General features: G+C 35.9%; 6 protein-coding genes and 1 long non-coding RNA gene across 11 annotated transcripts; 5 read left to right on the top strand and 2 right to left on the bottom strand.

Annotated features, from left to right (window-relative positions):
* Positions 1-8,187: 8,187 nt before the first annotated feature.
* LOC140012641 (uncharacterized mitochondrial protein AtMg00860-like) lies at positions 8,188-8,820 on the top strand. Its single transcript, XM_072060917.1, has 2 exons — positions 8,188-8,355; positions 8,572-8,820. The coding sequence occupies exons 1-2, from the start codon at positions 8,188-8,190 to the stop codon at positions 8,818-8,820; spliced, it is 417 nt and encodes a 138-aa protein (XP_071917018.1).
* Positions 8,821-26,238: 17,418 nt separating this feature from the next.
* LOC113702781 (B3 domain-containing protein Os04g0386900-like) lies at positions 26,239-28,658 on the bottom strand. The gene is made up of 5 exons (XM_027223921.2): positions 28,534-28,658; positions 28,118-28,166; positions 27,972-28,023; positions 26,950-27,162; positions 26,239-26,681 (listed from the first exon to the last, which is right to left on the bottom strand). The coding sequence occupies exons 3-5, from the start codon at positions 28,017-28,019 to the stop codon at positions 26,385-26,387; spliced, it is 558 nt and encodes a 185-aa protein (XP_027079722.1). The 5' UTR covers positions 28,020-28,023; positions 28,118-28,166; positions 28,534-28,658; the 3' UTR covers positions 26,239-26,384.
* Positions 28,659-43,367: 14,709 nt separating this feature from the next.
* LOC113704476 (uncharacterized) lies at positions 43,368-45,544 on the top strand. The gene is made up of 4 exons (XM_027226379.2): positions 43,368-43,899; positions 44,154-44,826; positions 44,935-45,127; positions 45,227-45,544. The coding sequence occupies exons 1-4, from the start codon at positions 43,368-43,370 to the stop codon at positions 45,542-45,544; spliced, it is 1,716 nt and encodes a 571-aa protein (XP_027082180.2).
* Positions 45,545-45,631: 87 nt separating this feature from the next.
* Positions 45,632-46,530, top strand: LOC113704475 (uncharacterized). The gene is made up of 2 exons (XM_027226378.2): positions 45,632-45,774; positions 45,876-46,530. The coding sequence occupies exons 1-2, from the start codon at positions 45,632-45,634 to the stop codon at positions 46,528-46,530; spliced, it is 798 nt and encodes a 265-aa protein (XP_027082179.1).
* A 185-nt stretch (positions 46,531-46,715) lies between these two features.
* Positions 46,716-49,140, top strand: LOC140012640 (replication protein A 70 kDa DNA-binding subunit B-like). The gene is made up of 11 exons (XM_072060916.1): positions 46,716-46,859; positions 46,961-47,231; positions 47,289-47,412; positions 47,514-47,638; positions 47,740-47,818; positions 47,886-47,933; positions 47,995-48,124; positions 48,206-48,357; positions 48,468-48,588; positions 48,669-48,861; positions 49,016-49,140. The coding sequence occupies exons 1-11, from the start codon at positions 46,716-46,718 to the stop codon at positions 49,138-49,140; spliced, it is 1,512 nt and encodes a 503-aa protein (XP_071917017.1).
* A 3,462-nt stretch (positions 49,141-52,602) lies between these two features.
* On the top strand, positions 52,603-53,767 carry LOC140012618 (uncharacterized). The gene is made up of 2 exons (XR_011819801.1): positions 52,603-52,658; positions 53,521-53,767. It is a non-coding gene; the product is annotated as an uncharacterized lncRNA (long non-coding RNA).
* Positions 53,768-56,316: 2,549 nt separating this feature from the next.
* LOC113703189 (pentatricopeptide repeat-containing protein At1g31790-like) lies at positions 56,317-60,681 on the bottom strand. 5 transcript variants are annotated; one of them, XM_072062115.1, is made up of 3 exons: positions 58,795-60,681; positions 58,657-58,709; positions 56,317-57,356 (listed from the first exon to the last, which is right to left on the bottom strand). In XM_072062115.1, exon 1 carries the CDS (start codon positions 60,407-60,409, stop codon positions 59,120-59,122), a length of 1,290 nt encoding a protein of 429 aa, XP_071918216.1. In that variant the 5' UTR covers positions 60,410-60,681; the 3' UTR covers positions 56,317-57,356; positions 58,657-58,709; positions 58,795-59,119. The 5 variants fall into 5 exon arrangements, with proteins under 5 accessions (XP_071918216.1, XP_071918217.1, XP_071918213.1 ...); XM_072062116.1 differs by having other exon boundaries at positions 56,317-57,344; XM_072062112.1 differs by having other exon boundaries at positions 58,657-60,681.
* Positions 60,682-71,521: the final 10,840 nt, after the last annotated feature.

The raw sequence follows: 71,521 nt of genomic DNA, 5'->3' as shown, positions 1-71,521 counted from the left end.
ACTTGATTTATTTGATCTGTTAGAGTGTCTTGGAATCTCACTGGGCTGTGTAGCTCATCCCACGTTGTGATTTTCTTTTACAGGGTTCGAGACCAAGGGTGCTCGTGAGTAGTACTAGATTTTTTTTTTTTAAGACTTTAAGTTATATTATAACGGATGGCTATTGTACCCTTTTCTGTTGGATTGTATTTAAGCTTGAAAGCTACATAATTGTAAGTGTGAGATATTTTGAAATACTTTAGTTATGTATTGAAGTTATTTGAAGTATTCCTAGTCTTAAATTGTGGATTGTACCGAGTCCTGGCGAGAGTTGGGTAGGCGTCTCGCGGATACCCTTTGGTTCGCCTTAGGGAGAAGTGGGGGCGTCACAGAAATGGGTTAACATGAAATCAATTCTTGCAACATGAAATGGGTTAATTAGATATTAGAGAAAGAGGAAACCACGGCAAGTGTAGGCAAGGCAGTTCACCTGCTCCTAATTTTCCTCCTTTGAAGTACAAACACCATGTGAGTGAGCAACAATTTCTGCAACATGAAATCAAGTGTCTGGAGTGGCAGTTGACCTACTAGCTTCAACGGCAATTTTTGAAAGAAGGAACTCATAATACCCATCTCCCAAATCATGTAAAAATCCCAACGTTTTCGATTGGGTTTGGTAGGATAGCCATTTGGAATTGGATTTGCTTAGAATAGGTGTGCCGGAATTTTGGTCAGAATAGCCGTCTGGTCAAAATAGCCGTCTGGTAGAGAGAAAGGAAGAAAAGGCTTCACCGGCAATTTGAGAAAGAAAGAGTTCAATGCCAAAAGAAAGAACAGGTTTCATACAATTTGGAAGGAATATTTGACTTTTCCACATGGCTAAAGAAAAGGAAAGCACTAATGACAAAAGAAAGAGAAGGCTTCGGTCAATTTGAAAGAAATATTAAGAGAAGGCTTCAACAATTTGCACGAAATATTTGGCCTTGCCACTTGTCAAATAATTGAGAAGCCACTTGGCAAAAGTAAAGGAAAGCACTAAACCTTCTTCCTTTCTTATATACAAGGTAGATATAGCCAGATTTGCTTTGTAATAGGACAAGAGGAATATTTTATAACCAATAGATTTGGGAGAATCATTCTCATGTCTAATTTCCCTTTTTCCAAGTTTTTCCTTCTTTCTTTTTCACCTTCTTCCTATCTCCATCCCTGTCTAAATCTATATTATTACTTATTTCAATATAAATCAATATTAAGCTTTGTCTTAATTTGAAGAATTTGAAGGCATATTACTGTTTTATTCATTTTTGCTGTTTTGATTCATCATTCCCTTAGCTTGGCTCGATACCATCACAGCTATGTTTTCAAACTTGGACCGGGAGTCGACTCACCCGAGGTCAGAGGTTAAGGGTCAATGGATTCGACCGGGGTCGATAAGAAGTCGAACCGAATGATGTCATAAATACGTCATATATAAATATATATATATTTCCCTACAAATCAAGTTTACAAAATATAACCAAAGAATCTAATCATCCAAATTTATATCCAATTCACCAAACAATTCATTAAATTCATCCAAACTCACAAAATTTACAAAGTAGAAATCCAATACATGTTTAATCCTTAACAAATAGCAATTCACATAAGACAACAAGTTTATGTTCAATCCTTGATAAATATCAATTCAAATAAATCAACATGTTTAATTTCTAAAGTAAAGAATTATCTAAGCCATTCTTCATTTTCATCTTCATCTTCATCATCCTTATCTCTAATTTCATAACTTTTCAAGTTGATATCATCAAGATCATCCTCATCATCAAGTTGCACAATATTTGTGTCTTTCTTACTTAAAAATAATTTAAATACTCATAAATAAAAATATTAAAAAATAGAAAAGAACTAAAAAGAAACTTAGATAAAATTGGCAAATATAATCTTACTTGATTGAGAGGGTCCATCTTCACCAATTTTGGGAAATTCTTCTTCAATCATTTCTTCTAACTCATCATAATCAAGCTCTCCTTCTTGTTCCTCATCAACTATCCAAAATTCAACTTTATCAATAATTTCATATTCCACCGAATCATAAGACCTCTTTTTATATGAAAGCTTACAATGAAAAAAGATGAAAAATTAGAAGTAAGAAATTTTTAATAATTAATAAATTTACAAAAGAAAGTAAGAATGTGTAATAGGAATTTCATACCTATGCTTCAAATGTAAATTATAATGAACGTAAACAAGATCATTCAACCTTTGATACTCAAGTCTATTCCTCTTTTTGATATGGATGCGTTCAAATACACTCCAATCACGTTCACATTTTGAGGAAAAAGAAGTTTGACTCAAGAGTTTAATTGCCAACTTTTGTAAATGTGGAGTATCATTACCAAACAATCTCCACCACTCATCTATATTAGTAAAACACAATTAATACTCTTTTTTAAAGAAAAACAACAAAAGTAATTCTTATCAATTAATGTAATAAATGTAAAATTAAAAGTAGGCATACCTGGACGGGCAGTCTTGTAAGTATGTTGGGCAAATTGAAATCCAAAACTTTGGTCCTTTGACATAAACATTGATATTTCATCCATCATGTATTGAAGTCCATTCATTTTCAAATTTTGCAGGACTTCTAAAACACTTTTCATGATCTTAGGCATATCTTGCTTCAAGAGTCACTGTGTATGTTTATAATCGAAAGTGGATTCTTAGTTGGTTAAGAAAAAGGCCTGGTTGGAGAGAGATTCTTCATCCTTCTGAAACTCGATTTGGTACTAATTTATTGCTTTGAAAAATCTTCCTGATTTGAAACAGCATTTCGAGGCTTTAGTGACTTCTAGTGCATACAAGAGAGAGTTGAAAAATGAAAAAGGTAAAGAAGTCAAACAAATTGTTCTTGATGGCAAGTTTTGGAATAATTCTTTGATTACTGTGACAATTATGGGTCCAATTATGCGCTTGTTGCGTATTTGTGATTCTGATGAAAAACCTTCATTGGGTTATGTATATGAAGGCATGTGGAGAGTTGTTAGTGGCATTAAACAGCTGTTTAAAAACAAAAAAAAAAAATTTACGGCCCATACATTGATATAATAGATAGGAGATGGGATAATATGTTGAAAAAAGATCTTCATGCGGTTGCATTTTGGTTGAATCCGGCCTTCCAATATGATATCTTTCACATGAGTCATTTTTCCAATATCTTTCGTAATTAAATTCAAACAATGTGCTGCACAAGGAGACCAACTAATTGTCAGATATTTTTCAAAAAGTAACCGGCCAGCAGCTTTATAATTACTTGCATTGTCTGTGACCATATGAACAACATTACTAGGTCCAACAATCTCAATAATTTCAGAAAACGGATTGCACAAATATTCAGCATTAGACTCAAAATCTGAAGTATCAACAGATTTGATAAATGAAATCCCACTAGGACAATAGACCAGAAAATTGATCAAACTTCTTTGTCTATTATCCTTCCAACCGTCACCCATAATTGTGCAACCAAATTCAGCCCATTTACTACGCAAATTCTCAACAATTAATGCAACTTGTTTCTTTGCATCTTTCAACAAATTTACTCTTAAAGCATGATAACTAGGTCCTTGATAATCATGACCCATACTTGCTATTTTTTCAATTGCTTGTTGATAATAAGGAGAATTAAAAGCATTCATTGCAATACATGCATCATAAAACCACAAAGCTATAGCCATGTCTGTATCATGCCATCTCTCTTTACTTTGCATACAAGACTTGATGCTCGGTTGAGAATGATCAAGAGATTTACCTGTCATATAAGATTCAATACCATGTTGTGCCTTTCTTTTTCCCTTATTCTCACCCGCATTAGTTTGAGTTGCCTTTTTTTTTGGATGAGGAATTTCTTGAACATCATCACCTTCAAATCCTGCTACACTTCAGCCAAATGGATTCCCAATTTCAAATATCCCTTTTTTCTCTTTTGCTTTTTGAACATTTTCGTTCAATGAAGCTTCCATCAACAAACGAACATCATCGGGCACATTTTTGCATGGACCAACATTACCCTTGACTTTTGCTAAATGATGTTTCATTCGATTAATACCTCCCCCTCTAAAAGTATTATTGCACTATTGGCATATTAAAATTTTTCTGCCTTCTAAATCTTGTCCTTCTGTAGCATGTCTCCAAGCTATATCAGTTTTTTGCCTATAATTTTCGGAACTTGACTTTGATGCTGATTCATTTGTTGGTGTGGATTGTGAATCACTACCTTCCATTATCCTGTATTAGAATGAATTGGAGAAAATATTAAGTAAATTTAAAAAAACTCAATCCAAAGCCATTGGGTTGCCTTTTTTTTCTTTCTCTTATTATGCCTTCACATTTAGGAGTAGATATAATGCAAGAAATTATCAACCAATTTTCATGCACGCCAATTATAAATATAAGGCAAACTATAATTAATCACAGTGCACTTTTAAATCAAGCAGGAATAACATACTTTTAAATCACAATGCTATTTAAGATATAAAAGGTTATGTAACCTACACTTTTCTTTCTTTAAGAAAAAATATAACCAAAATGTAGACTAGCTATAGCTCAAAATGTAGTTGTTCATGCAAGGTAGGCTCCTGAAGATAATAAATCTTGAATCTCACAATTTTTTTTTTCATAAGGATCAATTCTTCCAGTCATATAGTAAAATAGCCATTCCCAATATTATACATATATAAAGGTCCTTCAATAGAAGAACATCTATCTAGTTAAAATCATAATGCTATCTAGACTTGTGTACTTAATTTGGATCGTGATAAACCTAGAGGCTAACTTATTTGGATTTCTTTTTTCTTGTAAAAAACTTCTCAAGCTCGTACACTTTCTTTCCTTTTTTTTTGTTGGGTTTCTTGCTAAATTGTGGGCAGCGGAGGTGTTAGACAATGAAACAAAGACAGTTTCATTAACTTAATTAGATATGATTAATTGGCCTGACCTATATCAAATTATCAATAGAAAGCCCGTGTGATTACTATGACCAATTGGCCTGACCTATTAGTAGAAAGCCCGTGTGATTACTATAGGCACATTGTAGTGGTAGTAAGAGCTCCTTCCAACTTTAATTAAGCATAACGCTTTCTCTAGCTGCCACCACTATACCTGTTTTACCTTTTCTTTGGTCTTGACAGAAACATCAGTGTTCAATTTATTAATGATTCTTTAGTTTCAGGCCACTCCTAGTTTCTGAATACCAACAATCCTTTAAAAATTTTCTGCAATTTTAGTCCAAACCACGCTTATCTAATATATATGGAAGTGGCCTACCTTGTCAGATCAGAAAGTACAGCATATGCCTCACCAATTATTTTGAATAACCTGTCAGCATCTTCATGAACCTTTTCAACTATGTCCTTCAATGATCCTGCCCCATCATCCCCGCCGTCACTCCTTACCAAGTACTGGCCAGCATATATTAGCACAAAAAGTTAGCAAATGAATGAAAATACTAATCCTCCAACCAATATGCAGCCAAAGAAAAAACAGAATGACTTGAAGACCTTGTCTGGATGATGCTTAAGAGCAGCCTTTCGATATGCCTTCTTGATGTCAGATTCTGAATCAGATGCTTTAATTCCCCTGTGAGTGAAGAACTTTAACCAGTTGGTAGCGGCGCTGTAGCGGCTGCGGACTTGTACAGGAGTTAGGGTTACACAAGAGAAAAGGGAAGACGGAAGAGTGAAGATGGGAAGAGAATTAGAGAAATTAGAAAGAGATCGTTTGGTAACTTTGTTGATTTTGCTATTTTTCCAGATTTTTTTTACCTCTATTTTCGTTATTTAGTCAATCAATGTGTCAAAGTCAAGACTTAAAAAAAAATTAGGCAAAAAATTGAAAAATCGGGTTTAATACATTGTACCGGTTCACCGGTCAGACCCGATTTTTTACCGGGTTTTACCAGTTTATTAATCACTGAGTTTTTATTCAGGATCGGACCGGCTACTTGGCTGGTTCCCGGTTTGACCGGTTCAACCGGCCAGTCCGGTGCGAGCTTGAAAACACAACATCACACTAGTATCAGAGCACAGTTATGAGCCATTGGGATGACTGAATCACACGATGAAATGCTAAGAATGGATCTGGCAAACTTGGGTAGTGCAGTGAGAACTTTTTCCAATAGGAATGAGGGCCTGGAATAGGTTGTGAGAATAATGGAACATAGGCAGGAGATTACCGAGAAAGCTATTAAAAACTTGGATCAGAAATATGAAAGCATGATGGGTATGATGGCACAGATAATTGCCAAACTGAGTGATAAAGGTAAAGAGGTGGAAGGTAGTAGTTCTAGGAGTGATCAAAAGATGGATTTGGTAAAGGGGAAGCCTGCAAAAATAGAAAAAAAAAGGAGGATCTAAGCTGCCTAAGATGGACTTTCCTATATTCAATGGAGATAACCCCAAGGAATGGGTTAGGAGAGCAAACAAATGCTTTCAGATCCATGGAGTGGAGGAAGAGTTGAAATCAAATATTGGTCAACCTCATTTCAGAGACAAGCTAGACATCTAATTCCATGGGATGTATCATGAGAAGGGGTAGTTTCTTAGGATGAACTATCAATGGCTATATGTGAGAGATTTGGAGGAGGATCACCACAAGAGACCATAGAAGAATTCAACAAACTAGTACAAAATAGGAGTGTAGCTAAGTACTTAGAGAACTTCAAACTGCTGAAATCACTGGTAATGCCTTCCTTCCCTGTGCAAATTGACTCATATTATAAATCATGTTTCTTAAGTGGATTGAAAAGTGAAATTGTGAACATGGTAAAATGGCCAAACCACTCATTCTAGCAGCTGACACTAAAGAGGTTGCTAAATTACAAGAGATGAATTTGGAAGCTATCAAAAAAACATAGACTTGTAACTCAGAAATATCCTACAACTTCACGCTACTGAATACTAGATAGAACTCTACCTCACAAACGAAATATAGGTAGCCTAATAACCACATTAAGAAACTAGCAAATTCTAACAGCAAGAGTAACAAGGCAGGAGAACCCTCACTAGATCAATTTAAGAAAATCACCTCCTTAGAGTTTAATTATAGGAGAGAAAAGGGGTTGTGCTACAAGTGTACAGAACGTTATATTTTGGGGCATGTTTGCAAGCAGTCTCATATGCATTTCATTTTGATAAATGACCATGAGGGTACTAATGAAGGCCAGGGAGAGGATAATGAGGAGTTCTATGATTATCCTGAGAGAGAGTTAAGTAATGAGAATATAGAGGTATCCATTCATGCTCTAACAAGGGGAAGTGAGCACCAAAACCATTAGGATGAAAGGAAGTATAGGAGGAAAAGGGGTTCTAATACTAGCAGACAGGGGAGTACACACTGCTTTGTTGATGAAAGGCTAGCTACAACCCTTCAGTTATAGGTATCTGGGGCTCCCTTAGTGGTTAATGTAGCTAATGGGGAGAAGTTAGAATCTAGACAACTCAACAAGCCTTTAGGGTGGAAAGTGCTAGGCTGTGAGTTCCAGCATCAGTTCAATACTTTAAAACTAAGAAGCTATGATCTAGTGCTGGAGGTGGATTGGTTGGCCAAATATAGCTCTATTGAATTTGACTTCAAGAGGTTAACCATGAGGTTTCACAAAGGAAGGAGTTAGTAGAATTGAAGGGAGAGATTGGGGGCTTGAAGTTGATTGCCATCAATGGGAACAGGTTGGTTAAATGGAAGAGAAGACAAGCATATGGGATCACTGTCCAACTGTGTAGTATAGAGGAGGATCAAAGAGCACAGGAGAAAATTCCAGAAGAAATGAAGAGGGTATTGGATCAATTCAGTGAAGTATTTGCTGAGCCACAGCGGTTACCTCCTAACAGGAGTCATGATCATGGGATTCCACTGAAAGGAGCATAACCTTTCCAAATTAAACCCTACAGATGTCCCTATGTACAAAAATCTGAAATAGAAAATTTGTTTAGGGAAATGCTATAGACAGGGATTATTCAATCTAGTAATAGTTTATTTGCATCACCTGTACTGTTAGTAAAGAAGAAGAATGGTAGTTGGAGGTTCTGTGTAGACTACAGGCAACTTGTTGAGCTTATAGGGAAAGACAAGTTTCCTATGCCCCTGATTGATGAACTACAAGGGGCCAAGTATTTTACCAAAATTGATTTGAGAGCAGGTTACCGCCAAATAAGAGTCAAAATGGAGGACAGACACAAAACTACATTCAGGACTCACCAGGGGCTATATGAATTCAAGGTCATGCCATTTGGTTTGACTAATGCCCCAACCACTTTTCAAAATTTGATGAACCAGGTTTTCAGAGAGCAATTGAGAAAGTATGTAATTGTGTTTTTCGATGACATTTTGGTATACAGTTCTTCACTAGAAAGTCACTTAAAATATATTGCAGAAGTAACAAGTATTTTAAAATAGAATCAATTATATGTAAAGAGGTGTAAGTGCTCATTTGTACAACCACGGATAAAATATTTAGGTCAAATAATCACTGTAGAATGGGAAATGGCAAATCCAAAAAAGGTGGAAAGCATGAGAAACTAGCCCAAGCTTGTGAATGTGAAGCAGTTAAAGGGATTCTTAGGGTTGACTAGATATTATAGAAAGTTTGTGAAGGGATATGAATTCATTGCAAAACCCCTCACTGTATTGTTGAAGAAGGGAGGATTCCACTGGAATGAAGAGGCTGAGAAAGCATTTCAGAAACTGAAGATGTCCATGTACAATACTCCTGTACTAGCCCTTCCAGATTTTAACAAACCATTTATAATAGAGATTGATGCTTGCTATGAGGGAGTGGGAGCTGTTCTTATGTAGGATAAATGGCCAATGGCCTACTTGAATCAGAGCCTAGGACTTAAGAATATGGGATTGTCTATATATGAGAAAGAGTTGCTTGCACCAGTGCCTGCAGTATCCAAATGGAGGTGTTACTTAGAGGGGCACTATTTTATCATCAAAACATATCACTAGAGCTTACAAAACTTGTTGGAGCAAAGGATTACTACTCCACTTCTACAAAAATGGCCCACCAAGCTATTGGGATTGAGTTATGAGATTCAATACAAAAAAGTGAAGGAGAATTTAGTTGCAGATACACTATCTAGGAAAGCCAGCAAAAGAGGAAGAAAATTATACAAATTGGTTTGTGTTATTCTTGAGTGAATGAAAGAAGTGATTGAGAGCTATAAAGAGGATAAAGAAGTTCAAAACCTCACTAGACAACTATTGCTCACTCTTGGAAATCTACCAGACTACTCTTATTAGGATGGGGTAGTGAGGTACAAAGGAAGATTAGTGATTGGGACAAGAGGAAGAATAAGAGGGAGAATCATTACTGCATCACATGAGTCACAGTTAGGAGGACACTCTAGAGTGCAAGCCAACTATCTCAAGGCCAAACAATTATTTCATTGGTTGGGGATGTACAATGATATTAAGACTACTGTGTTGCGATGTGACACCTGCAGAAAATGCAAGGATGAACGTACAGCATACCCTAAACTCCTTCAACTTCTTTCCACCCCTCAGTGCTCATGGAGTCATGAAACTATGGATTTTGTTGAGGGATTACCAATTTCAAGAAAGAAAGACATCATTATGGTAGTGGTGGACATGTTTACCAAGTCAGCACACTTTGTTAGCTTGTCTTATTCATTAGATGCTCATTCAGTGGCCAAAATCTTCTTGGATCAAGCCTGCAAACTACATGGTATTCCCTTCGCATGCTTTTTAACAAGGATAATGTCTTCACTAACCAGTTTTGGACTGAACTGTTTTCCTTATTGGGGTCTGAACTGAGTGTGAGTACTACATACCATGCACCCTCAAATAGATGGCTAATTTGAGAGAGTAAACTAGGTGTTAGAGATGTATTTGAGGTGCATGACTCACCTAGAACCTAAGAGGTGGAATGCCTAGCTCTCACTTGCTGAATAATGGCATAATACTACCTATCATACAACCATACACATGAGCCCCTTTGAAGCTTTATATCGGATGCCACCCCATCAATTGGCTCTTTGACATTATGCTCACTCCAAGATAGCTTCAGTAGAAGATCATTTGAAAGATAGTCGGAGACTGGATAAACTACTCATCAGAAACTTACATGAAGCTCAAGATAGGATGAAATGTATGCTGATCAGAGAAGGAGTGAGAGGAAATTTAGTATGGGAGATTGGATTTACTTAAGATTATAGCTATACAGACAGACTTCAGTAAAATTGAGGGACAACACCAAGTTGTCTGCTAAGTATTTTGGTCCATACCAAGTAATATAGAAGATAGGAAATGTGGCATATAGGCTCAAATTGCTAAAAGGGACCAAGATGCATTTTGTGTTCCATGTATCTTTGCTGAAGAGGAAAGTAGGACAGAAGGTAGCTCCAATGCTTCAACTGCCTAACACAGATGAGAAAGAACATCTGAGGGTGGAACCATTAGCTGTATTGGATCAAAAATTGTAAAAAAGAAGAATGTTGCAGCTATCCAATGGCTCATTCGATGATGGGAAACCTCTACTGCTGAAGCTACATAGGAGGATGTAGAAGCTATTGAAAGAGAGTCCCTTGGATTTCAATCTTGAGGTCAAGATTGATTGAAAGGGGAGCAATTGTCATCGAGTAGAAATTGAAACAGGAAGAAATAAGTTGAAAGGGTGGTTCCAACAAGGAAGGCGTGAAATGAATTGGAAGAAGTCAAAGGTGTGAGAGCAAAAACATGCCTGTACTAGAAACAACGTGAATGGAGTAGCTATTGTTATTTTTCAGGAAGAATGCCATGTGTCCTCGTGTCATTGATACTTTTGATTGTTAGTTAGTTAGCAATAGCAATTATATAGTCTGATTTGCTTTGTTAGGACAAGAGAAATATTTTTTAACAAGTAGATTTGGGAGAATCATTCCCATCTCTGATTTCCTCTTCTCCAAGTTTTTCCTTCTTTCTTTTTCACCTTCTTCCTATCTCCATCCCTCTTTGAATCTGTATTGTTACTTATTTCAATATAAAGCAATATTGAGCTTTGTCTTAATTTGAAGGCACATTACTGTTTCATTCATTTTTACTGTTTTGATTCATCATTCCTTTAGTTTGGCTCGATACCATCACAAATGGTTGGTGGGAGAAGAAGTTTCGGGATTATTTGAAGCATAATATTACGCTAGAAAAGAGTTTGATAATGAAATGGGTAGGTACAGGTGGGTCTATGAAGATGTTGACTCTGAAGATCTTGAATGGAATGAGTTGGAAGAAGTGCTTCGTCCCTTGGATATCATGGTGCCCTTGAAATCTACAAGATGGGAATAAGAGATTGGATTTTGACCAATTTGCAATTTGGGCAGTGGTGGGTGGCGGGTGGCAGGGGAGGAAAATTGAGGAAGAGAGATGTCACGCTCCTAACCCGCACGTGCCAGTCACATGATATCCAACGTATCCTCAAGTTCCGCTCAAAAATACAAGACAACATTAAACTAGACTAAAATTTAAAAAGTACTAAATAGCATAACTAAATATAGTGTGGTACAAATTTCAAATGGAAGATAGTCTACAAGTATCCAACAAGCTCGTACAATTATTTTCTAGATGAGACAACGAAAAAGAAATTAAATAAAACTAACAGCCAAAAGTAGCTAGACTGCTAATTTTTGTCCACTTAAAACTAATAAAAATCATTCTCAGGGTTTTCAATATAAACCAATTCACACTCTTCAGGATCTGCAAAAGTGATAAAAATTGGGTTAAGCGATAAATCGCTCAATAAGTAGCATCTACCCCGCTGTTGAATCATGCAACCATAGATTTACATATACATACATACATATATATATATATATATATATATATCAAATTGTTTGCATACTACTCACATGCATAATTATTGAAAATAACATTATTCGTTAAATAGTAAGTAATAATGGGTGACATAGCAATTTGTAAATATCTCATTCATAACCGTACATGAATGTCATAGAGTCATAAATCATTTCATATCAGCCCATAACAAGTACATGCAATAATCGACTTCTGAATACTCAGTTTAGAGATTAAATCTCTTCTAGGTGGGCGACCAATAGGTTTCATGACTAGCGATTGGTCTCATTACATACATAGGTCAATCAGTCGACCTCTATACCGAACTACCATAATCGTCAATCGGTCGTATTCTATACCGAATTACCATGAGTTTGTCAATCGGCCGAATTCTATACCAGGCTACCATAATCATTGGATAGGACTATAGCCCTTACTGTTTATTCTATGACTGTTTTGAGATTTACTCGACATAAATTTATTTCACACGTCACTTGCATAGTTCTTTGATTTCACAAAAGATACCACTTATTTTGTATATAATAACATATCAAAATGTTTCAAATAATTCACATGGTCCATCTTTATATGGCAAAAATTAAACTTACATAAATATTCAAGCAAATTATTTAATCAAGTAAATTTCAAATTGACACATCAAAATAGGATTAGCAATAAAAATTTCACGTTGAACTTTTAAAATTCAGAAGGGTAAGTACTACCCACCTTTGTCTGACTGTTCGAGTAACACTACCTTAAATCTTTTAAACTTGCGTCGGATAGGTCTAGATATTTAGTTGTCTGCTTGTTCGACGGCGACATCTTCTTTTTCTTCTCTATTTCTAGATGGTTCTTGTTCTAAGAGAAGGCAGATAATGAGAATTAGGAACGACGTCATTACTTTTAATTATTTTGATAAGTGTTTTAAACCCTAATAACCACCCACTATATATTGGTTACGTGGGATTAGAATTTTAGTTTATCATATCTTATCTCCTCGTTAACCCCCAATTACCCTTTAACATTCTCTACGAATCTTTTTACTTTTTACCCGTAGAAAATTACCACTTAATTAATGAGCAAAAATAAAAAAAAAAGTGAATATAACAAAAAAAAGCGTGGGTTTTACAAGAGAGGTGGTAGCGGAGGGAGAAGAAGAAAAGAAAAAAAGAACAAGAAAAAGAAAGGAAAATGAAAAAAAGGAAAAAGATAAGAAAGAGGGACGGTATTTGGGAGGAAATAAAGCAATAAATTTTCTGAATAAAAAAAGAAAAAACAAAGATATGATGATAAGAGGTCAGATTTTACCTTTCAATTTTAGTTAAAATATAAGGTGCTTATGTGGGGATTTTTAAAGAATAAGCGAATTTTGTGTCTTTCAATATACAACAAGGGAATTTTGTGTATTTTATACTTCTTTTTTTTCTGCAGGAACTTAAGTCAAAGATATAAGAATTAACTAAGAGTATAAGGTAGAGCTAACCATTTCCAAAACTTATCACATGTTTAATACATGTCTTCCAGCCTATCCTCCTCTTCAAAATACAACTGGTAACCAACCATGCAACTGAGGCGCGTTAACGTGTGTATGTTAAATCACATGGAGTCAAATTGTTGATGTGACAATTGGGATTTTGGGGTAGGGACAATCGACAAAGCCCGTAAATCAATGAATGAAAGAAAAGGTTAATTTCTTAGAATATAGGTAAAAAAGGACGCGTCTAGAATGCAGAAATAATTCTGATGTCTGTTGTGGTAGAAATTTAATCTGAACCATAAAGTGAACATGTGTGTGATTTGGCCGTTGGATCGTACTTACAAGAAGTGGACGATTTAAGATGTAGTTATTGGATACCAGTTATAGAAGTAAAAGCCTTCATTTGACCAACCATGCGAAAAAGATAAATTGTTTGAAGGGTAAAAAATGAATCTAATATATAAGGACATATAGGGTTGCTGACACCAAGTCTTATTAGTCTTATGAAGAGTCTTACACTTGCCGACATACAAGTCTTGTGATAATGGTGCGATGGGTGAGGCAATCCAACACCATCTACATGAGTTCATCCAGCGAAAGAGGTTGTGGAGAAAACTATCCATCAGGCAAGCGTAAGGGCGGCGACAACAGTAGTAGTGGAGAGATACAAATCCAAGAGGGAGCTGAAAATTATGAGGAGATGGAGGATCGACTCAATTATTTTGAAAGATGCACATTTGAGATAAAGGAAAGTCAGAAATAACTTATGGACATTGTGGTGGGTTTATCCAAGTCCCTGAATCATCTAGAGTCTGGGATAATGAAGGAGCTGCGAAGAATTAGTGCGGGCTGCTGTGATGGTTGTCATATGAAGCCGATTCGCTGTAAAGCAGAGGATGCTGAGCGGAAAGTGAGCAGGAAATCAAAAATGGGATATGATTTCACTATGTTGAAAACAATAATCACATTCCTAGCACACCAGTACAATCGATGAAGCAAATGATGGTTAAGAATAGGGGAAGAAGAGAGAGTCATATGGTTATCGACATTGAAAAAGGTAACAACTTTGGTGACCTTATGGCCTCCTCAACTAAAGAGTACAACTCTCGAAAGACAAAGTGGGGGCTGTTGTGTCCAAGAGAATGAACCCAGAAGAAAGATCTCAAAAAAATCACCTGAAATTGGTGAGCTAGATTCGGAGATGTCATCAAACTCGACAAATGAATACACGGTCAAGAAACAAACACCAAGCAGGGAACATGAAAGAAAACCGAAAGGACTAGCAGGAAGGGTATCAGTATTTATCCAAAGAAGGAATGAAGCACGGAAAAGAGCAGAAGGAGCTTTAGAGGTAAGAAACTTGATATTGAATAATGTGAGCTCATCCATAATAGTAAAACGAGGCACTAATATGCAAACTTTAACCTCTGTTTTGAGCTTTCTAGACAATAAGGGGAGAGAGAGTTGATAATTGCAAAACTGCTAGTGCTGTGGTTCATGATTTTCTCATGAATATGACATTGCCGCTGGAGTAAGTGAAAGTTGCCTAAAATTATATTTAGAAATACATTGCCCTTATGGTGTTGATATGCATACATAGATATCTGACTAAAAAAACACATGCAGGCAGGTCGTCGTTACAATTAGAGGCCAAATAGCTAACCGAGAGCATATCCTTTGTCTGTTGCCTTATATGTGTGTCGAAACTAAGGTAAATCTCACATAATTAAGTATTTTTATCTCAAAACATTAATTGTGAAAAATTAGTATACTGACAATGTGTTCCTCTAGATTGTTAATTGTTACTCTACTTTGCCCACGACACGTGCAAGGAGAAATTCTGGGAATGTATCATATCGCGTGTGGTACATACCGAGTTGGTCAGCGGTAAGTCTCTTGAGAACATAAATTGAACTCAACGATCATTTCTATAGGGTTCATTGCTTGGTAGAAGGAGTCAGCACCTCATGTAATTTTGGATTTGGGCTGATATTTGCAATTGTTTGTTGAAGAAAATGGTGACAAAAAATGAGATGACACTGGATAAGCTGTATATCTATTACCTAACTGAGGACAAATTTGGTGGCTTGATTATAGAGTGTGAGAAGGTAACAAGTCTCATTAGTTATTAATGAATGGGATGTATTAAAAAATATGGGATTAGTGATTTCATTCATTGTTGATATCTGCAAATTTGTATACCATTGAATTGGGATGGAAAACACTGGCATTTGGCAGTCATTTACTTGAAGGAGAATAAGGTTATGATATTCGACCCATACCCTGATGAAGATTTCAATGAATTGCGGTTGATGAATGCAAAGGTGGTGATAAGAAATGAAAAATCTTACATGACATATTTCATCAATGTATGATATTTGATGTGCGTAAAATAAAGAGTTTGAATTTATTCAAAGCTACTGGTATTGTCATCTTTTGTAGTGTTCAAAAATTAGTGGTGCACTATATGCGGGATATGGGGAAAATTCAAATATGACTTTAATGACTTTAATGACTTTGAGTACTCAAGTCCTAGCTGGTGCCCAAGGCAAATCAACAAGTAATTTGTTTATGTTTATGTTTGGTTGAATAGTTTAAGACCTGGTTTTTCAATCTGTGAATTGTTATATAACCTTTTTTGGCTGCACACGAACATTGGTAGGTGGGACTCTGCTATGTTCATGATGAAATACATGGAAGTATGCGATGAAATGAAGGAGGGGATCAAGATTGAGGTAGGTAGTTCACTCATTCATTAACTATGTCGAATTTTCATGTGTGTGCATTTGATTTTTTGTTTAAATGAGATTTTTGTCTTTGCCTTGACTCAGATAATATCCAATCAAGCTAGGAGAAGCCGAGCAATTGAACTATTTGTGGATGCATCCAATGAAGCTAGACAAACTTGCATTGATGAATTTGAAGGCCTTCAAGAGATATTCCGGCCATAGTGCATCAAAACTGGCTTCCTTCTAATAGTTTTCTTTTTGGTGATGTAATTGAAAGTCAAGAGCTTTGATGGGCATGAATATGTGGTAACTTTAGTGGAAGTAGGAATTCAATTGGTTGAGAGTCATCTCCTACTTTTGTCAAGTTGAATTAGTTAGGAGTTATCATTAGAAACAATGATGTGATTTTCTAGTATGGGTTTATCATGTGTTTTCCTTTTGAACCCCAAAACATTGTAAGCAGGTTAATGATAGGGGTTATTTGCAATGTAGTAAGTCTAGTGATGTTTTTGAAACCCAAAATGAAATTTGATATTATGTTTTCTGACAACATTAATGTCTATATAACTGGTCATGGCAAAAAAAATGGAAAATAATTGTGACAACATTCAAATTAATCACAGTACAAGTTAGACAAAATGGAAGAATAAATGACTACAAATAATGTGTTTTTATGTGAAAACAATTGTGAAAAGATTCAAATTAATCCCAGTATAGGTTAGACGAAATGGAAGACTATGACTACAAGTACTACGTGTTTATGTGATTGGTTATCATAATTTGTTTATTTTCATATTCCACATGGACTGCAACTACCATCTATTAAGTCTGACATACTCTAGTGACTTCGATAAGACTGAATTGGATGAAGCGTTGGCTGCCCACAATGGCATAAATGCAAGTGCACCTGCAATCCTTATGATGAATTAAAACAAATTACTGGACACCATTAATGCCTATATATAGTGTTGTTGCGCCTAACTCTCTCACACCATTCCAACTTGCATAGTGTAGCTTGAAAAAAATAATGGCCAATAGGTCTTCAAATTCAGCATCATCATTTGCAAAATATCCAGACCGCTTATGCGAGTGCAAGATTGGCTTCTGCCGAATTATGGTGGTGGGAAAGTCAAATTGAGGGAGACACTGCTATGTATGCTCGGGTGAAATGGTAAGGTCAATCTATTAAGAAAAAGAGTTTATAGAAAATTAATGTTAAAAGACTATCCACCTTTTTGATCATACTGACTAAGTTTAACTATCTAGCGTTGCCGACCATGGATAGGATAGTGTGATAAATATGCAAATGCCCTGGACACAGTGAAATCCGGCGGTCACCTTACTGCACCGACGATTGACGAATTGCAAGGCCAAATTCGGGATGAGGTCATGCGAACAAGAGTTGAAATCATGAAGATTAGGGCAATGATGAAGGAAGTAGTTGCTGCACAAGCTATGGTGAAATATTCTGTATGTTTTGTTATGTGTCTATGCCTTATTTTGTTAGCTAAGGTCTAGGATTTGGAGTTCGATCATGTGTAAGACCAGTTTTTGGGTATTTTTTTGGTAGAGAAGCATAATTTAGCTATTATCGATGTTTCTGGTTCTTTGTTTACGCTTTGTGTTGTTGATCTGCTATAAGACCATCTTTTATCAGCTTTTCCTGTAATGCTTAGAAAGTATGGGATGCTTTGCCTTGATTTTAATAGTTTATCTTGGGTTTGTTGTACTGCTTAAAAGGTTTGAAGTTGATTTACAAAAGAATTACCGACCATTAGTAGACATATGAATAACATTCATAGCTGGCAATAATTAGTTCTGTTCCATTGTATCATTAATTGCTCAACTGCTGACTGTTAGAAAATAATGTTGGCTATGTATAGACCCCCATTAGTCTTCATCGAAGGGAAAAAATAACAGCAATTGAATTGGAAATTGAGACTTGCATATATTTGTTGAATTGCAAGCATTTTCTCTGAACTTCCAAGATATATTCTCCAGTTAAATGTTTCACCACTGCCATTGCTCTTAACTAGCTTCTGCATATAAGAATAAGCTTGTAGACAAATACACGAAACAAAGTTATTTGCTAGCGGACATGGTTCATGAATTCTGGAATTTATACACATCTCCTACAAATTAGAATCATCAGAATGTCAGGAAAAAAGACTTACGTTTGAGGCTGAGCTGATATTCCTGCTTTATTTTTCTTCTTCTTCATTTTGTAAGCAACTTATAAGCCAAAACACTTGGAAAAGTATCATCTGCAACTAAGGAGTTTAATCACCCACAGCCCGTCCATAGCTACAATGAGAATAAACAGAAATACATTCAAGAGATATAAGACCCACTCATGGGCAGGACTTATATAATGCATGGAAGTAATCTTGAAATATATTCTAGATATGGGTGGGAGATGAAATAATAGCCAGTGTTCTTGAATTGTAGTCTAATTTCATTACCTAATATTGGGAGGGAATTTTGAATTTATATACAAATCCTACAAATTGGAATCATCAGAATGAAAATATAGGCTGGAGATTTATATTTTGTCCACGAATTCGAAATAGAAGCCAAAAGTAGGAGCGGGTAGAATGATTTCTAAATGAATTGCGTGCCAATGTTTAGATGGGAGGTTTGATATTGGAATTTAGGCTTTATTTGACAGTTAATGGATGTCTTAAGGCGTGCTCTACCACTTAGAGCAATGGTGTCTTTTTACTTTTGTCATAATTACATGTTTTTAAGTAATTACTATTGATTGAAGCATATGAGATCACATTAGTAGTTTTAATCAAATATGTCTAACTTAATCTTATAAATAGCCTTAATTAGTTATAATCGTCAAAATTGATTATCCGATTAATTGTTATAATTAGAGCTATTATTATCATATCTTACAACGCGTTGAGAAATTCGTAACGAGATGATACATATCTATCACCGTCTACTGATTAGCTAGCACCAAAGAGTCGTCTATCAGATTAGATACTTAATTAGTTATAATCATAGGAGCCGATTATCTGATTATTTGCTAATAGAACTTAATTAGTTATTACCATAACTAATAGAACTTAATTAGTTATAATCATAATTTGTTTTATTAAACCAGGGTTGGACCAATCCGACTAATTGAATCTCGATTAGAACACTTCACCGATTCAATCAACAGTCCGAGTTTCAAAACATTGAGTAAAAGTAGCAACTTGTATCTCTGACGAACTCATTAAACACGAACTACATTGCCTACATTTCAACTGACACAATCTTAAATTATGCAATGAGGTAGTTGGCAACCAAATCAAATCAAATAAAACCTCGGACGTGGGACAAAAAATCAGAGTTGAATGCCAAACCAGATATATGGTTAGAGATTTGGTGTGAAAACTAAATAGGGATGGTTATTACTGCCAACAACCAATGCAAATGAAATTAAATAAAAAATTGAACAAAAAAAATTACAAAGGCCCTTAAATAACGTCAAATAGCACATGGAAAAGTTGGCCTCAGATATATTCACAAAGGGGAATTTGAACAAGAACAAGCCAAGAATAGGAGAACAAGGTTTCTACTGTAACAGGTAATTATCTTATCCTATCTAAAATAAATATATATTTTAGATCTATAAATGGCCGATAAATTTTTTATTGAGATTTATATGTGTCATATAATGAAGACAACGAATAAATAAATTGGGTTTTGTCTTTAAATTTATCTTTTGAAATGGTAGATGTTTTTAGTGGTCCAGAAATGGACAGATAATGAAAAGCCTATTGTATGAAAGAAAACAATGAATTATTATTTGAATAGAAATCCCTTGAGAAATTATTCATACAAAATATTATTATATTGGCTTAAAAAATGTAATGGCCACTTTTTGAAAATTAATTTATGAAGTAAGATGCAAAATAGAAGTAGATCAAGTATAGTAAAACATTCAGGAATAAAATATTCATACGCAACAGATTGTCTAGTGTTCAAAAGGCGAGGAGTAGAAACCAGTCAAGGAGGCAAAATGAGTAGGCATGAACCATCTTGGATGGAGTATGAAAATGAAGAATTAGAAGGAGAACGGATGACAAGCTCCAAAAAGGGAACTGGAGAATGAAGAGGAATGCTAGAAGAAGCTGGAGAAGGAGGAATGCAAGAAATTGTGATGTCCAATAATGTTCAAACTCGTTGCGTAGATGACCTGAAATATGATCAAGTCATGAACATGACATTTGACTCAGTAGAAGATGCAGAACTATTTTATTTCGTGTATGCTAGAGCAATGGGTTTTGGCATAAGAAGAAGTGATCGGAAATATTACAATGATGGAAAAACACGTTATAGAAAATGGCTATGCTGTAGGGAGGGTGAACGTGAGGAAAGGTGAAAAACGATGGAAAATCGAGTGAGAGAACCAAAAGTTGTGACCAGGGTGAAATGCAAAGGTTGCTTTCGAATCAAGTATGACATTCCCAGCGAAAAATTTGTAGTCACTGAATTTTTAAGGGAGCACAATTATCTATTAGCAACGCCCTTAACTGTCATTTTTCTGAGAGCATATTGAAATGTTTCTGATGCAGACTATGCTTATGCATATGCATTACGAAGGCTCGGGACAAGAACAAGTCGGATTATGAAACTCTTTGCACTGGAGGCAGGCGGCTATGACAAAGTTAATTTTCAGAATAAAGATCTGTATAATAAAATAGAAAGGGAGCGTTAGAATGAGATTATACATGGTGATGCTGAGGGTGCAATTGCATACCTACAAGGGAAAAAGGACTTGGATAATGATTTGTATTACAAGTATCATACAAATTCAGAAAATAGACTAATGCGGCTCTTCTGGGCAGATTCACAGTCCTTATACGATTACAATTGCTTTGGTGATGTCGTAGTCTTTGACTCTACATACAAAACAAATGACTTCAACCAACCCTTGGTGGTGTTATGTGGAGCAAACAATCATTTCTTAATATGTATATTTGCATGTTGTTTAGTATCCAATGAAGATGAGAGTGCATTTGACTGGGTCCTTCAAACATTAGTTGATGCAAATAGTGGAAAAAGCCAATTTGTGTTGTAATAGACGGAGACCCAGCTATGAAAAAAGCCATAAAAAATATAATACCTGAAGCTAGACATAGGCTTTCTTGCTGGCATCTTCAGTAAAATGCAAAGTACAATGCAAATAAAGCTTTCATGAAGCGTTTCTCCTTATGCATGCATAATAATTGGTTCCCCCCAGAGATTTGAGCGAGAATGGGAAAAAGCCGTTATTGACTGCGACATGAAAGATAGTGATTGGGTGAAATCAATTTACAAAAAACGTGATAAATGGGTTGTGTCATATCTCCGAGATTATTTCTTTGCAAAGATGAAAAGTACCCAAAGATGTGAGAAGATGAATGACGTTCTAAAGATTCATTTAACAACGGAGCTGGAATTATTTGAGTTCATGCGGGTATTCGATTTGGGGGTTGTCGCTATACGACACGAGAAAAATAGGCTAATTGCCGAGACTGAACAAACAAGCCTCCTTTCGACCATTGATATGCCTTGGATAGAAGAGCATGCAGCAAAAATATACACTAGAAATATATTTTTGATGATCCAGAATACTATTAAAGGTCAAGGCATGTATAATAGATTTGACTTCATTGATGATCGGTACACAAAAATACATTTTGTTGAACACTCACGGGAGACTGGCAGGCAGGTTCAGGGTCCAGTAAACCATCCTAAATGGGATGCTTGTATGCTCCTGTATGATGTTTGAAACTTCCATGCACACATATGTTTAGAATTATGCTACTTGAACGGATAGAAAGAATCCCAGATTGCCTCATAATGAAGAGGTGGACACGAAAGGCAAGAGAAAAATTTCAGCGAGGGGCTATAGTAGTGCAAAATATAGTAAATAATGTGACTGAGCTTGCTAGGTATGGGAGATTGATGGCTGGTTGCAAGCTAATGTGTTTCTATGCCTCCAAGATGTATGTTGGATACGAGCGCATATTGAGCTTTATTGAAAGGGAAATACCTGAAGTGAGTCAATTGAGCGAAAATAGAAGGCTTGCCGAACCTACATCAGGTCAACCCCAACATAACTATGGAGTTAAAGACCCAGAACGAGCAAGATCAAAAGGCAGCCGAAGACGAGAACCTAGGAGAAGGTCAATTGCTATTCGTGTGGAAAATGTGGGTGAGTGAACTACAATGGACATCAGTCATGAAATATTATTTTTTACTCCTACCAAATTCTTGTATAAACTCTTATTTTTGGTACGAAACGTGATGGCCATAACAAAAGGAAGTGCCCTTTGAACACCAACAATTTAGATGATAACTGCTCTTATGAGGAAGCAGATGAACCTGGTAGTAATGAAGAATTTGATGAAGTGCACTACCACCAATCAACATTTGGAGGAAGCAACACCAGTAGGCAGACAAGTTTAAATGATGTATCTAGACTGCAAGCTTGTGATGGAATCATACACACAAGTGATTATAATCAATCATCAATGCGTGGATGGTCTATGCAGCTATCCACTCATCTGTCTACTTCTACAGATGGTGGCAGGATGAATGTGGAAATGCAGGTAGAATCAATCCTTATTTAACTTCAATTTCTGATGCGTTGTTGCCTACTGCTGTAAGTTAATATATAATACACGTGTAATGATATACTAGTTTGTAACAATGCTAAATCTAGTACATGGTACACGTGTAATGAAAACTAGTACTAGTACTAGTGCTAATTCACATTCAATGAAATGAATACTGGTACTAATGTACATGTAAAGAAAATAAGGTAATAAAGATTAAAACTCCTAAGATGAAAGAAAATAAAGTAATAAAAATTAAACCTCCTAAGATGATAATCCATCTCCTTATGAATTCCCCAATTCATCATTGCACTAAGATCTTAACAAGTCATTATTGTACTTAATTGGATAGTCGATTCTGACAATTATAATTAATTATGCGTTTCATTCGATAGTCGATTCTTTGGTGCTAGCTCATAAGTAAACAGTAGTAGATATGGATCATTTCATTATGAATTTCCCAATGTGTTGTAAGACTATGACAATAATAGCTAATTATAGCGATTAATCAGATAGTCGATTCCAATGATTATAACTAATTAAGTGTCTAATTTGATTGTACATTCCTTGGTGCTAACTCATAAGTAGACGGTTGTAGATATGGATCATCTTGTTATGAATTTCCCAATTCGTTGTTGAACTAAGATGATAACAACTCATTATAACAATTATATTGGATAGTCAATTCCGACTATTATAACTAATTAAGGGTTTAATCTAATTGTCGATTCCTTGGTGCTAGCTCATAAGATGGTGGTAGATATGGATCATCTCATTATGAATTCTCTCAATTTGTTGTTGGATTAAGATGATAATAACTCATAATAGCGATTAATCGGATAGTGGATTCCAACGATTATAACTACTCAAGCCTATTTATACAACTGTTAATTAGGACTATTTATATGATTGTTCATGGTCAACTAAGTTGAACATGGTTGATTAAAGTTACTAATATGATCTCATATACATCAATTAATCGTAATAACTTAAAAGCGTGTAGTTATGACAAAAGTTAAAGCACGCCATCTGTCAAAATGGCAGAGCACGCCTTTTAGGCATCCAAAAGCTATCAAATAACGCCCAAGTTTTGATAACAAATCTCCCTCCTAACCATTGGCATGCGGGAAATTTGGAAAGATCTTAATTGTCAGATGGTCTTACTTTTCACGCCATTGAATTTCTTTGGCGCCAACAGAAGGTCTTACTGAAAATATTATTAATTCCGAGAGGTCCCACAACGAATTATTTTGCCGGTAACATACCCCTGTCTCAACCGGTTAAAAAGGTTGCTTGGTTGGCTCATCTGGCCCACCACTATCTATTTGTCACCTTTACGTTGGTTTTCAACATTAGTAGAATACATTTGTTTCTTCGTTTAAGAAGAAACCGGTTAAAAAAAATGGTGCAAATACGGGTCTAATTGGGGCTTTTCTATGTCTATGCTTGTCGTACTGACTGTGCACGTCAGGTCAAAAGCAATTTTTTTTAAAAAAAACAAAGTTTAGAGAAACTCTTACATATACTACTGATTTGATGAAATAGTGATTTATTTTGATATACTATATAATAATATGGCACACTCTGAACATCTAATATTTTTTTCGGATAAGACTTGGGAATCTAGATTTTGATGCTCTTCTAATTAATGTGAAAGAGAGTTTGGAGCTTGAAAGGTATGAAATGCCATATTATGCGAGATTGGGTGTGTGGCCACACAAAATTATTTAAGTCAATTTGTTAAATTCACATGCACACCTACGTATAAATAAATAAACGTACATCGAGGGGAGGGATAGACTGGATGGTTCGGGAGGAAAGTGTATAAATGAGAGATCCCAAGTTTGAGTCATTGCATTTATACTAAAAAAATATTAAAAAATTAAAAAAATAAGTATACATCAATAACAAAGATGTTTATACGCATTCATTTGGATGTGCACAAAGTTTCAAATAAGAAAAGGTTAAACATTTTTTTTTTATTTCTCTACGTGCACATGCAATTATTCTGATATTATAAAATTGCAAACTTTTGTTGCATCAATGTAGTTAGATTACTCTGCCGCCACCTCGGAAGTTGAAAGTGGTTAAAATTTTGTCTTGAAATGTTCAGGAAATACTAACTCAAACATTAAAAAGCTTTCATATGGCCAACTCTACCCTTACTCCAAAGCACAAAACGAAGTCCACATTTTGCATGCAAGAAAAAAAAAAGAAAAAAGCAATGCTTCCTGAGAAAGATAAAAATTTTAATATGCAGATAAATAACTTTTTTTTTCACCTTCTTATCCCTCTCCATACTCTTCCCATCTTGAATTATCAAGCATAAGATTCGAATCCTAAATCTAATAATAGGAAAGACTCTTAGAGCCCTTGTCTGGCCATAGATAAATAAACCCACTTTGTCAGCGTTTCTAAGTTTCAATGAGAGTAGTATCAAAATCTTGCAATTGAAAAGCCGCAGCCCCCACAGAAATTAATCTAGGTGCCTTTAATTTTCACTGTCCCAAATGAAATTTTAGATGATTGCCAACAACAGGGTATATTTTCTTCAAATTTAGGGATGAGGTAACAAATAGTATTAGATCAACCAAGTAATTCTGTTAAATAAAAATAGAGTAAAGTATTGGACATAGAATTCATTAAGTTCAAAGTATTTGAAAGGTGATCGCAATTTGTACCTGAGTTATATTATATGACATTCTTACTTGCATATAAATTATTGAAGCTGCAACACTGATGGTATCATTGCTAACTCGAAGGATCCTTTTCAATTTTCAGGAGCAATTTGATGCAATAATCGTGAGCAATTAATGGTGGTGTTTCCAGGATTTCAAAAATCATATGGCTTGCATCCAAACGTCACATAAGCATCTATCCATTGCAGGAATGATGAAAATATTCAGAATGATGAAGATTTTAATCATACATAACAACCAAAAAGTCGAAGAATTGAGTAGTAAATAAGTATTTGAAGGGGAAGAAGAGAGGAACCTATCTGCAAAAATGTTTCCCAATTAGTGTAGATAAACTAAATTGAGGCCTCTCCCGTTCCTCCAGTTCTGTCCAGTTATCAAATCCATGTAACATTTGGAGTAAATCGGTACAATTTTGGTATATATGTGAATTTTTTCACTCGTACAACTTAACTAGTGCAAACCTCATGATTACACTAAAATTATTCAAATTTGCACCAAAAGTTGCAAAAATTACATCATTCCCATCCAACACAATAAAATTCAACTTGAGAGGTCCCCAATCCGTAGATAAGTAGAAAACCTCCATTTTCCTGAAAATTGCATACTTGATAGATTCAGAACAACTTCTTCACACATGTATTTCCGAAGGCAACATTCAAGGCACATTCGTAGTCTATTTCAGAAAACATGCCAATGTAGAATAGCAGTCATCATCTTGTTAGCACAATTGCCTGTGCCCTTTCGTTTCCCCTGTTATGAAGCTCCAAGAAGCTAAAACAAAGTCATCAGACATAGAGCCCTTTAAATCATGAGTTGGGAATTCTTTTGCTGAATAATTAGCAACCTAAGGCACTTGCAATATAAGAAGTTAGAACCACTGATTTAGCAAACCATCATATCATGACTTAGCAAGTGTTAAACTGTTCTCAGATGATTTAGTATAAACAGACAACAAAAACAAGTAAATTCATCAAGTCCTTCTACAAAGTTATGCCTGAAATGTTTGGCATCAAGATAGGATGCTAATCAGTAAATAGAAACTCCAAGTATAATCCAATGAATTGATCTATTCAATAAAGATTGCTGTCTCTGGAGTGTCACCATCTTCAGGTCCTCCACCAAAAGGCAGGGAACCTCTAAGGATAATAACCTTAAATACGATGTTCGTTTTGCTGCACTCCATGAGCTCAAAGAAACAGCAGTCTCCTTTTTTCAGATCATTATCCATTACAAATCTTTTCCAGCCAAATCTTTTTGCTGAGCCGTCTCCATGGTAAAACGTCTCCCATCTCTTGCCACAAGAAATGAGAACCATAGGGACCAATTCAAAAGGAAGCTCAGGCACCATCCTGCCTGGGAGGTTCTGAAAGCAAGAAATTACAAATTCTTGATCAGTCTTCTTTACAATTACTGGATACGCTTTTGATGAAAAACTATCTTACTTTTGCGTTGCCTGATTGACTATTTACAAGATGTCAACTATCATTCAGCCACTAACACCACAGGAAACTGAGAAATCATCAAAACTTCATCTAATCATCTAGTCATCTCCCCATGGATGAATAGATAGTTTGCTAACCAATTTCTGTAATCATCTAACTAAAAGCAACATAAACTAAGAAAGCCATTACCACTCGAAATGGATGATTGACATGTGTCTTTGCTAGAATCAGATCAAAATACGGCTTCATCCCAGAGATTGTGTAATATTCAATATCATCCACTTCAGCTGTTCCATTGCTGGATCCAGGTTGAAACTTTGATCTTTGTCTATTGGAAACAAAGTTTGTGTTCATCGCGTCCAAACATGGCTTCTCATCAATATACGGAAGTATGCTAAAGGGCTGATAGAAATAAGACCATTTTTAAATTAGTTACAGAAATCAATTCAGTAGAGAAGATAGATTGAGTATATATGACAAGATTGCTAGTGGGATAATTGATCTATATTACATTTCTGATGACACAGTGTTCTACTATGTTTTGAGTCCATCAAACAATGTTTTCTTTTACTCTCAATTCCTTTGGCCTCCTTTCACTGTTCAACTTGACCTCACCTGTTTTCTTTGCACCTAATAACAAGAGCTATATTTTCTTTTTCCCTGACCTTGAAGCATCCAACAACAAATAACTATATGGTTATCATTCTTACATCAAATGATTTGAGATATCTAGTAGTATAATTTATTAACAAATTTTGTTCCTTAATATAGTTATTTGGCCCCATAAATTCTCCTTTCCGTATTCAATTTTGCTTAACCATTGTTTTTGGAAACCAACATGAAATATAAATATTAATGACCATATATTTGCTGTATGTACTTTAAGTCATCCACATCTTTAATAAGGATCCATCTAACGGATATCCATTAAGTATTTGTTAAAATGTACCTTAGATTTTTTTTTGGAAGGTAAAGTTAATTTGATAAAGTATATGAATGCAATCGAAGTTATTAATTATTCGTGTGAAATTTAAGTGTGTTAATGAATGCACATTAAACGCCCATTAAAAAAACCCTTTAATAAATACCCAATACCCCGCAAAAAGAGAGAGAGAGAGAGAGACAAAAGAAATCCAATGTCTTTTTTTTTTTTCTTCATTTAAAGTTAACAAAAGTGCATAACAAATCAAGGATGGAAAAGTCTAGAGTACCTCTTCCTTGACAATGCCATGAAGTGGTTGAACCGAAGTGCCAGGCATTTGCCTAAAAAAACTTTTGTAGTAAAAGACAGAGAAGAAAAAAAATGCTATAATAGCAAAAAGATATTGAGGGGGCAAAAAATACACTGAAATATTACCTCTTTGCTCCTGAAACTGGTTGTAGAATGAGCCCAGAAAGATCAATTCCTAAATCCAAAAGTTAAAAAAAAAAAGGTTAAGAACTGATCTTCCATCCAATAATATCCAAACCCCACCCAAAAAAAAAAAAAAAACCATTGAGTCAAAATGCAAAATTACTGGGTCATAGTATGACACAATTTTCCATAAATTTGCCCTATGGATTATTTCATTCCAAAAAAATGGATCACAAATTTATAGTACTGTGTGGTAAAATGTGTCTATGCTTGACCCTACCACTAAGGGGGTTTATTGGGTTAAAAAGGGTAAATTTAAACAGTAAACATGTAGCTTTGAGAGAGAGAGAGAGAGACAGGGAGCAAAAATTCGAAAAATTCTAGCTTTAGAAGATGGAGAAAAAGAAAGAGGATCTTACCTTTATACTCGAGGCTTTAAAAAGACGATGAGTGTGTGTAGTGTGTGTTTTGGTGTAGAAGAAAACTGCGAAATGAAAGAAAATTTACAAAACCAAGGTATTACAGAATCACATGACGGACTGATCATTCGAGTTCTGCATTAAATTCTTTTGTGTAACTAATGGCAATGAGTGTGTTTGGCTGGTAGATTACCTGGAATAATTTTTTTTAAAAAAATTTTATAATGCTTTTTTAATATAATATATATAAAATAAAAAAATAATTAAAAAATATGTTGATAATATAAATAAATAAATTTGTGCAAATAATATATTATCATTTCCAAATCAACTTTTCGGTTGAAATGACAAAAGTACTTTTGAGTCCAATTGCATTTGGACTTGGGAAGGGTGATATGCAGTTTTACGTGCCATTGCTTCACATTTGTGTTAAAGTGGTTCTTAATATTTTCGACTTTCGACCAAAACAAATGTAATGTCTAAAATTTAGGTGTTTGATAAGACAATTGGATTATATTGACGTAAGTTGAGGACACTTGACAAGAATCCTATAATGCCTAATAAACCAAACTAATATTAATGGTTGGTAGTCTATAATTTTGACTTCACATTTTTGGTTCCCAATGTTCGGAGCTTGTGCCGTCATAATCCTTTTTAGTTTCAAATAGTGCTATTGAAGGTTTTAAAATGAAATGAGTTGCGAAATAAATCGAAATTGCGTTAGATGTAATACTAAGAATCATAACAATAAAAATATAGAAACAAGTAAAATGTTAGTGTCAAATTTTGTAAATAAATTCCAATACCCCTCCCCAGAAAAAGAAAACCCAAAAAAAGAATTTTGAGAAATACACATGTGTGTGTGTGTTTGTGTGAAAGTATTTGATTCAACTACTCATTTTTGCTTTTTTAGGTAGCATATCTAATTAAAAGAATTAGTAGGTTATTTGGATATTTGGGTTTTGCTCATTTTGTATTCAACTGTTCTTTAATCAATTTTAAATGGTTTCTCTCTCTTTTGAAAAATTTTATCTTTTTTTTAATAATTATGAAATTTTCAAATGAAGTAATTTTACTTAGTGAATTTTAATTGTCACATCATAAATTCATTATCGTTGCCTGAAATTGAATATTGGTTCATGATAAAATGCATTCTTGATTGAACATAAATATATAATTCTAGTTTTATAATCATTGTAAAAATTTAATAATTATCTTTAAAAATTCCATTAATCTTTTGTTGTACCTTGGAGTATTTATTGAATTTTATTTCATTATAATAAATGTATTTGTAGAAGTTTCTAAAGATTGCTATGATAAGTTAACACCTAGAATGCATATTAATTTTCTAAAATATATGTTAATTAAAAAGTAGGAATACCTTTTTTTAATATATATTTAATGAATTATTCATGTTCGTCCAAGGGTCCATTTGATAACATAACAAAGTGCTGAAACTGAATTTTTTCAGACATTCAGATGTTTTGAATGTTTGATAAATGAAAATTCATCTGCTGAAGTTGTTAAGTAGTGCTGAACTTGTGTGCATTTTTTTCAGTTTAAGAATCCCAACCAAATACTTAATTCTGATAAGAATCAATAGAATTACTTCAACAACCTTATCTTATCTACCAAATCTACCATTGTTTGTTAATTATGTTCAAAATTCTTATCTAACCAAGCAATCTGATATTTTCTATCTAACGGTTTTCTATTACTCTTTTCTTCCTTTTTAATGGCTTTCACATTTTCTCCATACTTCTCATATAATATATTGGGAAAATGATCGGTTTCATCCTTCACATTTCACAAAAATATTCTTTTCGTCCCTCACTTTTAAAATAAAGCAATTTCGTCCTTGACATTTAAAAACTAAAATTATTACATCCCTGAACCTAAATTTCAATCTGAATCAAACCACCAATCAACCTGATTACAAATTTTGGGGGTGTAATTGGTAGATCACTTGATTAACTCAACTTGATATTCATGTAAAATTTAATGAACCTAAAAAGAAAAAAGAAAAAATTATAATATAAAAAAGAAAAATTAATCTTTTCTACATTATCATTGTATATACTGACGGTTTTATGTACCGCCATATCATTTTAATTTAAATTTAAACACCAAATTTTATATTTATGATACACATCTAGATTCGCAAGCGGATATACTAACGGTGCATGAAAAGATTTATATAAAAAAAAAACTCTACTATTCCAAGACAAAGAATGACCTTTTATGTTATAATTTTTATTTTTTTGGTTTAATAAATGTCATGTGAATACAATGAAGTTGACCGAATGATCTATCAATTCTATTTTCGAAATTTATTACTAAGTTATTGGATGGTTTGATTCAGATTGAAAATTAGATTCAGGGATGTAATAGCTTTAATTTTTAAATGTCAGGGACGAATTTGCTTCATTTTAAAAGTGAGGGACGAAAAGAATATTTTTGCGAAATGTGAGGGATGAAACATGTCATTTTCCCTAATATATTTCATCTTTTATATTAATTTGATTTAAAAATAAATATTGTCATTTTCATACCTAATAATTTTAAGCAAATTAAATCATAGGTTCTTTTTCTTTTTTGGATGAAAGATATGAGGGCACAATTGTCAAATTTAACTTATTAAACATTCAGTTATAAATGTTTATCAAACAGTATATATAAGTTTAGCATTAAAATTCAGACATTCATATATTTTTTCAGTGCTTGAAATTTAATAAATTAATTGTTTCAGTATTCAGATTTCAAAATTCAGACTTCGAAATTCAGATTCAGTTTTATCAAACGAAACTGAAGCTGAATAACTAATAAGAAAATTCCTTGCATTAGCACGTGTTAGAACGCTAGTGGTTGATATAATTAATCTATGGTCATAAAAAAAAAGAAAAGAAAAGAAAAGAAAACGCGGGAAACACCGTAGGAAGAATGGCTTCGCAGATCGTCCGGACAACTCCTTCTGTAGAGTTTTTTATCCCAATTTCTCAGGCGAGTCTGCCTCAGAGTCCAATCTCATTCGTGCAACTCTCTTCCCCGGCGATGGCATCGGCTCCCTGAGATTGCAGATTCCGTCAAAGAGGTAAGCTTCCTTTCCCTCACCTCATCCGTCTCTCTGCATTTCTTCCCCTGTATTTATATCTTCTTATTTCCTGCGGGTATTTGCACCCTTTTTTTCTCAATTTTTTCGTTGAATTAATTGTTTGCGTAATTGGATTTTCTTGATAACCTATCAACTATAACAATTTGCTGCCATTGTTGGATTTTTTTATTTCTTTCATTTATTTGACTATAATGTCCTTGGTATGAACAGAGTTTGACGCGAGTTTCTTACTCTATGATCTTTTGGTTTGATTGTTGGAATGTTGAATATGGTTGTTTATGTAGGTATTTAAAGCTGCTGAAGAACCAATTGAATGGGAAGAACATTATGTAGGGCGGAAAATAGAACCTAGAACTCAGAGTTTTCTGACGTGGGAAAGTCTTGAATCTGTGTGTCGAAATAAGGTTGGTTTGAAAGGGCCAATGGCAACTCCCATTGGAAAAGGTCATTGTTCCCTCAACCTTACGTTGAGGAAAGAGCTGAATTTAAATGCCAATGTTAGCAGACCTTGTTACATTTTGCCTCACTAAAAGACCCGGTATGATGATGTTGACCTCATTACTAGAGCTGGCAAAATGGCCGGATTTGCTTGAGTTTGAGATGGAACCGAATCATATGAATTTGGTCCAACTTTACCCACGTGTGCTTTGGGATTAACTTGGACGGGATCACTTTGGACGGGTTTAGATTGATCCCGCCCAATACCCAAATCTATTTTTTACATATTTTTTTCTTTAATTCATTTTTTATTTTTATTAAAAATTGATAACAGGGTTGCATATAGAAATATATGTAGATAGTTCAACAATCCAATAATATACATCAGTTAGGGAATTAAGCTGCATGTTCAAAAGGTAGTTCAAGAAAAAAATTCTCTAAACATCATATGTCACGGTGTTACAGGCATTTCCAGTTGTCACCTCCTCAAGTCCTATGGCACCACTGTGACATAGGTAACCCCAACAAGCTTTCCTAACTCGTTCTCCATATATACCATAATCTTGGCTCTCTGCAAATACCTAGTTGAGAAGTCCAAGTTAATAGTATCAAATAAGCACACTTTGATGATGAAAAGATAGATATCATGACCAGAAATCTTAAACCTGATATGCTAAGAGGTTTGAATCCATAATTCAGACACAATGAAATCTGTGCAGAATGCACACAAATCCTGCATGTAAAACATCAAGGGTTACTATGGCATGCAAGGGAAGTGGAAAAGTCACCAGGAAGAGGTGCACATGCGTTCAGAAGAGCCAGTAAACATGCTAACAGTTTGATAGAGACAAGATTAACTTTCAGGTTATCCAAAACTAGAGAGAGATAAATAACCAAGAAACATGCAACAGATTCGAGGAAGGGAAAGACAAGGAACTCAGCTGGATTGGTAAAAATGACCATTTGCCCTATCAAAGGATATGGCTAAAAGAAGTCTTTCAATAAGAGGTAAACACAAAGCTAACTGTCATGATTTAGTTGAAGAAACTGATGGGCAATGCAAAACTAAAAGAGGATCAGAACATGCAATATAAACTTCTGAGATTACAAACTGTCATGTTGTACCTTATACTCCACTACCAAGTTTAGCCACCAATCTTTGAACATCCACACTCATTTCTGCATCCTCTTCTATCTCAGAAGCATCGTAACCTGCCATTATTTAAAAAGAACCAAAATTAATAGAAAAGAAAATAAACATATTTGACATTTGAAATTTCAAATCAATATTACCTTCACCAGCATAAATCCAGTCCCGAGAACATAGCAATGCTTCAACATTGCTTGGCAAAAGTGCATTTCGAAACTTTTCAAGGATTCGACCTCCATGACTGAACGCAGATTCAGATGCAACCGTTGTAATGGGAATGCTCAAAATGTCTCTTGCTAATAAGGAAAGTTCAGGACATCTCAGCATATTTCCTTTCCAAAAATCAAGAATATTAAATTTCTTATCTCTTGGAAGTAATTTCTCCTCCAAGTAAATATCTAATTGGGACTTGGAAATAGATGCCTCATGTTGGCTATTATAGGAATCAAACTCCAAATCTAACTCATCCCTTATTTCACCATCATTTTCAGCATTAGCAATCCTATCTTGGGATTGTGAACAAGCAAGAGACTGACCTTGTAAATATTCCTCAAACAATGCTTCTAACTTGTCTTTAAGATTTTTAACCTTTGCCTCAGCAGTCAAAGGATCAAGCTTTTCAAAACAAAATTGCAAGTAGCGTAATTTATAACTCGGGTCCAAAATAAAAGCCAAAGATAGAATGACGCTGTAGCAGTCCCAATACTTTTTAAACTTCTCATTCATAAACTCAGCCATACCATGTATAAAATCATCAGAACTGTGAAGATTTTTTCAATCAACAATTCTATTCTCCACACCTTGAGAAAATACAAATTTGCAGTAGGATAATATGTCCCAGAAAAGAGTAATGTCATTTCATAAAAAGGTTGTAAAAATTCAGCAACCTTCTTAATCTTCATCCACTCATAATCTGATGGGCAGTGTTCATACAGTCCATCTACTCTTTGCAAACGATGAAATGCTGCTCGATAAGGCAACGCACTATCCAACATCAAATAAGTGGAATTCCACCTTGTTGGCACATGTTGTTGTAATTTCTTGCTAGCATCCAAGGAAACATATTTCACACATTCAGCAAATTTCATGCCTCTCATCTCCGAACCTCTAACAAATTTGACACTCTCTCTAATCTTGACCACAAAAGAATCAATAGCTTTAAGACCATGCTGAACTATCAAATTCAAAATATGTGCACCACAACGCACATGAAGATGGTCACCATTACATATTAAAGAATCCATCACCAAAAAATGATCCTTTAGTGCTTCTATTATCCCACTTTGGTAACTTGCATTATCTAATGTGACACTAAAAATTTTTCGCTCAATACCCCATTCCTTCAAAAATTGAATCAACTGATCACCTAAAAGTGGACCATTATGTGGGGGAGGTATGTGGCGAAAAATCAATACTTTTTTTCTCAAAGTCCAACTCTCATCAATATAGTGCCCTGTCACAGGAACTCCATAAATCTGAAGTTAAACAAATCCTACCAGGAATCATCTCTAATGCCCTTTTTAATTTTTCCTTTTCCCTATTGTATACTTTTAATAGATCAGACTTTGCTGTATTTCTTGAGAGAGTTTGGACAGTTGGATTCAAAAATTTGTGCAAGTCCCTTATAACTTGATGTTCTACAAAGCTAAAAGGATAGTTATGCCGTGCTATTGCCAAAGATATATGCTCTCGATACATGTCATGGTTAACCATCAAGTATTGTCCTACTTGTTCCTTGCTATTTGAACATCCTCTAGATATGTGACGGTTCATTCCTGATGTACCTGATATTCTGTCTGCCAGTAATACAGCACCACATAACATACATTCAGCTCTTTGTCTTCCATCAGGATCAACCTCCTTTTTTTAAAAAATATCCCAAACTTTAGAATATCTTCCTCGCTTAGAAGAACTTGCATGGCTTGCTTGACTATAGTCATCTTCAGGTTCTAAACTACCTTGTTGATCCATTAGAACCTATTAAATAGCATGAACACAACCCAAAAAATTACAACCACCTAGAGCAATACGATTAGAATCAGAAACTTATGCTGCATCAGCTCATGAAGCACAACACTACATCAGCCACAGTACTACAAATTATCTAGATTGCAATTTCAATTTTGCAATCTGATCTATGTTTGTTGTGCATGAAAAGTTCCATGGTAGTATTATAAAGTACAAAGTTAAAGACTCATGACTGCTTATGAAAAAGGTGACTTTTAAGTACCTCTCCGAAAAGGTAAATAATCTAACATTAACTGAGCGTAAATGAATCCATGCTATTTGTTCGTGTGAATCTATGTGTGTGTTTGTATGATGGCAGTTCAAAGAATGAAAATGCTGATCCTTGCAAAGAGATGTTCAGGATGTTTATCTGTTAGATTTGTCACATTGCTGGATGTGTCGCATTGCTAATTGGTTGCACAAATGACCAGACTGGGGATCTCAGTTCTCACTATGGGTTGAGTTGTTTGTTTTGGCCAAATCATTATGGTTTGTCTTAAACACTAGATGCTCTGTAGTACTTTTACACTAGGGAATTGTGGTGATCCAACATAATCCGCTTTTTGATGTTATTCCTAATAGATACTTACTAATGCACCCTTGTGCTGATGTTTTCTCTTTGCCTTCCAGTGTTGTCACGAGGTTGGAGAGAAGTAACCTGAGATTGCATATGAGGTAGTTGTTATTATTGAAAATTGCTTTATGATGGTGCAAATTACTTCTGTCAATCTAGATTGTCTCCTTGTGCAATCGGATGGTTGTGTGAAGGACATTCATATGATCTTAACATGCAGCAATACTTTATTTTTTCTTTTTTCTTTTTTATCATCACGCATTGGAGAGTGTTACAACTGCACTGAAGTCGTCTTGAATAAGGAAGTTGTTAATATGCGGACTAACCAACTGTTTCTTTCTTGCTCAGCTTGTGAAGAATCCTGCACTTTTTGATGTCTGGGTGATGCCTAATCTTTATGGAGACATAATTAGTGACCTTTGTGCTGCTTTGATTGGGGGCTTGGGCTTAACACCAAGGTACATTGCCTAATCTTTATGGAGACATAATTAGTGACCTTTGTGCTGCTTTGATTGGAGGCTTGGGCTTAACACCAAGGTACATTTTTTATTTGTGAGTTAATAAATCTGGCATGCTAAGATTTTCATATTATTCTTCTGTTGCTTTAGACAAAAGTTTACACAACAATACCATTTGAAATTTGATGTCCTATATAGCTGTAATATCGGTGAGGGAGGTATTGCTCTTGCTGAGGCTGTACATGGTTCAGTGCCAGATATTGCTGGAAAGGTTCCTAAATTTTCTCCATATTCTTTTGTGCTTGATAGTTAAATTTGATAATGCAGCTTGTTTCTGATTTTTGGTTTCTATTTAATCTTTTTCTTTTTAGTCTTCCAAATTTGTCTAGACTGATGGTGCTTAATTTGATGCAAGATTGATCTATTGTGGCTTGAAAGAATGAACTTGTCTTATATGCTGTGGTAAGGTTTGACCCCTTCCAGCAGTGGGATCGCCTGACGTTGGATCTCCTACTTTGACATTTCTGTATTACTAAAAGAAATATTTTATAGCGACCTTGTGGTAGCATCATTCACCACAACTAGCATGAAAAATTGCTTGATTTTTTGCTTCTCTGCGGTCCATTGGTCAACGACATGACAAACTTGAACAAGTTCTGATCCAACTTTGAATTCTTTCTTTGCTTTTTTTTTTTTGGTTTCATGATATATATTAGCACTGTTGTTATCCGATTTAAGTTGCAATTGCTATCATGATCAAGATTCTGAAGCCTGTATTTTTGGAAATGGTTATTTAGCTTCTTAATTTAAGCATCTCTTTAGGACATTTAGAGGATATATCTAATTCTTTCATTTCCTTGACTATTAACTGACGTATCTGTCTGGTTCTGATTAACATAATTAGTCTTTTGTATCTTAGCTGCTTACTGCCATTTTTTCTTGATTCATCATTTGTAGAATTTTGCGAATCCAACTGCTTTGCTTTTAAGTGCTGTCACAATGCTGTAACATCTGAAGCTACATGATAAAGCAGAGCGTATCCAGGACGTCTTCCTGAATACTATTGCAGAGGCAAGTACTGAACTGTCGACCTTGGTGGTAGCTCGTCGACAACCGATTTTACCAAAGCAATATGTGACCATCTCTAAACAGTGGCTTCACATTTGTATTTGATTTTTGCCCTAATCCAACAAATTGTTATTCCTTGTGGTGTATTTTTGTTAAAGAGGGATGATTAACGGCTATTACTTTTTGAAGAACCAGACCACATTAAAGAAGATTGGTTGTCCAGTTATGTATTTCCATGCACAGAAGCTCAGTTGAATGGGGAAATACATGGCTGTGTCTGTCATAATAGGCATTTAGTTCCTTGTAAAACTTCACAATGGGTGGCAAGAGTATGTTCAAATGGACTGCATCAGAGAGAACAGCTTCTACAATCTGTATTCCCGGGCTATGGCTGGTTATTATTTACCTCTGAAACAAAAATTCTTGATATGGTTCTTTCACGATCTTTTGCAATGGTATGTATGGCCTATTAAAAGGAGAAATTGAGGTTAAATTCAACTGTCATGCTAATCTTGTGACAATGAAGTTTAATTTGACACTTACTATTGGTATGTACGGTCTATGGTAAGTAAATATCTGTTGTTTAATGTCCTTTTTTTTTCGTGTTTTGGTTATACTTCTTTTATATTTCTTTTCTGTCAAAAGGAGGGCTCCAAGGCCCTATGTTTTTATTCTGCCTGTAAAAATTTCGCCTTCACCGCTCATTTGAGAAGCGGTGAAGCTTTTTCCAAAAAAATAAAAAATAAAAATTTGCGCTACCTTAATTTTGTTCCCGAAAAAAAAATGAAATTTAAAACAATTTTTTGATGAAATCACTAACCCGATTTGTGGCAACCCTTAATGTAGAAACCTCTCTCAACTTGCACCACTTTTGTGATATTTTTTTTATTTTACCAATATTTCGAGAAATTTGCCCTCCAAGGCGCTATGTGTTTATTCTGCCTGCACAAATTTTATGTTTATTATTGATGGCCATAGTAATGGAACCAGCTCTGTTATAATGAAACACTATATTGGTGGATTATTGCTAGGGTTTATTATAGTGAACTGTATGAGCTGTTTCTTGAAAATGATTAACATCTGGTTTGTTGAATGTAGTGCGTTTTTCCCTTTCATTGTTCTGGCCTTAAAGTAAATGGGTAGGATGGGAACGAATCAAGTGAAACCTGTCACAATGTAGTTTCGTCCTCTCACTCGAGGATGTTCACCCAAATGCTTTTCTGACAACCCCAAGTGCTTTCCTGACAATGATAATTCGCGAATCCCACACATTCATCTTTATAGATTTATAGAAATCTAAATCTTGTTCCATATTGTTTTGGGTTAGATGGGTTCCTTGCTTTCGACCTGTGAATTTTATTCAAAAGGCACAGAATGGCTGCATTGTAGGTTAACCCATTTGAAGGGAATTATACCACTACTTATAAATACCAGAAGTGGGATTCTAAGCTTCTATCTGAACCTTCTTTAACTTTGGAAGTATTGTATATAAAGAACTTTTTAACTTTGGAAGTATTATATATAAAGAACTTTATATAAAGTGAGAATGCCACTTGAATTGTTGGTGGTCTTTCGTCCTCTACTACTGTGCAAATCACGTGGCGTCGAAATCATGTTGCTGGTCCTGAGTGGCTTGCTGCCTTTTTGCTCCTCCATCGTCATCCATCGTCATTTTTTGCATCCCTGCTTCTATTTCCCCCCCCCCCCCCTGAATTCAGCTTGCTCACTATCCATTATTTGGTTCTTTTTTTTATTATATACCCATGCTGTTTTTTTTCCGCTCCTTCTTTGCTTTTCTTAATGTATTATATATTATATTATTTTACATATTATTATATATACTTATCTTCTATTATATTTATTATTTAGTCTATACTTTTTATATTTGTTATAATTTTTTTATATATTTTTCACTATTCGGTATTTGCTTCTTTTTAAATATGGTACCCATGCTGTTTTTTTTTCCTCTCCTCCTTTAAAATAATTTTTTTGTATTTGTATGACTTTTTTATACTTTTAATTATTATTTTTTCCTTTCTCCCGTTTTTCCATCTTTACTGTTATATTTATTCTTTTGTTGTTACTGGCTGACTATTTTTTCCCTTCTGCGTAATAATTTTTCGTATATTTTCTTTTCCCAATTTCTATAACACATTTTCTTATGTGATCTGTCTTACCTATGTTGTAATACAAAAATTATTAGTCAACATGATAATACTGCTTATTATTATAAGCCTGGTACTAATGATACATTAGTATAATACCTTATCTATATTATCATGAATATATTACTAATCATAATGATAACAGTACTTATTATTATAAGTCTAATACTAATGATAGATTAGTCTGATCACGCTGAACACAAGACATTAGTAGTCGAGCCAGCATAAGCAGACGTCTTGCCCGTTTCTTCTATTGGTCGGCAGTCACCTCTCAGCGTACGCAACCTGCACTTCATTATTTTTTGGTGTCTCCATGCAACATTTGCACGTCTCTAGACATGCTTTCCCAGGTTCTCATGCATCCAAGAGCTTCCAGGTAATCATTTGAGTTTCTTCCGCTTGCATTTCGGCCTCCTTTCCTTCTTCTTTTGCTTCCTTACATGCATTGCTTGCACTTCTTCTTCCTCCAGCTTTTCCTTACCTCTGTTTCCTTGTGCGTCTTTGTTCAATCAGTGTTCTTGCTGCTTTCCTGCTATTACATCTGCTGTAAGTGCTGCTGCAATTTCGCTATCCTTGTTCTTGTAGTACTGTTTGTATTTTCCCCCCTATTCTTGCACTTATCATGCTTGCTGCTTTGTTCTACATGACGATGCTATTATTATTCATCTTGCATTTTTTTTTTCGATTTTGTTTGTTCTACCGTTTCCATTTTCATTCCATTGTTATCTCTGGCTGTTTTGTTTTTCGTTTTTACTTTCGGTTGTACCCAGTTTTTTGTTGCCTCTGTTCCTTTTCGTCGGCTTTCATGCTTAAACATTGTCTCTGTTCTATATGATTCGCGTGCTTTGTTGGTCATCTTCGTTTGCATGCTATTATTGTTTCTACACTTTTTAGCTTTCTGTCGTTAATTGCTATTTTTCGTGGCCCTCTTCATTTCCTCCATGTTCTGATAGCTGCAGGTTGCTGCTTATTTTCCTTGCTTCAGGTAGGGGTACTTAACATTTTGTAATTGTAATTGAGCCGCTGTGTCTGCTGCTTTTTGTTGTCTTTATTCCTTTATTTTGCTTTCCTGCTAAAACATTGCCTCTGTTCTATATGTTTTGTATGCTTTCTTGTTCATCTTTTTGTTGTACTTGAGCCGCTGAGTTTTATATTGTATTTGAACCGCTGCGTTTATTGATTTTTGTTGCTTCTGTTCCTTTTTATCCTCTTTCCTGCTAAACCATTGCCTCTGTTCTGTATGTTTCACCTGCTTTCTTGCTCAGCTTCATTTGTATGCTACTATTGCTTCTACACTTTCTCTTTCTGACATTTATTGCTATTTTTTTTCGTGCCCATCTTCATTACCTCCAGGTTCTGGTAGCTGGAAGTTGCTGCTTACTTTCCTTGCTTCAGCAGAAGGTACTTAATGTTTTCTTTTCCCAAGAATGCTTGAGTTGTTATGTTTACTGCTCCGTCGAACTGTGTCTCCTTTTAGCAAACATTTATTAGCTGCTTTGTTCTCCATTTCTGTTTATATGCCACGTTAGCTTCTTCTGCTTTTACTGCCTGTCTGATGTGCCTCTTTTTCCGTTGGAAATACCTGTGGTCCGTTTATGTAGTCCTCTCGCAAATCTCGTACCATACCATACCATGGATAGAAATGCAAAACGCTGCAAACGTTATGCAGAGATGCCCCAAGAAAGGAAGGATGAACTTTTACGCTGCCAAAGGGCAGCTAGCCCACGTCGTTACGCACAAATGCCACAGGATAAAAAGGATGCTCTTTTACACCGTCGGAGGGAGGCTAATGCTTCAAAGAAGCAGAAAATACCCCCTTCTGCCTCTGATTGTGTGTCAAAACCCGACACTTCTAGGAGAAAACGTCCAGGTAACACTCAAAAAACTCCGTTAATTCCTGTAGGGACAGCCATTAGTACTCCTGATGCTTCTATACACCCTGCTCCTACTCAAAATGCTGATCCTCTGGTCAGTGATGAGTTAGCCAGTACTCAAAATGCTGATCCTCTGGTCAGTGATGAGCTAGCTAGTAGAGCCTCACATTCATTTGCCATTCAGTCAAAAGACGTGTTAGACGGTGCTCCATTACCGCACCTGATCAGCTCTACAAATACTTCATTGGAGTGTGAAAAACATGCTTCCTCCTCTGTTCATGCAAATTCCATTCCTTCTAATGGTCAACAAGGTAGACCTTAGCTTTAGTTTTTTTCCTTTGCGTTTAAGTGCACTTTACTGATCCTAATTACTATTTTTTCCCCTAGCATCTAGCTGTTTCGAATTCATCTGTTACACTTCATCTTTTTCCCTTCTACTTTGGTCTTTTAGACACCTCCTGCAATCTATGTCTGCCTCTTTTCCCTTCACCATCCATCCATGTTACTCATTCCTTACAACCTACAACTTCTCTCTGTCTTCTTTCTTTTTTAAAATGCTTAGCTCATTTTCACTCACAGGAAATGCAGCTTGCTTTACCACTGTCAAACGTGCTTCGCTGACCAGAAAAACATCCAGCTCAGGTTGCATTTTAATTGTGTCCAGTTAAATCTTTTATCATTGTCTTTTCAAGCTTAGTTCTTGTCCTACTTTTCCCTAGAACAGCAAAAGTCAAAGAGTACCCTTTCTTCCAGGTCATCAGCGAAACTCTAGGAAAACTATTCGCTCTCGTTTAGAAAGGATTCCTGACCGTTCTTTGCTTCTCCCTGAATCTCCAAGTTGTCAGTATTGTGGAGCTATAAGGTTCCATTTAGAACTTCCCAATTTCTGCTGTTCAGGAGGGGAAGTTTCGCTTGTCACTTCAACAGTGCCTTATGATCTGCGCCGCCTCTTCATCGGTGATGATGAAGAATGTGACCATTTCAGGAAGAATGCTCGTACATACAATAACAATGTTTCTTTCACTACTTTTGCTGCAAAGTATGATCCAGAACTGAGGAAAATAAGCACGGTGTTTATACGTTTCGCGTGCTGGACCAAGTATATCACTTTCTTGATAGCTTGGTGTCACACCGTCGCAATCCATCTGGTATTCAATTGTACTTTTTTGATACCGATGAGGAACTTGCAATGAGGCTTGATGCTTCCTCTCGGCTGCGCGAAAACACCCTTAAATTGCTTATGCGCATTTTAGCTAGCAATCATTATGCCAGGTTCTTTAAGGATTTGCGTCATGTTCCTGATCTCGAACACCATAGAATTGTGCTTAATTGCAATCCATCTCTTGATCAGCGTGTATATAATCTTCCATCAGCTTCTCAAGTTCCTGCTATATGGACTGAAACTGATGATGAATCAGTAGATAAGTCTGTCCATAGTCAGGTTTATAGTCATTCCGATCAAAGTCATATGATTAAGCATTATTATGCTTGCTATGACTCTTTACAGTACCCTTTATTATTCCCTCGTGGTGAGTCTGGATGGCATCATGGAATTCAGAGGATTACGTCTGAAAATAGGAAACGATCACGTCATGTTTGTGAGAATGATATTCCTATTGATCCAGCTTCTATCAGTGGTCCATCTGATCTGATTAATCTGGAACAAAGAGGCAAGTATAAGCTAGACACCTTGGAAACATGTTTCTAATCTTTTCCTAACTCATTGTCTTTCTGCCTCATGTCATTAATACGTACTTCCATTTAATTTTAGCCGCTGATCGTGGCAAGAAACAGAAAACTAATGTCACAGCTAGGGAATACTACTGTTATAAGTTTCAAATGAGAACTGATGATGAGTCCATGTTGTTACATGCCTTGAGATTTTACAGTAGTATGTTGTTGATATATACGTTAAGATAGAGACATCTAGGCTTGATTTTCACAGAAGAAAACAAAATACGATTCGGACTGAAGCTCTCCAAGGAATAATGGATAGTGTCTCTTTAGGCCAAACCTCGGGTTCTAAAGTTGGCCGACGAATATATTTGCCAGCTTTCTTTCTCGGAGGGCCGCGGGATATGCGGCGTAGATATCTTGATGCAATAGCTTTAGTGCAAAAATATGGAAAGCCTGACATTTTTTTGACCATGACATGCAATCCACTATGGCCAGAAATTCAGGAAAATCTGAAATATAAGGAAAAACCTCAGGACAGACCCGATCTTTTAGCTAGAGTGTTCAGGGCAAAGTTTGAAATGCTGAAAGCAGAGATCATTACAAAGAAAATATTTGGGGACGTAGCAGCCTATGCTTATGTCATTGAATTTCAAAAAAGAGGTTTTCCCCATGCTCACCTATTGCTCATATTGAAACCGCAGTTTAAGCCTCTTAATCCAGAAGCATATGATAAAATTGTTTCCGCTGAGCTGCCTGATCGTAAAGAACATCCTCATCTTTATTCTCTTGTTGTAAGGCACATGATACATGGACCTTGTGGACAAATAAACAAAAATAGTTCTTGTATGAAAAACGGTGTTTGCAAAAATCATTATCCAAAGGGGTATTCTGAACATACGACTCACTGTGAGGATAGCTATCCAAATTATCGGAGGCGAAAGGATGAAAAAAAATTAGAGTCAAAGGCTATGATTTGGATAATAGGTGGATCATCCCATATACTCCATACTTGCTAGCCTTGATCGATTGTCACATCAACGTGGAAATCTGTTCAACTATCAAGTTAGTTAAGTACTTATACAAATACATATTTAAAGGTCATGACCTTGTCAACTTCCACATCATAGCTGATGAAACACCTCAAGATGTTGATGAGACCAAGGAGTTTCAGCGAGATCGATGGGTTTCTCCTCCGGAAGCTTTGTGGCGAATTTATGCATTTCGATTGAATGAAATGACCCCTGCTGTTTACAGTCTTCAGGTGCATCTTCCTGGTCACCAATATGTTTCCTTTAATCAAGATTCTGATCTTTCGCAGCTCTTAGAAAAAATTGATTTCTCAAAAACTATGTTAACTGAGTACTTTAGAATGAACCATGTCAACAAGAAAGCTCAAAACCTCAAATGTTTGTATAAAGATTTTGCTCAGCACTTTGTTTGGACACCTGCTAAAAGAAAATGGACCGAAAGAAGTAAGCAGAAAGTTATTGGCAGGTTAGTCACTGTTAAACCAAGCGAAGGTGATAGGTATTATTTAAGGCTTCTTCTCTCACATGTTCGAGCTCCTACCTCATTTGATGACTTGTTGACTGTTAATGGATGTAAACTAGCTTCATTTAGAGCTGCTGCTTTAGAACTTGGCCTCTTAGACTCTGATTCTTACATTGAGGCGACACTTGAAGAAGCAGCTGGTTTTCAAATGCCTTCTTCACTGAGATTTTTATTTGCTATTTTGCTTTTGCATTGTGCTCCAACAAATCCAAGTCTTCTGTGGGAAAAATTTGAAGTGGAACTTTCTAGGGACTTTGAACGAGTGCAAGTATAGGCTCATTGTTCGGCTGTTGAGATAAGACGGAAGGTTTTGTTTGATATTAACAGATCGCTCCAACATATCAGGAGGCATATCAGTGAGTACAGGTTAGTAGCAGACGATATTACTCTTAGCTGTCATGAGAGCATGACTAAGGTAGTTGACAGTGAAAAGAGTATTGTGGTGTCGCCGAAAGATCTCTTGATATCTTCAAAGTTAAATGCAGAACAAAAACATGCTTATGATTTGATATTGCAGACTGTTTTTTAGTCCAAAAGGCAGAACTTTTTCATTGATGGCCCGGGAGGGACGAAAAAAATATTTTTATATCGCTCTCTTCTTGCAACACTTAGATCACAGGGATACATTGCAATAGCTGTAGCAACTTTAGGGGTTGCAGCATCGATTCTTCCTAGAGGAAGAACTGCTCACTCCAGATTTAAGATTCCATTGGACTTTTCCAGGAATAAAACCTGTCAGTTGAGCAAGCAAAGCAGCATGGCTCATTTAATCATTCAATGCAAGTTGTTCTTGTGGGATGAAGCGTCAATGGCAAAAAAGAAGACTATTGAAGCATTTGATGAATTACTAAAAAATCTAATGGAGACTGCCGATCCTTTTGGAGTCAAGGTTGTAGTTTTTGGGGGTGATTTTCGCCAAACTCTTCCTGTCATTTAAGGAGCTACTAAGGACCAGTTAATTCAGGCTAGCCTCCTGCATTCTTCATTATGGTCTAAGATGCACAAAATAAAGTTAACACAAAACATGAGGGCTGTCTTAGATCCTGCATTTTCACAATTCTTGCTCGCAGTTGGGGAAGGTTCAAAACCTGTTGATGCAGATAACCAGATTTGCTTGCCAAGTCATATGGTTATACCATTCCACAACATGAAAGAGTCTTTTGACAGGTCCTCTATACTTCCTGTATTTCGCGCATACTCCTGACCTTTTTTCGTAAGTATTACTACATATTCTTGGACAAACTGTTAACAGAAACTTTTATGACCAGGTTGGTAGCTTACACATTTCCAGATTTGAACCTCTATTCATCTGATCCTTATGAAATGATCAGTACATGTATTTTAACCCCAAAAAACACCTCTGTGGAAGACATCAATGATGTGATGATTCAGAGATTTCTTGGACAACTTTTTACTTATACAAGCTCTGTCCAAACTGTTGATCAGAGATTTCAGGCAGATTATGAGGATTTTTTAAATTCTCAAAATCCAAAGGGTCTTCCTCCACACAAACTCATGCTGAAAGAAAGCTATCCCTTAATCTTGCTCAGGAATCTAAATCCAGCTGAAGGATTGTGCAATGGCACGAGACTTATTTGTCGACAGCTAAAACAGCACACTATCTGTGTTGAGATTGCTTTTGGTCAGTATAAAGAGAAACAGATTTTCATTCCCAGAATTCCATTGCAGACACCTGATAATGAAAAAAATGGCATTCCATTCATCAGAACACAATTTCCAGTTTGCCTTTGTTTTGCAATGACAATTAACAAGGCTCAAGGCCAAACTCTTGACTATGTTGGTGTATATCTAAAGGAACCCGTATTTTCTCATGGCCAATTATACATTGCACTCTCTAGAGCAAAAACTGCTGATGTCGTTAAAGTTCTCATACTTCCAGGGAATTTTGCTGAAGTAAACTGACTGTAAAACAAGGAATATTTTGTTTGATGAAATATTGCAATTGTCTAATTGATCATTTGCACTCTTCAGAGGTATCTTGACATTTAATTGTTGTTATATGTTGGTTTCAGAACTTATAATTTCCTCTTGCCTTCGAAGCAGCAATTCCTTGCTTATTTATTCTTATTATTGCTACTGATTATAGGATGGCCACTGTATTATCTATCGCTGATGTTGAGGTCGGGATGGAGAAGTGGACAGCGAAGGTTACTGCCCAGGAGAAACAGCAGGTTACCTCATCGATTAGCACACCAACTAGGAACCAAAAATTTATCTTTATTGATTTTGAGGTATTTATTGCAATTTACCTTTTATACTCGTAATGCTATCTGCTAAACTTAGTAGTATACATACTGCTCATTTGTCCACCAATATGATGATTATTTTTCAGGGATCAAAGGTTGAAGGAATCATCTTTAATTCTGACATTGCTATAATGAGCCCCAGAATAGAGGTTTACAAAAAATACCTCATCTCCAATGCTCAGGTGAAAAGGATCCTAGATAACTTTAGAACCACTGAGCTGACAAAGCAATGGATAATCACCAGTCGCACTATTATTGAAGAGATTGTAGACGATGAGGATGTTATAGCTGCAAAGTTTACGTATACCAAATTTAGGGACTTGGCACAGTACATGGATCGAAAGGACATTTCTGTTGGTGGGTATCTTTCTTTGCAATCATAACTGATCTATCTTAGTTATTATTTGCTGTTAGGCTTACTTTTACAGTTCCTCTCACTAGATATTATGGGAATTGTTATTGCTGCGTTGGATGAAAGGAATGTCACAATTAATTCAAAAGAAGCACGAGTCCAGAAGCTTGTCATTGTTAATGAAGAGTAAGAAGGCTTAATCTTTGTATACACTCACTATCTGCTTTTACGGATTAAGGCATTTTTCAACAAAAACATAAACACTTGATCTGTTTCAAATATTTCAGATTGCAGACACTTATGCTGTCTATGTGGAATGCTTTTATTGATAATGAAGGCTCCAAGATTATCTCGGACATTCAGAACTATCCTGTTCTTATTGGAAGAAGGCTAAATGTTCAAAATTACAATGGTCGGTATAACAGTTGGCACTTACATGTTCTGAATGTATAACCTTTTTCTATCTGTGCATTTTTCCAAATCACATATTGGTTCTTCTTTTCTTTTTTATAGGCGTAGCTCTTTCTACTTGGTTTGATTCAGCAGTCCTTGTGAATCCACCTATTCAGGAAGCAATGGAGCTCAAGAACTGGTTCTGCTCTTAGAATTTTCAGTATTTGCTGCTTATAGAGTTTATAATTCATCTGTTTGTTTGACAGTCAGAAAGACTTAAGAGCTGGTTTCACTCTTATAATTTTCGATCTCAGGTGCATACAAAGAAATGATATGTTCCCTATTTGCCTGACCGTTTTAGTATCCTATATACAGGGCAAGTAGAAATGCCAAATGCCTTGCAGACATTGTCGAAAAGCGAACTTACAATCGATACAATCCTGATATCTCCTGCCAAGCAGATCAAAAAACTACTGATATATCAAATATCAGCTCAAAACACAAGGTACTGTCCTGATTGCAGCCTCATCAGTAGCTTTCAGCCTACAAATATTTTGACTACTTCATGTACTGACTATATTTTTAGAATGTGTGGGTCAAAGCATCGTTTTCATTTGAAAACATCTTCCAAAAATTTTGGTACATCGGGTGCGAAAAATGCTTCGGCTCCACGTCTGCGGATTATGGTGCTCAGTTCATGTGTAATACTTGTAAACAAAAGCACAAGGCTGAACCAAGGTATAATGATCGTTAATTTATTTGTTACTTGTCATTGCTGCTGCTATTGCTCATTATATAATCATTTTTTCCCTCTGCTGTGCCTTATATACAGCTTGCATACTTAATAGGTGTAAATTTGATGTTGACCTCTCTGATGACACTGGAATAGTCACAGCCACACTATTTGGTGATTTAGCTGAAAAACTGCTAACGTTCACAGCAAAAGAAGCAATGGAGCATTATTTTCAGGTTTGCTCTTACCATGCCGCATCAGTACATATGTATATATATGTCTTTATATATATATTATTTTATTTTGTAAATTGCAGAATACAGCCTTACCGCTTGAAATTTTGCATGAGGACATAAAATCAAAAAAATTCCTTGCCTGCATAAGACCTGTACAAGTTCCCTTGGCTGATGCAAAACAACGCTTCACAATGGTATACTATAAAGAAGTTTCTCATGACCAAGTTTCTATTATAGACTCCAGTGAACAGACCTTGATTTCTCCTTCAGCAGGTTATAACCTATGCTTGGTCATCTTTGCCTAACATGTGAATGAATTACTCTACAAATAAGAAGTGTATTACATTTCATCTGTACTATGTACATATTTGTTTTTCTATGCAAGAGACACCTCACTGAGTCAGGTATGGTTACTGCTTTTCAGCAGGCGAAACGTCTTCTTCCAAAGCTAAAGTTTGTCTCCTTCAAAAACTTGACGCGTCTGCTGAAAATATGCAATTAAGCTCTGAAGCTCTTCAGAGCAGCCCCAGGAAAAAGCCCAGACAAGCTTAGAGTAGTTCCTTTTCCAAACAAGGCATATTGTTTTTGCTGGACTCTGTGAGAACCCTGAATATATATATATAAATATTAGTGCATATTTCATTTGCATTTATAATTCTTTAATAGATTTTAGCATTAAATCTAATTGTTTTAAAATAAGTGTGTAGAAATAAATTTTATGTGCAAAATAAAAGAATTGTGCTAAACTATTAAATTTCCTAGTTTAGTTACATTAAATTTATATTTCGAAGGTAAATTATTTCATTGATTTAACAATTAATTTCTTTGAATCCCGATAGCTAGTTTTAATCGTTAATAATGTTAAGTGTTAATAGGAACCTTAGCAATAAGATGAATTTGGTAAATTCTAGATAAAATCGATACAAGTATACTAAGTTCGCCTAGAGCGTAAAAAAAAAAACCTTGAAATTTTAAATATACATATATGTAGGTGTTGTAGGTACATTTTAGATCATTAATAATCGTTGTTATTATCTGGTCTTAAATAAGTGTGCAAAAATAATTTGTTTAGATTACAAATAATTCAATTGTGCAAGATATTAGATTATTTGAATTTTTGCCAAGTAAAGGTAATTTTTCTTGATGTTGAGTGTGCCATTGTTTTTATTTTAATTCTTTGGTTCCAATAATTAATTTTAAGTATTAATAACGATAGGTGTTAAGGCGAAATTAGAATCAAGGCGAGTCGTTTTAAGTCAAAGCTCTTAATAATTATTTTTAGGACGTTGTATTTCGATAATTAATGTTTTGCGTGACTAGTGTATAATTAGGCAATTAAATCACACTTGGGGATAATTTTTGGAATTAAGTTAGAACTAAGGTTTTGAGTGGAGATTAGGAAGAGACGTGAAAGGACTAAAATGCCCTCCATACAATCTCAAAACAACCATGCAATTCCAAAACCAAATTGCCGGACAACCTTATGCTCCACCTCTCCATTCGGCCAATGCACAACTTTCCCTAACTCAACACTCATCCGAGCTGCATTGGCCAGCTTTCAACTCACAAACATCTTTATTTCTGCCGGTTTCAATTACACTTCACATTCCAGCACCTTCCAGCTCTAAGCCGACTCACATCCACTAATGCACACTACTATATCACTCCCAACTCACTACAACAGTTACCACAGCACTTCTGTTTCCCTTGTCTGCCACAATCCGAGAGTGAGAAAGAGTGAGAGCCAAACTCTTTGCTTCGTTCTTTTCTGTTCGTGAGCTGAGAAAAAAAAAGAGTGAGACCTGCTGTGTTGTATCTATTCCATCCGTGAGCTGGTGAGGAGATTGAGTGCCAAACTTCTTCCATCTTAGATTGCAAGCTTGAGCAGGAGAGAGAGGGAGCTAGCGGGCTGAAATTTCTGGGCTGCCGTGAGGAGGAAAACATTTCTGCTGCTGGCCGAGTGTGCTAAGCTTCAAGCCGAGGTAATTTCTAGATTTAGATGGGTTGTTTATGGGTTAATGAAGTTGATCATAAGCATGCATGTGGGGTTGTGCGGTTGGATGACAAAATCAAGTCACAAGAAAATTGATTTGGAAAAAAAATTTGAGGTTGCCGAGTGGTTGAGCTGGAATTTCAGCTTTAGTTTGTTATTTTGTGATGATCTGAGTTTAATTGTGGGTTTAGTTAGTTAAAAAAACGGGATGATTAAGTTATGCATGTGGTTAATTAGCTATGTATAAGCCAGAAAACTGAAGGAAAATAAATTCTGGTCACCTATATGTCAACCGAGAGAGTTTGGACCAGATCTGGTTAGGTGGTTTCTTTTGTATTACATCCGAACTTGATTTTTGGATCAAATCTGATAGGTAGCTGTTTATTGGATCATGCATGTAGCTAATTATGGGTTGCATGTTGGTTTTAAGTTGTGGTTAATAATCTTGGTTGAAGGGAGTTTTGATAAAAAAAAAAAAAAAAAAAAAAAAAACAGATTTGCGGCTAGCTTGGCTGCTGGAAATTTTCTTTAGTAGTCGAGGGACTTCATGTTTGTTTGAGACCGTGATTGCTGTTAAATAGAAAATTACGTTATGAAATGCTTGTAGTTTGATAGCTTTAAGTATTAAGTGACATTTAGTTGAAGGAAACTTGGGTAAAGGATGGAATTTTGGGTTGAGATCGTATGAGGGGACACGCTGGAATTTTCGTTTCCAATTTCAACCGAGGGAAAGAATTTTTATCTAGCCCTTCCTTCGAAACCTTGGCTGTAAATCTTATACTATTGTACAAGATGCTTCTTAGCGTGAGAATTTCACTTTGCATGTTGAGCTGAAAAGGAAAAAAAAAAAAGAGGAATTATGGAGGAAGTTTCAAATTCGAGCTATCAATTGCTGGAAAGTTTTATCCTAGCTGATGACAGATTTGTGGGGAATTTATTGGTGGTATAACTTGCTGAAATCATTGATCATTTAACTCGTTCCATGTTGGACAAATGCATGTTAAGTGCCTAATGATTAAAGCAAGCTAAGGATGGAACTCTTGTTGAAACTTTTGGTATATCTTTGCTGGAAATTTGTATATAGTTGCGAGTCATGCTAGTTCAAGATTTTAGTAAGTTATTTTCTGGATTGTGTATTGTTTGCTTCAGTTTAAGTTGAGCAGATTATAAACTATATGTATAGTGATTCTTGCAAGTAAAAGTGGAAGGTTTAATGGATATTTTGAATTCTTAGAATCATTTGGAACTCAAGTTGGCTGTAGTTTTATTCTTGTTTTGAATGTACTTGGAAGGTCCATGGGTTATGATTTGGGATTGCTTTAGTACCTTGGATTTCCTTTGTTGAATTTTAATTGTACTGGATTTGTTGAGACCTAGGGCTAATGATTGATGAAGCCCTAGTGAAATTGATATTTGGTTCGTAATGTTTCAATCTTGGTGACTTGGGAATCCATTGTGCAAATGAGCTAGAATTGTAAAGACCGTTTTGGTTTTCTTGAACTTGAATACTTTCAAAATCAAATTCCGTGGGAATACTCAGCTTTAATATCAAGTGATAGAATTTGAGGTTAGTATGTATTATTAAAAAGTTAGATATTGGGACTTTTAAAACCTTGCCGACTAGTTAATTCTTTTATTTTGCTTAAGCTAGTTTCATTACCTTTAGGGAGTAATTGTATTTAACTTTTAAACTTAAGTTCCATAAAACTATTCTTGACTAGTTGTTTTAAAGGAAATTTGAAAAAAAAAATATTAGATTTGAATAATTTCAAATAAAAGGCATAGAAAACTTATTCAGCAAGAAAACCCGTTTGAACCAATCTGGTTCTAGTTTGCCTCTAGAGGGGAAATACTTTTAAAGAAACTACACGAAACACTCTACTCCTTTTCTAGCTTTGATTTTTAGAAATTTATTGACTTGTTTCGAAAAAAATTAGATTAGTTTATATAAGATAACCTTTTATATATAAAACAAGGGTTTGTTTAGTAAAACTTATAGTTTTTAAAACTTGGATTTCTAGGGTTTAACGAGGACGCAGACTTTGATTCCCAGCTTGACTTGTGAGCTTCACTTTTGGTGAGTGTCCCTGCCTGTTCTATGCTTACCTGATTAATGCGCTTTCTCGGCTTGATACGTGATATTTGGAAATATGGTTTTGATCCATCGAAGTGAGCTACGTGTACTTTACCACATTAGCCGTTCGAGTGGTGACTTGCTTGAAATGTTTTCGTGAAATATCCTGCTTGCACTTGCTAAGCATTGAGTAGGGGAATGTACCACACCTGAGGGTGGGAGGGCCTCTTATCCTATCTCAATTGCTAAAACCTTGGAATACTTGCTAAGCACTGAGTAGGGGAATGTACCACACCTGAGGGTGGGAGGGCCTCTTATCCTATCTCATGTGCTAAGTACTGAGTAGGGGAATGTACCACACCTGAGAGTGGGAGGGCCTCTTATCCTATCTCAAGTACTAAATCACTAGGCAGGGGAATGTACCACACCTTAAAGGTGGGAGGGCCTCTTATCCTGACCTAGTAACCACGTGTTGGACATAACGTCACTGGGTGAATCCCTCGACCAATTCCTGAGGGTATACTCACGTATACTGCTCCCAATTTTCTAAGGGTATATCTCGAATATACTGCTTCCTTAGTCGGTGCTCGGGCCCGGGACAGGGGTACGTACGGTGACGGGTTGGGAGTAAAAATGAGAGAATCTACATGGACTATAAGTAGTGAGAGTTGACGGAGGGTCAGCTACGATAACTTTTGATCAAGCGAGGCAAATGGCTCCTGAGAGCCCCTGTATCCTACCTTGTGCTGTTACCTGCTTTTCTTAAGTGTGAAATTTAAATACTCGTTACTTGCCTTATGTGATTGCATGTTTTGGGGCACCACTGAGCTTTAGCTCACCCCATGTTTATTTGTTTTCCTTACAGGATGGGAAGTTTGAAAGTATTTGAGCAGCTTATATTTCCTATGGTTGTACTTGAACAACTTGAATTTAATTTTCGGTTTGTAATGACTTCTGAGCTAAGTATTGTACCTTTCATTTTGGATTGCCACTTGAAGCTGGAAAAGTGTAATCCCTAATTCTAATATTCGGTATGTATGTTGTATTGGTATAGTATGTCCTTAACCCTTGCGAGCGACGCGCGAAGTGTTTAAGAGCCGTCGATTGGCTAAGTTATATGCTGTTATCTTTGAAATTAATGTGGTGATAGAAATCGATTTATTTCGGAAGAATCATTTTTGTAATAGCTTAGGTTAATCGTCGGAAGGTTTTGGGTTAGAATGCTTGCGTGAGTCCTGGCGAGAGCTGGGCAGACGGCCTGCCAACCCTTTGGTTCGCCTTAGGGGGAAGTGGGGTCGTTAAAGACTCTCTGTTATCTGTCATTTTTTAGCACATTTTTTTAGCACTGTCATGCTGCTAATGTGCCTATGAAATGCTACGAAATATCCATGCGGCTGAAGTATGTATCTATGCACACTGTTAAGCATTGCCTACTAATCTAAATGCCTTTTGCAACTTAGTTTCAAAGTAGCATATTCTGCGTGCCTTCATGCTGTTTGAAACTAACATTTATTGCCAACAGCAACACTTTTTCCCATTCAATATTTTTATCAAAGCTTTCACTTTCCAGTCCATTTCTTCTGAAATAATGTGCCATGAAATAATGTGAAATGATGTACCATGAATTAACTGTTGCCTCCAAACATCAAACCGCATTGACCCTTTCCAAGATTGCCTTTCTGCATTCATTAATGATCTTACAGCTATTAGTTCAACCACTTTAAATGAATTCACTGGTTACCAGATACTTTTACAAACTAGTTATTGCTGCCTTTTCTTGTTATGGAACCTGTATATATATGACAAGAACAACCTACTAAAATCTACAGCCTCAGAAGGCCATTATAGTTATAATAATAATAACAAACAAACATGGAGTTCTCTGAAAGCGTTGGATCCTCCAGTCTTCCACCAGATATTACTGGCAGGACGGAATGCTGCTTCTTCTTTAGGAGTAGCAGTTCTAAGCAGGTAATTTTGCTTCTATATAGTTTTGCTTCCTCGTGCCATATGATTTCTTTGGTTATAACCAAAGATTTTCAAAATAATTACATCTTCCCTGCTCAATTTCTGCTGCTTCTAAGAAACCACCAACAACGTACCATAACTATTCGAGAAGGCTATAGAACATGGACTATCAGCATTTTAGAAAGTTGGTTTGGAGAAGGCTGGCAAGACTTCTGCGAGAATAATATCATCCGAGAAGATGACACAATGTTCCTTCGACATTCTGGAAACTTGATGTTCGACGTGCTCCATTACTCAGCAACAAAAACGCATGACTACTTACCTTGTACTCATCCACTACCTAGTCTGTTAGATACTCCAGAGCATGTTATCCTAAAAAGTTAGTTTTTCTCATGCTTAAACACTTCCAGATTTTTAGCATCGTTCTTGTTTTATTTGTCAGCTTTGTACACTTACCTTTTTTTATTATACACAGAACAAAGAATGCAGTGTCAGAAAATAGCATCGGCAATGAAACCAGATTTCGTTCAAGACCTCGCTAATGGTCTATCATTCTGTGAGATCTTCACTGAGCAAAACCAACATCATTTTGTGTGCTTCAGTTATCTCCTGTTCTATTTTTTCATTCACTGCTTTCTTTCCCACTGATAATTTTTCCTTTCCTTGAGCAACAGAAAGTGCCCAAATTTGTATCCTTCTTCATACATGGTGACAAAGCTCCTCTGATCACCCTAAGAACTGGAAACAAGACAATCACTCTTGGAATGCGTCAAAGACAGTTTACAACAAATTGGAACACTTTTTGTTTTGAGCATCAGCTACAATTTGGCGACGCTTTAGTATTTATCCCTGAAACAGAGTTCTGCTATACTGTCCTAATCTTCGACAAGCGTGGAGTCGAAAAGCTATTCCCTTGGTACAACAAGTTCTGCATCTTCCCTGATGCACCAACCAGTAGAACTTAGCCAGCTTCTTTTACATTTGTTCTAGGAGAAACGTTGTCCTTCTTATATGTTCACTAAGCATATGAATGCCAGCTTTTATTGTCCTTTTTTTCCCATACCAAATTTCCCTTAGCAATTTATCTAAAACGTGCCGCACATTTATTTCAACCATTTGGGAAATTTCACCCAAATTAATTCTCTTTAATTCTATTAGTTACAGGAAATTATTTTGCATGCAGACAGTTATCTGTCCACTTTAATTCCCTACAATTTTTTAAAAATCTGCTACCCTGACGGTGGAACAAAAAATTACGTTTATTACATTCTACCTTAATTATCCACTTTTTAATTAATGCCAAGTTCTCCATATCATTAATTTATACATGGTAAAAAAAACATTTCTACTAACTTTTGCCTTCTTGATTCAAACGGCGGTATCGTTTGAATTAATGGCTTGTGTATCCTTTTTTTCATCTTTATAATTATCTCCCCTAATTTTTACACAACATACTGCAATTACAAATTATACTACTTTATTAAATTCATATTCTGTAATGCTCCTGGTGGGCATTACATTAATTCTTCACCGTGCTTAAGCACTGTATATTTCTGCTAGTATATTCTGTATGACAATTGATTGTTGTTGCCTCCACGTCGCCAAGGAGCTTAAGCCATAAGTTGGCAATCAGCAGGAATATTAGTCCTTAACCAATAAGCACCTTAAGGATTAAGCATCATAAAATATCAGGTTTCCAGGCAATGGACAACTCTTGTCTGGAATGCTTGTTTTGACTTGTCTTGCCATGAATATTCCAATCGGCGACCAATGCAGATAAACAAGGAATTAGATAAGCAGCAACAAAAGTAAATTGCGTTGCGCTTCCTTCCTCGTGTATTCTTTTTAGTGAGCAAGACATCAATGACCACCCACCTAGAGAAGCAAAAAATTAATCCGGTGCCCAAAAAGAAAGCACAGAAGCAACAGTGATTATCTTATGAAAGAATCCCTACAAATCTTAACCTAAATCCACCAAGGATTCATCATTCATTGGACAACCCCCCAGTCTCACCGATGGATAATCCTACCAGGTGATTCAGATATAGCATTTCAGCAATTCTGGGGTCTATTGAGCACAAATCATGTCACCTGCACGCTGAATGGTGACACCTTATTGATGACTGAAGTTATGGTCATCTAGGGCTGGACTCTGGATGTACAACTACTGAAGCATATATTGTGTCGTAGATGTGCAGCAGGTGCCCTTACTCCACGTCCCACATTGAAGTTTTCTGACAAACAGATGTTTGGGATAGAGTGGCCTCCAATGACTGGTTGAAAGCACTGATGGATGGTATGGTCCTGATAGGGTCTCAGAGGAATCGGTCATTGCTAGTTTCCGCGAAGATGGGGAATATGCAGCGTTGGTCCCAGTTCGCGAGATAACTGAAGAATGGGCAATAACCAGCATTGCAGAAGTTTGAGATGGTGGCGTGGGCACTGGCAAGTTGGATGAAGATATTTCAGCTCTCAGGGTAGCATGAGCAGTAGTTTGCAGTCCTACCAAGTTGGAAGTCTTAGTCTCTGTTGAATTTTGTTCAGGAATTGCAGTATTCCTTGCAGCAGCTTGTTGAACAGCCAACAAGTTGCTTACCAATGGTGTTGATGGGTTCCCAGGTGGCCAAGGCCCCGATATGCTCCTGCAGCTAGGCTCTCTAAAAGCAAGAGTGATAGATGCTACTCATGAAAGTTGCTAAAGTCACTGCTATCAACAGAGTCCTGCATCAGAAGCTGCTAATTGTTTAAGCGCAGAAATACTTTACCATCATAACTGGTACAGATCATAAAGCCGTCCGCAATATTTGACCAAATACCATTTAGAGAAAATAAGATATTCCCAAGAAGAACACAGGAATAAATACAAGTTGCTAGGATGTAATTTCATATTTCACTAAATCTAATAGTGAAAAGATCAAATAAAACACAAGAGTGAGTTCTCTTCCAACAAAGAACACAAGGAACTCTTAAACAACTTTTCTGCTTGGTTCCTTACTTCCTTTCAAAATACCCAGAGATTAGTCACCTTAATTTAGTTAGCAATTCTATCTGCTTTCCTGATGGTTATCCTCTTTTTCTCCAGTTGAATGGTAAGGATATGGGCTATAGCATAGCATATACTTGCACTGGATCCTCAAGTCCCAATGTAAATTCACCAATATGCTACAGGGAAAAAAACAACTAAAATGCAAATGCCAGTACCTTGGCTAATCAACCAGATTTCAATATCAAAGTACTTAGAACTGTCCTTTTAATTGTAGGCCTTCCCTTGCAGAAAGATCGACCAACAAATACAGACAGGCTACACTCATCATTAAATAAATGCAGAATGGTGCAAACATGCTCAAAAAATAAGGAAGATTCAACTAGCTTGGTAGCGCTCTGGTGAATTTTCTTATCATTCTTACTGAATGCAGAAACACTCAGAAACAAAGTTGCTGAATGATTGGGCTGCTTAATTCATCTCCAAATTCAGGAAAAAAGCATACCAGTACAATGTGTAGAAATGAAAGGGAAAATCAATGAAGGTATAAATGTTACTTTAAAAAGTTACACAATAGATCTGGACAGACATTCAAATACCCAGACTGTATCTTTATTCTCAGTAATAAGGTGTTTTGTAGATCCTGCCACATCTAAACATTGGTAAACTGTTCTTATGCAGCAATCTGAAGGGCGGAAATGGTCATGGAGGAATTTTACAAGTATCTGGATCAACTACCTTGGCCTAATCCTAATTGATCTAGATAATTGTAGACAAAAAATTCTTGACAAATAAGAAGAGCGGCATAGCCACTTAGAGAGCACTTTTGTAGAGGAATCACATTGAGTGAGCATTTGCTGACTCTTGCTTCACACATAGAAAGTGGTTGAATTGGGGTACAGGAGCACAAACAACAAAGATAACTAAACTCTGGCATCAGTATTATGTTTTAGCAGCACAACTACAACAACCATGTACAAACAAATTTTACACCGAGTAATTTTGCCAGTCTATATATCAAAGGTGCTTAAAGGAAAAGAAGAAAGCTACCCAAGTGTGGCAGCCCACACCATTTTACGGGCAGACATAGAAGCTTCTAGACCCTGCATCAGTCAAAATTGAGCAGTTCATTGCTTTGATCCAATCACTACGTCAGTCTCTACAGTGATGATGTGTCTGTAAACTAACCCATAAAGGAAATGACTATGGTACTTGAACAGAAATTTCCATATATCTACATGTAAATAAGCGGATTCACGTCCCACTAAAGTCGATGAAAGTTAGGCAAGACACTCTGCACATGTTTGTGCTAGTTGCATGGGATATCTTTCAGGGAGATAGTATTCAAATCCTCTTCAGAGAATATCAGTAGGAATCAGAAAACATCTTCCATCAATAGTCCGGCTATGATATGCTACAATAAAGTCATTAGCTTGATATAAATATGTGCAAAGCAGGATTCTAATCTGCTTTCAAAAACCAATAGCAATCATCACTCTAGTAATCATATCTATCATTTTGTATTCTCAATCAAACTACTCCCACAAATGAACCTCACTTCATTGAGTAATGATTCTTGGGGTTGCAAGCCGGCTGCCTTCATATCACATATGATTCTAAAGGCTTCAATGCCAAGCCCTTGTTGTATATAACCAGTAAGCATTGCATTCCAGCAAGCACCACTTCTATTGTTCCCACAAATCTTGAAAACTTTCTGCGCATCCTTTATTAACCCACCTTTACCATACATGTTAACCAACCCACACTGTACATGCTCATTAAGCTCCAGTCCTAACTTGACGACATTTGCATGTACTTGCTGACCACAACATCCGCCATCCCTCATACTCGCACATGCTTTAAGAACACTTGAAAAAGTATAACTATTCTTCTTTACACCCTCCCTCCCCATTTGTTTAAACACATCAAATGCCTCATCAAACTGCTCCTCGTAGCAATGATTAACAATCTTAGTTGTCCATATCACCTTATTCCGATTTGGAACCTGATAAAAAACACAGTCAGAACCTTCTAGAAACCCTGCTTTCCCATAAAAGCGCATTAAAGAGCCACTGAAAACCAGATTCTCGCCATAACCCATCTTCACAACCCAAGCGTGTACCTGTTTGCCAAGTTCCATATTCACTGTTTTAGCACAAGCCTTAAGAACACACACAACTATAGCAGAAGCCACTATGTCATCCATATCACCATCAACTTTAGCTCGCTCCGAGCACTGCATTTCCAAAAACAGATCAATAACCTCCCCATAATCACCATTTTCGAAATACCCAGCAACCATTACAGCCCAAGTACAAGAACTTCTCACAGTCATTTTATCAAACAGTTCCCGTGCATATCCAATCAAGTTACACGAAACATACATCAACAGCAGGCGATTAAATATCGACAACGAAGGGCGTAGACAACTCGTCTTAATATGGTTATGGAGTTCAATTGCTAGTAAGGGGTCACCACTCTTTGTACATTCATCGATAAATGAAGCATAAAGGTCGAGAGAAACGGGGATTTTAAGGCAGTCCAACAAGCCTAAAACGTCTGACACAGTAGAACAATTGCTGGGTTTACAATCATTCGAATTTTTTTCGGTTTTCTGGGTGGATTTGTGTTGGGGTCGTCGAAGAGGAAGATGAATTTGAATTGAGGAATTGGATGCAGAAGAAGTCGGCACTGTGACAATTTTTTTAAAGGTTGGTTTGTTGGGTGGAAAGCGGATTCTTTTGGGAGGTGTCAGAATTCTTTGTTGAGGCGCTGGAGTTAGATGGGGTATCTTGACTTCCATTCTTTACTTGCAGGCCAGGTTTGATAACTGAAATATAGGCAGGCCGAGGAGGCAGTCATGTCGTGTGCCTGCTACATCCTAGAACAGCTTCAGTTTTTGCCCGGACAGAACTAACTGAGGCGTGCAATAGGAATGAGGACCTCTATAATGAAGTGCTGGGTTAAATGCTGAAAATTTTAGTAGTTGTTTCATGGTCTGTGGAAGAGTTTCATGTGAATATATTAGAGTGAAAACTTCTGCCATTTGAAAAAAAAAAAAAAATTATTACAGAGTGAGATTAAAAGAATTCTATGTCGGTGTAATATGACTCATGAAAGAGTTTCATGTAAATATATAGTGAGATTGATAGTTTCCCAATATAGAAAAGAGCATATTTCAGCGGTTGAATTTGAAAATGCACCAATAATTTTGAAGAATTCATAACAATTTTGAGATGCAATTACAAATTATGTGGTGAAAGTCGGGATTGATACAGGTATACAAAATTTGTCATACAAAAGAGATTGGAATTGAAACCAGGATGAGAAAGTAGGAATGTGTGAAAGATGTTCAAATGCTGTTAACTTTAGTTGAATCAAGCGGGTAGCTCTAAGCTGTTTGAACGATTAAGTCATTAATGAGTGACCCTTACTATGTAGTAGGATATTATTGGATGTTATCTTTATATCCCATCAAATTTCAAATTTCAAAGTTTTGCTCGAGCTGTCACGAGATACTATCAAGCAACTTGGACTAAGCATAGGACCTCGTTTGACAAGTGAGTTTTTTTGGGTGTTTATCTAAAATTTTACTGTAATTTACCGTAGAAGTTTTTTTAAAAAAAATTTGAAGTGTGTAAATGTTGAATATTCTGAAGTGTATAATTTAAAATTTTTGAAAAGTTTTTTGAGGTTACCGTAACTAAAGTTTTTAAAAATTTTGTAACAGACAAACTTGGTAAAAAATTGAAGTGCCAAACAAGGTACCTATTTTAGGAATTTAGATTCAAAATTTTCTTTGAAATTTTAAGAGTTTAATATCTTATTGAATACTGATTTTGTTGTGGTACCTCTAGCTCTAGGTGTGTGCAAGGTTTCAACTCAAGGGATCCTCAAATTTGACCATAGATATTACAGGGTCCGTTTCAATTTATAGTACTAAAACACCTTTTTTTTAATGTAGATACTAATAATATGCACGTATGGCGCATATGTTTATCTTGAATCTAAATACTGGATTTTTTAACCTTTTGTCATGTTTGCCTTAAAAAATAGAATTGAAGAAGAAAGATCGAAATCGAAAAGACTTTTTTTCTTATAGCCTTTTTTTTATTACCTCTTCTTTTGTTTTGGTATGGCATGTCTGTTAAGTAGTAAAAGCTATTTAAGATATCTTAATAATAAACTGTCCAACCTTATCTGTCCAACCTTAATTTTTGAGTTCTTTCTTTGGTTTACCTGATGTTGAAATTTTTTTAGTAATTTTATGTGATTAATAGGTAAAGTGATACTTATCCTCTCGGCCACAGACAATATATACTCTCATTTAATTACTTTTAGAAGCAATTGTACTCATTTTCTCATTAAAAAATGTAGTAGTCAGTTCATAATTATTTTATCTTTAACATTCAATGATTCGATAGATTATTTTTCTATTTTCTTCATTATAGAATCAGCATTTCTTTTGTTCTTACATGATCTAGTTTTCAATGGTTATCAAGTGTTCAGTCTGATTTAGAATTTAATCATCACTGCTACTGTCTTTCTTATAAGAGCTCCAAATTATATGTTTCATCTAACATGATTCAAGTTTTGTTGAAAAGTGATACATAACTATATTTTATTTGCTCAAGACTACAATTAAATACTCAAAACAAAATTTACATGTTGTTTAACAAAAAACTGGTGTGTATAAGAAGCAAAAATCTCACAAAAACTCTTTGATTATTACATTTCATCAAATCTAATGTACGATTAGCATAAATACCAATTTTCTGATTGTCGCGCCCCATTTTTTATAAGAAAAATAAATGATTTAAAAAAAAGTGAATTTTTGATTTGAAAAGTGAATTTTTGATTTACAAAGAAAATGAAGAAAAACATGGGTCTAAATGGGACATGAAAATGCGACGATTTGACCCAAAATATAGTTTAAAAAGGGTTTATTGAATGAAAAATGGAGTCGCCACTTGGTATAGAGTTAAGGTGTACCAAGTCACCTAAAAATGAATTTTTTTTAGGAAAAATTAAAAAAAAAAAAGAAGCTCATGCACCAGGAGCCACACAGGATCCGAGCCCATTCCTTCATATTATATTTCCAGGCGAAAAACAAAAACAGCGGACAGTTCTGCAATTTCTTCGGCTTTGCAATATTTTGTTAAGCTCCTTTGTTTTCATTTTTTCTCCTCCGTCTGATAATCTCAATAGAAAACACTTGGCTTGATCCAAGGTTTATCAGAAACTATGAAGATCTAAGGCTGTAAAAAATACAAAAAAAGGGGAGTTCTTCCGAGCCTTAGATGCTAGGTTTCGGGAGTGAGTGTCTCATATAAAGGCTGAGCAAAGACATAAAAAAGAAAAAAAAGGAGAGAACGGCTGGGAAAAGAGATTGGAAAAGAAACCAGAGAGGGGGAGTGCTAAGCAGAGGAAGGCCGTGAGAAGAGAGGAGAGAGAGACTTTTGGGGGTGACGGCTGAGAATCAAAAAAAGGAAAAACAGATGGGCAAGAAAAGGCTAGGTTTTGAGAGAGAGTTTGGGCTAGGTTAAAAAAGGAAAAGCTGGGAAAGAAGCAAAAACAGGAAAGATTGAGAGGGTGAGCGAGAGAGCAATGGCGAGAGAAGAAAAATCTGGTCGGGTGCTTTTCCTTGAAGAGCAAAGGAGCCATTGGAGCAACTTCACGACCGCTGCAGTCTTCGCCGAGAAAGTTCCATCACTGTAAGTATTTCTCTTCCTTTTAAAATTCCAGAATTTTTTCAACACAGACCCTTGAAGACCTTTGCTTATGAAGTTTCATTGCTTATTTTCCTTCCCTTTACGTTTCATGTTCACAAAAGATTTCATTTTTTTTTCCTGTTTATAAGTGGCTGCATGTGTTTTGAACTAGTGTAATGGAGAATTTGTGAAGATCAGTTTTTTTTTTAAAAAAAGGGGGAAATGGATGTCATCCGCTTTTTTTTTTATTCTTCGTTGATCCCTGATGGCCCCAAAAATCGAATTTTGATTGGCTTGGGGCTTGTGTGAAAGAGTAGCAAATATGGATTCGAAAGGGTCGTGAAACTGATGGTCTTGGCTATCCTTTGTTCTGAGTCTGGCTTTATTGTTTTGATCCATGATGACTGAAGCTGTGCTTTGTTTGGCGTTTGTTGTATGTGCTGTTTTGACTAGGATTTTTGGGACCAAGTTTAGCAGACACTCAAGTCATTTTGTTGCATTGGTGTGACCGAAAGCTTGCCGGATTTTACTCTTTTCATGGTTTCAAGTCCTCGCATGTCGTGTTTGAATGAGTTGGGTTTGACTTGGGTCAGTTTGGGTTACATATATTAGAACTGGTATGAGGAGCCGAGAATTACTGCAACAAATTGAAGTTCTTTATCTTGTTGCAGCAGCGGCCTTTTCCTTTGTCGCTGAGGGGTTCTTGACTTGCTCAAAGTCTGGAATTGATCTCTGTCGTTCCATTGGCATATTATGAGCATGACCCTTCATGGTTGCATGTTGTTTATCTCGGAACTCCCTGTGTAGATGTCTAGTTCTTTATTTGCTTCATGGTCCGAAGATCGAATTGTTTCCTCGGATGTTTTTGATTCGACATCTCGAGTGAACGTCGATGCTTTCTTCGCTGCATTGTTTTTGCTTCCTCACTGTTAAATTTGATGTTTGGAAAATGTGTGTGCGTTTGGTGGATGAATGGTGAGTCTTATGCAATGTTTCTGTATTTAATCTACACAAACTCATAGCTGCAAAAATTCCGCAGCCAAGAACAAAAGAAATTGCATTTTCTGTTCTGTTTTCTTTTCCATGGCTGATCATCGAGTCTTTACACTTAAGTTGCATGTCTAATCTGGTGTAAAGGGCAAGGAATGGAATGATTTGGTGTCGGGTTTGTGTGTTTGGGGTCTAAAAAAAATGTTTAAGCCATGATCGAATGCTTGCCGAAGGGACACAAATCATGATGGCTGAATCATTTCTGCACAATTTTCTCCAGCTTTTGGCGTGATTTCCTTTCTGTGTTTTGGCTCGTGTTGGATATTTGAAGTCATGAGTCTTGTTGTTTAGCCAAAGTTTTGTTGCCTGGCTGAAAGGATTTGGATCGAAATTGTGGTTTTTGGGTTTGAAGTGCCGAAAATAAAATGCAGCAAGTGTTGCAGAAACCATCTTCGTAAACAATTTGCATGAAATTTTACATGAAACTCTTTCAATTTTTGGCATTGTTAAGGGATGTCCAGCCATGTTTAATTGGAGTAATTTAAAGCTATTGTATGAATCTGCTTTGCTGAAATTGCGGAACCTTGTGCATGAAAATATGCAACAAAGCCTTGCCGAGAGCTTCATCAGTTGCTGAAGCTTTGTTGTGAAATGTTTTCCTACGTTACTTGCATGGAGTGTGCATGGAAAATTTCAATAATTTCACTTTGACCCGTTGGCTTCCAACTAGTGCTGCTATGACCCAATCAATTGAATAATCTCCTCAATTTGGTCCTTGGTAGTTTTAATTTTACAACTTCATTGCTTGTTTGCTTCAATTAACTACCATACTTTGTTTAAATTGCACTTAATTCATGATTTTAAGAGTTTTATGATCAAGAGAGTTTGTATTTGCATATTTTTCTTTAATTGTTTCAAATTAAATTGGTGCCTTGACATTTTCTCTATTTTTGGAGGGTAAATAAGTCATTTCACCCCATTAGAGCTCCAACTCAAGGGAGGTATACTCTATCCTTCATTTCTTGACTTTATTTGACCCTACGTGCATATATGTGTTTTATGTGTGCAATTGCATGACTTTAAGTGTTTATTTCATTTTTACCTTATTTATTTCTTCAGTTGCTTAGTTTTGCTTTAATTTTAGTTCAATTTCGTCATTTGGGGAGGCACTCGAATGCCAAAATTGTAATAGTTAGGGATTTAATTGTTTTATTCCTTCTATTTCCCCTTTTAGATTGTAGTAGGCCTTCCCCCCAAAAAATGTAATAGTTAGGGCCTTAATTGCCTTGTGTGTTTTGCATGTCTATGTGCTATGTGTTTAATCGCTCTCTTAGGTTTTGGCATCTAGATATGCATGCTTATGTGTTATGTGAATTACGTGCTCACATGTCTACTTGCTTTAATCATGCACATTACTTATATGTGTGTATGATGGATGCAAATGCACGTAACCGTGGCTAGTCCAATGCTAGTCATGGTTGTCCCCCCGAGCTCTTGCAAGTCCAATGCTTGTGAGAGAGCGTAGATATGGGTTAGTCCAACGCTAGACCCTTAGGACCCCTTCGCGCGTTAGATCATGATTACATGATTGTGTGATCATTTCAACTCACGCATATCTTTACTTTCTAGGGCCTTTTTCACCATGTCGCATGACACTTTCCTTATATGTATATTCCTTCCCTTATATTTTCCCTTATATGTATATATATACCCCTATGTATGATACATGACATTAGAATTGCATTTCATTCTAGAAATAGGATTAGGATAGTGCATTTGCTTGATTAGATTAGGGAAAACCCCTTGCATATGGGATATGGACGAGTTTGGCTTTCTAGCCTTAGCACGCTCATATTCCCTCTATTAAAGGGAAAATTGAGTCACGAACATTAGTCTTCCGTACCCGACATGATGCATTCCCTTAAGACATGTATATTTCTATAATTATTTTATTCTTTTCCTTTTCTTAGAGTCTCATATCTTTGTATTATTCGTGACCTCTCCAAAGAGTCATTATAGGGCATCACAATTAATGTGATTGGCACCACTCAAGATTTGAAGAGAAATTTTGCCCCCCGATACCCCCCTAGGTTTAGGGTCGCATTCATGTAGTACATCCAAATGTGATAAATTCTTTGGTTAAAACAAGGAAATCCTCGACTAAATCACGCAACTAGCCTTGGCTAGGTCGAAGGGGTGCCTTGGATTTTTATCCTTACCCTTCCCCTTCGTCAAATGTGACTCCCGAACCTTTCCTTTGATTTTCGTTGATTAGGAGTCGTTTAAAAGGGATTTTTTCTATTTTTTCCTTTGAAAATTCATTTTTAGGTGATTTGGTACACCTTAACTCTATACCAAGTGGCGACTCCATTTTTTTAAATAAACCCTTTTTAAACTATATTTTGGGTCAAATCGTCGCATTTTCATGTCCCATTTAAATCCGTACTTTTTATTCATTTTTCAAATCAAAATTCACTTTTTAAACCATTTATTTATTTTTCTTATAAAAAATGGGGCGCGACAGCTGGCGACTCCACTGGGAGTTTAGAGAGTCCGAGCAAATTTGATTTAGTCAATATTTTTCTTCTTTTAACCTCCTTATATATTACATTTGGATGTCTAGGATTACATTTTTTTTCTTTTTTAGGGTTTTGCATCAACTCACTCCCTCACTCATTCACGTACGATTGTTTTGATGGATGGATGGTTTATGTATGTGATCCCGCGATTGGCATTGTATTTGGGTGGGGGATATTACCCTAGAGTCTCCCGTTGGTTCTTGATCCCTCCCCTCTAAACGAGCACTAGCATACGTGCATACGCTTTAATTTTGTACCCCTCATTTATTTTTCTTTTAGTAGCTTGTCACGCCACTCCACCTTATTAGGATTTTAGGCGACCCGCTTGGACATGTGACCGTGACACGACGTGTGCGTAGCATGATCCGAGGGGTCACTCAATCTTCCGCTTTAAGCTTTGGGTTAATAGCCTTTAGCTTTTAGTCGAATGTTGAGAATTTTTGATAGATTCGCTCAGACATGTGGCCGTGACACGACGTGTGCGTAGCAGTGTTTGGAGAATCGCTCTAGCCACCGACAAAGAACCTGGGGATTGATGACACTTGATTTTCAAGTCTGAAGGCTCGGGGACCTAAAACCTATCGAGTCTAGATGCATTAGTGAGCCCCAACCGCATGCATCCATGATAGTTTTACCCAGGATAGAGTCTGTCTTACCCTATTAGGGACACCATTCACGAGGGGAGGGATCCCACCCCTCTTTCCTTATTTATCTTTTTACTTTTAATTGCCCAACGTGTTGTGTGATTATGTGTTCAACTAACGTTTCTTTGTCTTCTTGTCTTTTGCATTCACAAACGTTAGGAATAAGAGGTCTGGCATGATCTTCTTTAAGGACCTACCCTTGTAGATAGGCTATTCCACGTTTAAGAAATTTTGGTATATTCCGTTCAATAAATTAATAATGCCATATCATTTTAGGCCTATCTTGGCAAATAAAGGGTCTCTTAGGTCATATTTCATTTTGAATTGCACACTTTACTACTTTAATAAAATGGCATCACGCATAAACCATAGAAAGGGAATGCCATTTAGGGGATCCCGTGTTAGGAATAAGCCACCTTGTGTCTCGGATACTTAATCCAAGGAGACTTGCACGTTTACATTTTGTACCATCCAAAGGGGTAGTGTAAAAGGTAAGGTAGGATCCGATCCTTTCCATAACCCTGGGGTGATCTTTGGTACATTAGAATATGAGCATCTCGCAATCATTCTTTGGTCATTTTTAATATAGTTGGTAAAAATCCCTTGCTTAAAGGACAATAACTTGAAGAAATTCGCAAATAATTCCTCATTATTGAGATAGTACACTTATTGAGGCCAAATCTTGATTGTAGGAGACTCATAGGCTAATGCATCGCAAAGCATTTTTGAAACTACCAAAGGGGAGATAATTCCATCGATTTTTGAATAAACCATCATTTCCATTCAATTCATTTGATCAAATTATCCATCAAATTCATCCAATCTATTTGGTCAATTCATTAATTTTTAGAACAATTCGGTCAATTTTGAATAAACCATCAATTTCAATTCATTTGACCAATTTACCCCTTTTAGGGTGATTCGGTCGATTTTGAATAAATCATCATTTCACTCGGTCTGTTTGATCAATTGATTTCATTCAATTCATTTGATTAGTTTAATTCATTTTTCAGGGTTATCCATTCAATTTTCAATAAATAATCAAATTTCATTCAATGCATTTGACCATTTTACCCCTTTTGGCACATCATGCGTTGATCAAAGCAGGCCATCCATTCGGACTTTGTCCTCATTTTTAGGACAAATGTCTCTTCTTACTTCAATTGACCAAATTTGTTAAAATTATTTTTCACTCAATAAGTTGGTCGGATTCATCAGGTATTGTACAGTGCTTACCCCCAGAGGATTGCATTTTCATGCTAGGCCTACCCTTGGCATAAAAGGGCTCCCCCATAGGACATGCATACCGATCTTTTATTCTTACTTACTAACTCAGGGTATTTTTCTTTTATTTTTTTCCCTTCCCCTGCATTCATAAAAATGTTTCAATAAGGTGGAAATATTTTTTCTATATCTGATAATAATTTTGATCCGATAAAGTTTGAAAGGTAATACTTGATTCTTGGACAGGCCCTATAATGTAAATTTGAAAATTGATCTGAAAGCGTTCGTGTAAAACATCTAAAAGATTTCATTGCTCAAAGGGAGAAGGGGGCTATTAAGAGAGAAAAGTGTGTATACATGTGTAAAAGAGTTCTTTAGAATGTTTTTCATATGTATTGCTTTTAAAATTTTTTAAACATTGGCAATAATGAAGCTTTTGTTCAGACAATTATTTGTTTTGTATAATACTCGTGTACATTTCATTCTTTATTGAGCTCATTAAGAGATTGCATGGTGAATTTTAAGAAATAAGTTCAAATTGAGAATTTTCAACCTCTTACCTGAAAACTCACAAATGTATACACCAGATTGGTGATCCGAGCTATGCAATAAGAGTGTTCAGAATTAAAAGAGGTCACTCAAAAGACCCAATACGATACCTTTTTCTCTTTTACTGTACAATTCATATTTTGCCCACTTCTATTAATCCCAAAATAAAATCAGTCACATTGATTGATAAATTGCAAATTGGGGCAATCTTTGTTTGAAAATGCTCACTGGTCTAACCAGATTTAATCACATCTAAGTGAAAGCAAAAATGTGCATTATTCTTGTTTATTTTGAAAATTTGGAATGATACTTTGAGCATTCGTTTCTCTACCTATACAGATTTTATCATTTGCTCTCTCATTTGAGCCTTAAAAGAATAATTTTGTTTCAAATAAGAGCCTTAATGATCACTACCCTACATTGGGAAGATTTTCAAAAGGGAATGGATTCTCAACGAGCAACTCGTTTACTTGGTTGTCATGAGGCGTAAGAATGATACTTTGGCTATCGTTTTCACAACCTAAACACTATTTATCCCTTGCATCCTTGTTTGAGCTAAAATGGGTGGTTCTTTTCAAAGTACCTATGATCGCACCCCACATTGGGGAAAGAGATTGAAAAAAAGAAAAAAGAACAAAAGAAGAGAGGGAATTGCAAATTGGGGAAATTTTGGTTTTACCATTAATATCTGGGTTTCAATTTTAAAAAGAAGAGGAAAAAAGAAAAAGAAGAGTTTTTTTCGCACGGATCACCTATGTTTCACAGATATGGATGAACAAGGGTCTTCCTCAGTCAGTTAATTCAAATACATGCAAGAAATTTCGCATTAATGAAAGTTTTCTTTCAGAGTTAATGTAAGGAATGGAATACAAGTCAGGCCCTCTTCTTTTCCAATCAAACATTCTATCCCTAGTTATCTCTTTTGAACCTTCAGAATAAATTATTTCGTTTAGCAACCCCTGAGAATCGCAAACCCCACACTGGGGCAAGTTTGAGTTGAAAAGGGAAAAACCTCAATAAGTGAAAAGTGATAAAGCAACAAAATCAAAAGAAAAGAGAAAAGAGAACCTCAGTTCAAAAATAGACTGGGTCAAGTTTTTGAAAAATTTCAAAGAAATGGCAGAAGGCCGAAAAGAGAAAAGAGAAAAATGAAAAGAAAAAGCCTCAATTGAGCATAAATTGGGGCAAATTCTGATTTAACCCTACAAATAGGGTTGGCGCAACAATGCGATCTCGAATTCTTCAAACCGCTTTTGAAGTCCGCTTTCAAGCCTTAATTTTTCTAAGTACCCCACCGACCCCATTACAAAGTCAAAAGTCCTGACTTCTGTTTTTTGCAATGGCCCTGTCAAGAAAATTTCTGATGCCGAAAATTTTAACTGTATTTCTGAATTGCTTGGGTATGGGGTTGACGCTACTCACCATGTGAAAACCCACAAGGTCGAAAAAAAAAAGCATAGCAAGAAAAGTAAATGCAGAAAATTCGACGCTGAAGTCCCTGGTGAATGATGAGAAAAATGCAAACAAAGTCTGAGATCTTTGAGTTCAAAATAGGGGCAATTTTGGAAAAATGCGATCTTCGGTGCAATGTCCTTGAAAGTTTTATTCTTTAACTATCATTTTCAAGCTAAATTACCAGCTCATAAAGTCCATCGCTGACTTATCCTTCATGACAATTCAAAGTGAGGATTATGCTCGTAAGAAATCCGTCGATCATTTGTGATCATAAGGATATAACCAGTTTTCACATGTTTAGCTATCGTTTCTGTCCATACGTTGCAAGTTTAAAGCTCATATGTTGACCAAGTTTTCTTAAGAAATAAGGGTGATAAACTCTTTGCTTTCATTAAAATGTCATATTGAAGGGATTACATACAATTTTGGACACAAGAATAAGACAAATCTTGACCTCTCATTTTTCTTAGTCACCTCAAAATCAGAAATAAAGTCACTTGATTGGTCTCGAAAGATGAGCCAACTGGAAATGGTGACCCATTACCCAAAGTATCGGTGCTAAAGTGAGGAAAAATCTTTTGTAATTTGGCATTATTTTGAGAAATTCATCATGAAATTTTCTGTATGAGTTTAAGCAAGACATTCAATTTTCTTCACATTATATAGGAAACACAGTTTCTTACTTTGTTCAAATAAATGGAGAGGCATTCAAATCAATTTTTGCAATCAAATGGGCTCACACTGCGGCAAAATTTTTATCTGC

The sequence above is a fragment of the Coffea arabica genome, chromosome 8e, assembly GCF_036785885.1.
Source record: "Coffea arabica cultivar ET-39 chromosome 8e, Coffea Arabica ET-39 HiFi, whole genome shotgun sequence".
Classification (NCBI taxonomy): Eukaryota; Viridiplantae; Streptophyta; class Magnoliopsida; order Gentianales; family Rubiaceae; genus Coffea; species Coffea arabica.
Note: the sequence above shows the minus strand (reverse complement) of the source record. Positions and strands in the feature narration are given on the sequence as shown.

Coding starts and splice junctions, on each gene's coding strand:
- LOC113704475 (XM_027226378.2), top strand. CDS start 45,632: ATGAGGGCTGTCTTAGATCCTGCATTTTCACAATTCTTGCTCGCAGTT. Junction 45,775..45,875: donor ATGAAAGAGTCTTTTGACAG/GTCCTCTATACT, acceptor TTTTATGACCAG/GTTGGTAGCTTACACATTTC.
- LOC140012640 (XM_072060916.1), top strand. CDS start 46,716: ATGGCCACTGTATTATCTATCGCTGATGTTGAGGTCGGGATGGAGAAG. Junction 46,860..46,960: donor TTATCTTTATTGATTTTGAG/GTATTTATTGCA, acceptor ATTATTTTTCAG/GGATCAAAGGTTGAAGGAAT. Junction 47,413..47,513: donor CTTGTCATTGTTAATGAAGA/GTAAGAAGGCTT, acceptor CAAATATTTCAG/ATTGCAGACACTTATGCTGT.
- LOC113702781 (XM_027223921.2), bottom strand. CDS start 28,019: ATGCCTGGCACTTCGGTTCAACCACTTCATGGCATTGTCAAGGAAGAG. Junction 27,163..27,971: donor ATGGCATTGTCAAGGAAGAG/GTACTCTAGACT, acceptor TATTTCTATCAG/CCCTTTAGCATACTTCCGTA. Junction 26,682..26,949: donor TCAATCATCCATTTCGAGTG/GTAATGGCTTTC, acceptor TCTTGCTTTCAG/AACCTCCCAGGCAGGATGGT.
- LOC113703189 (XM_072062112.1), bottom strand. CDS start 60,409: ATGGAAGTCAAGATACCCCATCTAACTCCAGCGCCTCAACAAAGAATT.
- LOC140012641 (XM_072060917.1), top strand. CDS start 8,188: ATGGAGGACAGACACAAAACTACATTCAGGACTCACCAGGGGCTATAT. Junction 8,356..8,571: donor TGTTTTTCGATGACATTTTG/GTATACAGTTCT, acceptor AATGTGAAGCAG/TTAAAGGGATTCTTAGGGTT.
- LOC113704476 (XM_027226379.2), top strand. CDS start 43,368: ATGGATAGTGTCTCTTTAGGCCAAACCTCGGGTTCTAAAGTTGGCCGA. Junction 43,900..44,153: donor AATAAACAAAAATAGTTCTT/GTATGAAAAACG, acceptor ACATATTTAAAG/GTCATGACCTTGTCAACTTC. Junction 45,128..45,226: donor ATGATTTGATATTGCAGACT/GTTTTTTAGTCC, acceptor CTTAGATCACAG/GGATACATTGCAATAGCTGT.